Source organism: Lonchura striata, unplaced genomic scaffold (genome assembly GCF_046129695.1).
Source record: "Lonchura striata isolate bLonStr1 unplaced genomic scaffold, bLonStr1.mat Scaffold_82, whole genome shotgun sequence".
In the NCBI taxonomy this organism is placed as follows: Eukaryota; Metazoa; Chordata; class Aves; order Passeriformes; family Estrildidae; genus Lonchura; species Lonchura striata.
The window spans coordinates 3,440,622-3,512,710 of NW_027461187.1; positions in this window are offsets into that span (position 1 = coordinate 3,440,622).

Consider the following 72,089-nt stretch of genomic DNA (forward strand, 5'->3'; position numbering starts at 1 on the left):
GACCCCACTTCCAGTTCCCACGCTTTCGGTTCCGGGGGGGGGGGAGCGTGGGAACCCCGATCCACCCCAGTCCCTACCTGCCTTCTCGGCCGCACCTGTCACCTGTACCCCGCGGCAAGGGGGTAGGCCCCTTGCACAGTGGTCCCCCATCCCCCAGCAGACCATCAAAGAGCTCTGCAAGGCCAAGAAGGGGTTCGGGATGGAAAGCGAATACTTCCAAGGCTTATTAAAAGCAACCCTCTCCTCCAAAGAATATGTCCCAGCAGACATGCGAACTCTCTTCTCCTGTTTAATTACCCACGGAGAATTCCTCATCTGGGAGTCCGAGTGGAAGCAGGAGATCAGAGAGGTGTTACCTGACCTCTGGGCCAATGCAGATAGCTCTAGGGATAAAGATGGGGCTGTAATATCGCTAGACCACTTGTGCGGGGAGGGGGATTGGAAAATGGGGACCAAGCAGGCGGAAAAAATCCCCAGAGAGGCGCTGCAAGTCAGCACTAGGGCAGCAGAAAAGGCGTTTTTTAAGTTAAGACCCAGCGGTACGGTTATTAACTTCTTGTCCCTAAAGCAGGAACCCCTAGAACCTTTTGTCGCGTTCGTGGATCGCTTGCATCACGCGATGGAGGCTCAGGTCCCGGACGAGAGGCTGCGAGAGAGGATGCTTGCCACAGTTGCGAAGCAGAACGCTAACGACGTGTGCCGGCAAGCCATCCTCAGTCTGCCCCTGGACCCTGAGCCTACCCTTCAAAGCATGCTACAAGTCTGTGCGAGGAAGGTGACAGTTCCTGCTAAAGACATTCCAGAGACTCCTAAACCACCAACAAAGAGAGTAGCCTTCGTTAAAGCCGTAACACCGCCAGCCACCCCTTCTCCAGATCGCCGCCCTACAGGAACACCCCCGAGGGGACAACAACACCATCAGGCCTGCAATCTATGTAGGCAGAAGGGACATTGGGCTTCCCAATGCCCGCTGAGGGACGAGTTTTTTAGGTTTAAACAGCAGCGACAAGAAAAGAGTGCCCCCAACTCGGGGGGAAAACAAAAAAACTGAGTCATCAGCGCAGTCCCTCCCTGCGCGAGGACATAAATATTGTGGGTTCTATAACATCAGAGGAGGGGAGAGACGACTACCTGCAATGCCCACCTGAGGACATTTCACTGGACTTGACACACCAGATTATGGCTGACAAACCAGCCTATATGAGAGAAAATGTGGATTTCATTCCCACTGCTTGGCTGGGTCGAGGCCCGAACCAGCCCAAGCCGATACTTAACATCGTATCTGATTTCTCCCCATATAGGTTGGCCCTGACTGAGGCTCTGCACCTAAGGGACAGCGACTGGCACTCCATCGCTGTCGACACAGAGGACCCAGGAACCTGGAGGAACCTCCACAGTAAGTACATCGTTCTTGGGGACACAAAATTCACGCCTCTCGAAGTCACTATTGCACCATCCCTGACATCTAGGAACACCGAGCGATTAGTGGTGTGGCTGCACTGCCCCCATCCTCCAGTCTTCCTTCCCAAGGGCCAAATCATCGCCCAAGCCATTCCAGCATCTGGGCCTCCGGCACACCCTGAGGATCTATGGAAGAAGTCAGCAAAGAAAAGCTACCAGGTGTGCCAGGCCCAGGTCATAGGGAAGGAAAGACCAAAGCTCTCCTGCTATATGCGGAAGGATGGGGAGTACAAACACCTAAGCGGTCTCCTAGATACAGGAGCAGACGTGACAGTCATTCCCGCACGGGATTGGCCGTCACGCTGGGAATTGCAAAACGTGGCAGGGAAAATTCAAGGTGTAGGGGGTTCTCAATTGGCAAAGCAATCAAAAAACATCGTAAAATTTGAGGGGCCGAACGGACAATCGGCCTATTTACGCCCGTTCGTATTAGATTACACAGAACCCTTATGGGGGAGAGACCTGATGGCCCAGTGGGGGGTCACAATTAACATCCCGACCCCCCAGGTTTTTCGGGCAACAGTCACTGAAGAGCGTCCTACCCGGAAACTTAATTGGCTCACAGATACACCAGTGTGGGTAGAGCAGTGGCCGCTCAATAAACAGAAATTAAAAGCGCTTCGGGAGCTCGTGAAGGAGCAACTTGCCAAAGGGAATATCCAGGAAACAACATCCCCCTGGAATTCCCCTGTCTTTGTCCTGAAAAAACCTGGCAAAGACGAGTGGCGCCTCCTTCATGACCTTCGCGCCATCAACAATGTAATAGAAGACATGGGTCCTCTCCAGCCAGGGATGCCGTCCCCCACGATGTTACCAGAAAATTGGGAATTAGCTGTCATTGACATCAAAAATTGTTTTTTCCAAATTCCCCTACACCCTGATGACGCACCACGGTTCGCCTTCTCGGTTCCTTCCATCAACCGAGAAGCCCCAATGGAGAGATACCACTGGAAAGTTCTTCCCCAAGGCATGAAAGTCAGCCCAAGCATTTGCCAGTGGTACGTCTCTTCATTGCTGTCCCCTGTGCGTGCAGCCACCGAGGGCGTGATCATCCAGCACTATATGGATGATATTCTTATTTGTGCCCCCAACAGCGATCTACTTACACACGCGCTTGAACTGACAACCAGTGCGTTGGTTGCTGTAGGGTTCGAGCTGCGAGAAAATAAGATTCAAAAAATGCCACCTTGGAAGTACCTGGGTTTAGAAATAAACAAGCGGACCATTGTTCCGCAGAAATTGGCCATAAAAAATTCAATTCGGACTCTAGCCGACGTACAGCAGCTGTGTGGGTCTTTAAACTGGGTGAGACCCTGGTTAGGTATTAACAACGAAGACCTAGCCCCTCTTTTCAATTTATTGAAAGGGGGGGAAGAGCCTAGTTCTCCCAGGGAACTCACTCCAGAGGCCAAAGCTGCTTTGCAGAAGGTTCAGGAGGCAATGTCTGCCAGGCAGGCCCACAGGTACGATCCGGGCCTGCCCTTCAGATTCATCATATTGGGCAGACTGCCACACCTCCACGGTGTCATCTTCCAATGGGCAGACACCCTAGGAAAGGGCAAGGATCAGGACAAAAGGGACCCACTCTCCATCATAGAGTGGGTATTCCTGAGTCATTCACGATCCAAAAGGTTGACACGGCCACAAGAGCTGGTGGCAGAGCTAATCCGCAAAGCGAGAACGCGGATTCGGGAGCTGGCGGGGTGTGACTTTGATCACATCCACATTCCTTTGAAATTAGAATCGGGCCAATTCACAAAGGCAATGTTAGAACACCTGCTGCAAGAGAATGAATCATTGCAGTTTGCACTGGACAGCTACACCGGAAAAATTTCTGTTTTGAGACCGGCCCACAAAATTTTCAATTCCGAAATCCAATTCACTCTGTCAACAAAACAAATTCAGAGCAAAAAACCCTTAAAGGCTCTAACAGTTTTTACGGACGCGTCCGGAGGGTCCCACAAGTCAGTAGTGACTTGGAAAGATCCTCAAACTCAGCAGTGGGAGGCAGATGTTGTTGAAGTAGAAGGATCCCCTCAAGTAGCTGAGTTGGCCGCAGTCGTTAGAGCTTTTGAGCGGTTCTCTGAACCTTTTAATTTGGTAACTGATTCGGCCTATGTAGCAGGTGTAGTGTCTAGAGCACAGGATGCAATCCTGCAAGGTGTCTCCAACGATGCCCTTAACAGGTTGCTCTCTAAGCTGATAAGGCTAGTCTCCCACCGAGAGCAACCGTTTTATGTGATGCATATCAGGTCACACACCGACCTGCCGGGGTTCTTGGCCGAGGGCAATCGCCGTGCCGATTCCCTCGCTGCCGCCCCCGCACAGCTGGCGCCGCTCCCGGACAAGTTCCAACAGGCCAAAATAAGCCACCAGCTTTACCATCAAAATGCGCCTGGTCTGGTCCGGCAGTTCCATCTAACCCGGGACCAGGCCAAGGCCATTGTGGCCACATGCCCGTCCTGTAAGTCGCTCCCACTACCATCGGTGAGCGCAGGGGCTAACCCTAGGGGTCTGAAGTCCTGTGAGGTGTGGCAGATGGACGTTACTCATATCCCCTCCTTCGGGAGGATGAAGTACGTCCATGTCTCCGTGGACACCTTCTCTGGAGCAGTTTTCGCCTCTGCCCACACAGGGGAGAAGGCCAAGGAAGTAGAAAAACACCTGATACAAGCCTTCTCCATGCTAGGCGTCCCAAAACAGATAAAAACAGACAATGCCCCCGGGTACACATCCAAGGAATTCGCAGGCTTCCTGCAGCAATGGGGAATAGAACATAAAACTGGCATCGCCTATTCCCCGACAGGTCAAGCCGTGGTAGAGAGGACTCATCAAAGCATCAAAAGGATGCTTAAACAACAACAGTCGTCAGCTAAAAATGAGTCCCCCCAGGTTCAGTTAGGGCGGGCCCTTTTTACCATCAATTTCTTAAACTGTTCCTTCGAGTGCCTCAACCCCCCCATCGCGAGGCACTTTAATTCCTACGAGCAGAGCAAGGTCAGAGAAAAGCCGCCAGTTCTCATTAAAAACCCTGAGACCTGGCGGCAAGAAGGACCCTATGACTTGGTCACCTGGGGACGGGGGTACGCTTGCGTATCCACGCCCTCAGGCCTGAGATGGGTCCCTTCCAAATTCGTCAGACCATATGTCCCTAAGACCCAGAAGAGAAAACCGGACAGTCCTCAAGTTGGGTACGCCGCCCTCCGACGGCGGAAAAGGTCCCCCTCACCTGGTCCCCCCTCTTCCCTCCCTGGCTCCTGGGATTCTCTGTTCCCCTTTGAGTTAGACCTCCCCTACCTCAACTATTAATTTCAGTTGCTTTCTAAAGAAACAGGACTTTTGCTGCTGCTGGGACTCATTGTGTTTATTACAAGCTTTAACATAGTGATGAACTGAAACCCTTGAACAAAGAAGGGTTTCAAAAAGAAGAATTTCCAGAAAAAGGAAACATCTAGTTTCAAAATGAACCCAGTGACTGTGAAGCCCCCGTTTAAAGACTTACTTTATCCTCTTCACCTTTCTTTCTTTTTAAACAAAAAAAGGAGGAGATGTGGAGTTGCGTTATGTATATGTTTTATTATCCCTGTATTATGTATTGGTTTATTCCTTTGTACCCCCGTGTGCAACTTGGTTTATCCCCAGTTTTCCCGCCTTGTCCGCCCTTCCCGCCTTCCCAGTATCTATCCATCACCCTGAAAGAGGCATTTTACCCCCCCCGGGTGCCTTGTCTATCACTCGGTGCCCCTTCCCATCCATCCAGAAGCTTCTACTCAGGGCACCGGGTGATTGGGCGAGGACCTGGGGCTCCCCCCATATCCTTCCCCCATTGGACCCCACCATATCCCCCCATCCCGGAGCCACCCCCTATCCCTATCCCCATTGGTCGTTGGATACCCCTCCCTTACAGTTTATAAGCCAGTGCAAGCACCTTGTGCTTGTTCCTGTTGGCTGGCACCGTTCTAGGATATTTGGCCCCGTTGGGCTACAATAAACTCGGACTTAGCCCCCAGCAGGATCCGCTCTTCATTTACCACCGCGAGGCTTGCTAGCGCTGCCCGGAACCCACAAAGGCACCCTCCAAACCCCAGCTGGGAGCGGCGGAGGGTGCCTCCATCGCCCGCCCTCGCCCCAGGATGAGAGCTAGCCGGGGCTGAGACAAAGGGAACCGGGGCGGGAGCGCGGCACTTAACAATATTCAACTTCGCTTAGAACTTCTATTAAGCTTCACAAATTAGCAAAAGAACAACTCTTAGCAGCATTTAACTTTGCTTACAGCTTGTGACTTTGTCGCTATAAGACACGTGAAAGCACGACGCGAGCCACCTGCTATTTGCAAGGTAAAGATAAAAGTTTATTCTCTGACTCCAACTTTTATACTTTCCCAAAGGTGACATTGGATTGGAGAGTGAATGGGCCACCTCTCCAAAGACATTGGACAAACCACTAGTACATCAAGTTTGTCCACCCCCATAAAAGATTGTAAACAATATGTTGTTGACAGAAATTGTGTGGGAAGGTTCTCCAACAGAATGTAAACTCAGAAGGCTTTAGAAAATCTTAAGAATCAGGGTAACATGACTTAACCTTACTTCCAGGCCTGACTGGCTCAGCTATCCAAGGCATCCAAAGTCCTCAGGGAGCAGCATATCTGCCACATTTCCCTGAGCACAGGCACTTCTGTGTGCACACAGACACAAAGAGTCACTACAAGGCACCTGTGCGAAATTCCCCTGAGCAAAGGGAAATGTTCCCTGCGGAGGCTTTGGCATCTCCCCAGGAAATGAAGGGTTGAGCCTGGAGCAGACAGTGTCTGTGATGAGCTCCAGAGGAGCTGAGCCCAGGGGCTGCTGGCCAAGGCCCAGGCCCAGTGAGCATTTCTCAGCTGGCAGGGCGGCCTGAGAAGGGGAGAGGGGAATGCACCAGACCAGAAACCATGGAACCAAGGGACCATTGTTACACTGTGGGGCCATGTGAGAAGAAGTGACCATTGGGACACTGTGGGGCCTTGTGAGACCAAGGGGCCATTGGGACACTGTGGGACCATGTGAGATCAAGAGACCATTGGGACACTGTGAGTCCTCATGGATTCATGGACACCACTGTGACATTGCTGGGCCTCATGGAAGCAAGGGGACCCTAGTGACGCCGTGTGCCTCAGTGGAATGTAGGCATCATTGTGACACTGTGAGGCCCCATCCAGCCAAGGCTCCATTGGGACACTGCGAGACCCCACGGAAAGAAAGCTCCAGGGTAACACAGAGAGGCTGCCTGTAATCAGTGCTCCATTGTGACCCTGTGGAGCCAAAGGAGAGCGTTGTGACACTGCAAAGCCCCATGGTCCATTGGTCCAAAGGTCCATTGTGACATTGCAGGACTCATGGAACAGAGGAGTCACATGACACTGTGGGGCCTGTGGAACCATGGAGAACATTGTGACACTGCAAGGCCTCAAGGAATCATTAGGACTGTTATATGTCTATAGGATAATTCGTGCAAATAAAATTGTCATCTATTTTATGGTTATGTGCTTTTAAATTATACTCTTATAAGAAGTTTTTAAATTGCACAAGCCAGCAACAGTGATTGCAACACCATGTGAAAGCCACCTGGACAAGAGAGGGAGGACTTTATTTACAAGCGAACGAAAGTGGCCAGCCCGGAGAGGGATCATGCATCAAGGTTGTCCGAGAAACACCCGGACCATAAATACACGATAAATATCCGAGACCGAGATAGTCAGAGCCATCAGGGAGGTACATCTCAAATCCGAATTCCGGGTCTGCAAACACAGGTGTTCATCACTCTCCGGACATGTATTGTTCAACTTGCCACAGAGAAAAGAACTCCACATGAATACATGCACTCCAAAAAGGAAGAAAAGGGACTCTGGCTCAGGCATGGAAAATGGTATAAAAATGGGTCGGACAGGACGGTCGGTGTGAAGCATAGAGGACCCTCTGCTGCAGCTGTCAAACCTGTGTCTCACCCGGTGGCAATCCCGGGCTTCACACTGACTTTTTTTTATAGTGGCTTTTTTCCATTTTTCTCAAAACTTATATTTGGTACACTTAATAACTTTTATTAAATTAATAACTAATAACTTGGAGCCTTTCATTTCTAACATGTTTATCACATTCGGTTTCTCATGATAAGCCTATCTACTTCTGCTAAGTCTGAGATGGGGAAAAAAACTGTCATGATTCCCGCTTGCACTAGAGGATTGTGACACGGGCTGACTTTGTGATGCCAGAGTCTTCTGTGCCATCACAGCGTAACTGTATGATATCCCAGAGTGATAGAGCAGCACTGGCTCTGTGACATCACAAGGGGGATTTGTGAGATCTCAGGGTGGGCTGTGACATCCCAGGAGGCAGTGTGACATCTCAGGGGCTCTGTGACCTTACTGGGGAGGTCACTTCAAGCCAGCCCCCACTCACAGTTCCTCCCAGAGAAGTCCAAAGCTGCTGGTGCACAGTGGTATCCCGTGTCCCTCTGGGTCCCCCTGCCCCTGGCGCTGCAGCCTCCTCCTGAGGATGTTCGAGGAGATCAAGCCCAGAGCCTGACACGGGGACAGGGCCTCAGGGCCCTGAAAGTTGTAACAGGGAGACAGGGACCCCCTAGCAGCATCCCTGTGCCCCCAGGGCCAGAGCTTGGCCAGGGCTCCTTCACCCTCTTATGAAGGAGGGCTTGAGAACACTTATAAAAATCCTCAGCAGGGGAGTAGCATAAAACAGCTTTAATATTAAGTGACAGCACCACAGATTTCCTTGGCAAGAGTCACTCTGCTCCTGACTGGACACTTCAGGCACAGCAAGGAAACAAAGCAACAACAAAACCAAACAAAATCCAGGCAATCAAACCAAAAAGGAGTCAAGAACTGTCCAGGTGTCTGTGTGTCTCTGTGTGTTTTTGTGTGAGTGTGTATGTTAATGTGTGTGTGTGTGTGTGTGACGAAAGGACAGTGAGGGCAAGGATAAAAGGAATACAGCCTAAAAGCTAAACAGAGCTGTGGAATAACACTTAACAATATTCAACTTCGCTTAGAACTTCTATTAAGCTTCACAAATTAGCAAAAGAACAACTCTTAGCAGCATTTAACTTTGCTTACAGCTTGTGACTTTGTCGCTATAAGACACGTGAAAGCACGACGCGAGCCACCTGCTATTTGCAAGGTAAAGATAAAAGTTTATTCTCTGACTCCAACTTTTATACTTTCCCAAAGGTGACATTGGATTGGAGAGTGAATGGGCCACCTCTCCAAAGACATTGGACAAACCACTAGTACATCAAGTTTGTCCACCCCCATAAAAGATTGTAAACAATATGTTGTTGACAGAAATTGTGTGGGAAGGTTCTCCAACAGAATGTAAACTCAGAAGGCTTTAGAAAATCTTAAGAATCAGGGTAACATGACTTAACCTTACTTCCAGGCCTGACTGGCTCAGCTATCCAAGGCATCCAAAGTCCTCAGGGAGCAGCATATCTGCCACATTTCCCTGAGCACAGGCACTTCTGTGTGCACACAGACACAAAGAGTCACTACAAGGCACCTGTGCGAAATTCCCCTGAGCAAAGGGAAATGTTCCCTGCGGAGGCTTTGGCATCTCCCCAGGAAATGAAGGGTTGAGCCTGGAGCAGACAGTGTCTGTGATGAGCTCCAGAGGAGCTGAGCCCAGGGGCTGCTGGCCAAGGCCCAGGCCCAGTGAGCATTTCTCAGCTGGCAGGGCGGCCTGAGAAGGGGAGAGGGGAATGCACCAGACCAGAAACCATGGAACCAAGGGACCATTGTTACACTGTGGGGCCATGTGAGAAGAAGTGACCATTGGGACACTGTGGGGCCTTGTGAGACCAAGGGGCCATTGGGACACTGTGGGACCATGTGAGATCAAGAGACCATTGGGACACTGTGAGTCCTCATGGATTCATGGACACCACTGTGACATTGCTGGGCCTCATGGAAGCAAGGGGACCCTAGTGACGCCGTGTGCCTCAGTGGAATGTAGGCATCATTGTGACACTGTGAGGCCCCATCCAACCAAGGCTCCATTGGGACACTGCGAGACCCCACGGAAAGAAAGCTCCAGGGTAACACAGAGAGGCTGCCTGTAATCAGTGCTCCATTGTGACCCTGTGGAGCCAAAGGAGAGCGTTGTGACACTGCAAAGCCCCATGGTCCATTGGTCCAAAGGTCCATTGTGACATTGCAGGACTCATGGAACAGAGGAGTCACATGACACTGTGGGGCCTGTGGAACCATGGAGAACATTGTGACACTGCAAGGCCTCAAGGAATCATTAGGACTGTTATATGTCTATAGGATAATTCGTGCAAATAAAATTGTCATCTATTTTATGGTTATGTGCTGTTAAATTATACTCTTATAAGAAGTTTTTAAATTGCACAAGCCAGCAACAGTGATTGCAACACCATGTGAAAGCCACCTGGACAAGAGAGGGAGGACTTTATTTACAAGCGAACGAAAGTGGCCAGCCCGGAGAGGGATCATGCATCAAGGTTGTCCGAGAAACACCCGGACCATAAATACACGATAAATATCCGAGACCGAGATAGTCAGAGCCATCAGGGAGGTACATCTCAAATCCGAATTCCGGGTCTGCAAACACAGGTGTTCATCACTCTCCGGACATGTATTGTTCAACTTGCCACAGAGAAAAGAACTCCACATGAATACATGCACTCCAAAAAGGAAGAAAAGGGACTCTGGCTCAGGCATGGAAAATGGTATAAAAATGGGTCGGACAGGACGGTCGGTGTGAAGCATAGAGGACCCTCTGCTGCAGCTGTCAAACCTGTGTCTCACCCGGTGGCAATCCCGGGCTTCACACTGACTTTTTTTTATAGTGGCTTTTTTCCATTTTTCTCAAAACTTATATTTGGTACACTTAATAACTTTTATTAAATTAATAACTAATAACTTGGAGCCTTTCATTTCTAACATGTTTATCACATTCGGTTTCTCATGATAAGCCTATCTACTTCTGCTAAGTCTGAGATGGGGAAAAAAACTGTCATGATTCCCGCTTGCACTAGAGGATTGTGACACGGGCTGACTTTGTGATGCCAGAGTCTTCTGTGCCATCACAGCGTAACTGTATGATATCCCAGAGTGATAGAGCAGCACTGGCTCTGTGACATCACAAGGGGGATTTGTGAGATCTCAGGGTGGGCTGTGACATCCCAGGAGGCAGTGTGACATCTCAGGGGCTCTGTGACCTTACTGGGGAGGTCACTTCAAGCCAGCCCCCACTCACAGTTCCTCCCAGAGAAGTCCAAAGCTGCTGGTGCACAGTGGTATCCCGTGTCCCTCTGGGTCCCCCTGCCCCTGGCGCTGCAGCCTCCTCCTGAGGATGTTCGAGGAGATCAAGCCCAGAGCCTGACACGGGGACAGGGCCTCAGGGCCCTGAAAGTTGTAACAGGGAGACAGGGACCCCCTAGCAGCATCCCTGTGCCCCCAGGGCCAGAGCTTGGCCAGGGCTCCTTCACCCTCTTATGAAGGAGGGCTTGAGAACACTTATAAAAATCCTCAGCAGGGGAGTAGCATAAAACAGCTTTAATATTAAGTGACAGCACCACAGATTTCCTTGGCAAGAGTCACTCTGCTCCTGACTGGACACTTCAGGCACAGCAAGGAAACAAAGCAACAACAAAACCAAACAAAATCCAGGCAATCAAACCAAAAAGGAGTCAAGAACTGTCCAGGTGTCTGTGTGTCTCTGTGTGTTTTTGTGTGAGTGTGTATGTTAATGTGTGTGTGTGTGTGTGTGACGAAAGGACAGTGAGGGCAAGGATAAAAGGAATACAGCCTAAAAGCTAAACAGAGCTGTGGAATAACACTTAACAATATTCAACTTCGCTTAGAACTTCTATTAAGCTTCACAAATTAGCAAAAGAACAACTCTTAGCAGCATTTAACTTTGCTTACAGCTTGTGACTTTGTCGCTATAAGACACGTGAAAGCACGACGCGAGCCACCTGCTATTTGCAAGGTAAAGATAAAAGTTTATTCTCTGACTCCAACTTTTATACTTTCCCAAAGGTGACATTGGATTGGAGAGTGAATGGGCCACCTCTCCAAAGACATTGGACAAACCACTAGTACATCAAGTTTGTCCACCCCCATAAAAGATTGTAAACAATATGTTGTTGACAGAAATTGTGTGGGAAGGTTCTCCAACAGAATGTAAACTCAGAAGGCTTTAGAAAATCTTAAGAATCAGGGTAACATGACTTAACCTTACTTCCAGGCCTGACTGGCTCAGCTATCCAAGGCATCCAAAGTCCTCAGGGAGCAGCATATCTGCCACATTTCCCTGAGCACAGGCACTTCTGTGTGCACACAGACACAAAGAGTCACTACAAGGCACCTGTGCGAAATTCCCCTGAGCAAAGGGAAATGTTCCCTGCGGAGGCTTTGGCATCTCCCCAGGAAATGAAGGGTTGAGCCTGGAGCAGACAGTGTCTGTGATGAGCTCCAGAGGAGCTGAGCCCAGGGGCTGCTGGCCAAGGCCCAGGCCCAGTGAGCATTTCTCAGCTGGCAGGGCGGCCTGAGAAGGGGAGAGGGGAATGCACCAGACCAGAAACCATGGAACCAAGGGACCATTGTTACACTGTGGGGCCATGTGAGAAGAAGTGACCATTGGGACACTGTGGGGCCTTGTGAGACCAAGGGGCCATTGGGACACTGTGGGACCATGTGAGATCAAGAGACCATTGGGACACTGTGAGTCCTCATGGATTCATGGACACCACTGTGACATTGCTGGGCCTCATGGAAGCAAGGGGACCCTAGTGACGCCGTGTGCCTCAGTGGAATGTAGGCATCATTGTGACACTGTGAGGCCCCATCCAACCAAGGCTCCATTGGGACACTGCGAGACCCCACGGAAAGAAAGCTCCAGGGTAACACAGAGAGGCTGCCTGTAATCAGTGCTCCATTGTGACCCTGTGGAGCCAAAGGAGAGCGTTGTGACACTGCAAAGCCCCATGGTCCATTGGTCCAAAGGTCCATTGTGACATTGCAGGACTCATGGAACAGAGGAGTCACATGACACTGTGGGGCCTGTGGAACCATGGAGAACATTCTGACACTGCAAGGCCTCAAGGAATCATTAGGACTGTTATATGTCTATAGGATAATTCGTGCAAATAAAATTGTCATCTATTTTATGGTTATGTGCTGTTAAATTATACTCTTATAAGAAGTTTTTAAATTGCACAAGCCAGCAACAGTGATTGCAACACCATGTGAAAGCCACCTGGACAAGAGAGGGAGGACTTTATTTACAAGCGAACGAAAGTGGCCAGCCCGGAGAGGGATCATGCATCAAGGTTGTCCGAGAAACACCCGGACCATAAATACACGATAAATATCCGAGACCGAGATAGTCAGAGCCATCAGGGAGGTACATCTCAAATCCGAATTCCGGGTCTGCAAACACAGGTGTTCATCACTCTCCGGACATGTATTGTTCAACTTGCCACAGAGAAAAGAACTCCACATGAATACATGCACTCCAAAAAGGAAGAAAAGGGACTCTGGCTCAGGCATGGAAAATGGTATAAAAATGGGTCGGACAGGACGGTCGGTGTGAAGCATAGAGGACCCTCTGCTGCAGCTGTCAAACCTGTGTCTCACCCGGTGGCAATCCCGGGCTTCACACTGACTTTTTTTTATAGTGGCTTTTTTCCATTTTTCTCAAAACTTATATTTGGTACACTTAATAACTTTTATTAAATTAATAACTAATAACTTGGAGCCTTTCATTTCTAACATGTTCATCACATTCGGTTTCTCATGATAAGCCTATCTACTTCTGCTAAGTCTGAGATGGGGAAAAAAACTGTCATGATTCCCGCTTGCACTAGAGGATTGTGACACGGGCTGACTTTGTGATGCCAGAGTCTTCTGTGCCATCACAGCGTAACTGTATGATATCCCAGAGTGATAGAGCAGCACTGGCTCTGTGACATCACAAGGGGGATTTGTGAGATCTCAGGGTGGGCTGTGACATCCCAGGAGGCAGTGTGACATCTCAGGGGCTCTGTGACCTTACTGGGGAGGTCACTTCAAGCCAGCCCCCACTCACAGTTCCTCCCAGAGAAGTCCAAAGCTGCTGGTGCACAGTGGTATCCCGTGTCCCTCTGGGTCCCCCTGCCCCTGGCGCTGCAGCCTCCTCCTGAGGATGTTCGAGGAGATCAAGCCCAGAGCCTGACACGGGGACAGGGCCTCAGGGCCCTGAAAGTTGTAACAGGGAGACAGGGACCCCCTAGCAGCATCCCTGTGCCCCCAGGGCCAGAGCTTGGCCAGGGCTCCTTCACCCTCTTATGAAGGAGGGCTTGAGAACACTTATAAAAATCCTCAGCAGGGGAGTAGCATAAAACAGCTTTAATATTAAGTGACAGCACCACAGATTTCCTTGGCAAGAGTCACTCTGCTCCTGACTGGACACTTCAGGCACAGCAAGGAAACAAAGCAACAACAAAACCAAACAAAATCCAGGCAATCAAACCAAAAAGGAGTCAAGAACTGTCCAGGTGTCTGTGTGTCTCTGTGTGTTTTTGTGTGAGTGTGTATGTTAATGTGTGTGTGTGTGTGTGTGACGAAAGGACAGTGAGGGCAAGGATAAAAGGAATACAGCCTAAAAGCTAAACAGAGCTGTGGAATAACACTTAACAATATTCAACTTCGCTTAGAACTTCTATTAAGCTTCACAAATTAGCAAAAGAACAACTCTTAGCAGCATTTAACTTTGCTTACAGCTTGTGACTTTGTCGCTATAAGACACGTGAAAGCACGACGCGAGCCACCTGCTATTTGCAAGGTAAAGCTAAAAGTTTATTCTCTGACTCCAACTTTTATACTTTCCCAAAGGTAACATTGGATTGGAGAGTGAATGGACCACCTCTCCAAAGACATTGGACAAACCACTAGTACATCAAGTTTGTCCACCCCCATAAAAGATTGTAAACAATATGTTGTTGACAGAAATTGTGTGGGAAGGTTCTCCAACAGAATGTAAACTCAGAAGGCTTTAGAAAATCTTAAGAATCAGGGTAACATGACTTAACCTTACTTCCAGGCCTGACTGGCTCAGCTATCCAAGGCATCCAAAGTCCTCAGGGAGCAGCATATCTGCCACATTTCCCTGAGCACAGGCACTCCTGTGTGCACACAGACACAAAGAGTCACTACAAGGCACCTGTGTGAAATTCCCCTGAGCAAAGGGAAATGTTCCCTGTGGAGGCTTTGGCATCTCCCCAGGGGATGAAGGGTTGAGCCTGGGGCAGACAGTGTCTGTGATGAGCTCCAGAAGAGCTGAGCCCAGGGGCTGCTGGCCAAGGCCCAGGCCCAGTGAGCATTTCTCAGCTGGCAGGGCGGCCTGAGAAGGGGAGAGGGGAATGCACCAGACCAGGAACCATGGAACCAAGGGGCCATTGGGACACTGTGGGACCATGTGAGATCAAGAGACCATTGGGACACTGTGAGTCCTCATGGATTCATGGACACCACTGTGACATTGCTGGGCCTCATGGAAGCAAGGGGACCCTAGTGACGCCGTGTGCCTCAGTGGAATGTAGGCATCATTGTGACACTGTGAGGCCCCATCCAACCAAGGCTCCATTGGGACACTGCGAGACCCCACGGAAAGAAAGCTCCAGGGTAACACAGAGAGGCTGCCTGTAATCAGTGCTCCATTGTGACCCTGTGGAGCCAAAGGAGAGCGTTGTGACACTGCAAAGCCCCATGGTCCATTGTTCCAAAGGTCCATTGTGACATTGCAGGACTCATGGAACAGAGGAGTCACATGACACTGTGGGGCCTGTGGAACCATGGAGAACATTGTGACACTGCAAGGCCTCAAGGAATCATTAGGACTGTTATATGTCTATAGGATAATTCGTGCAAATAAAATTGTCGTCTCTTTTATAGTTATGTGCTGTTAAATTATACTCTTATAGGAAGTTTTTAAATCGCACAAGCCAGCAACAGTGATTGCAACACCATGTCAAAGCCACCTGGACGAGAGAGGGAGGACTTTATTTACAAGCGAACGAAAGTGGCCAGCCCAGAGAGGGATCATGCATCAAGGTTGTCCGAGAAACACCCGGACGATAAATACACGATAAATATCCGAGACCGAGATAGTCAGAGCCATCAGGGAGGTACATCTCAAATCCGAATTCCGGGACTGCAAACACAGGTGTTCATCACTCTCCGGACATGTATTGTTCAACTTGCCACAGAGAAAAGAACTCCACATGAATACATGCACTTTGAAAAGGAAGAAAGGGGACTCTGGCTCAGGCAAGGAAAATGGTATAAAAATGGGTCAGACAGGACGGTCGGTGTGAAGCATAGAGGACCCTCTGCTGCAGCTGTCAAACCTGTGTCTCACCCGGTGGCAATCCCGGGCTCCACATTGACTTTTTTTTATAGTGTCTTTTTTTCATTTTTCTCAAAGTTTATATTTGGTACACTTAATAACTTTTATTAAATTAAAAATTAATAACTTGGAGCCTTGCATTTCTAACATGTTCATCACATTCAGTTTCTCATGATAAGCCTATCTACTTCTGCTAATTCTGAGATGGGGAAAATGAACTGTCATGATTCCCGCTTGCACTAGAGGATTGTGACACGGGCTGACTTTGTGATGCCAGAGTCTTCTGTGCCATCACAGCGCAACTGTATGACATCCCAGAGTGCTAGAGCAGCACTGGCTCTGTGACATCACAAGGGGGATTTGTGAGATCTCAGGGTGGGCTGTGACATCCCAGGAGGCAGTGTGACATCTCAGGGGCTCTGTGACCTTACTGGGGAGGTCACTTCAAGCCAGCTTCCACTCACAGTTCCTCCCAGAGAAGTCCAAAGCTGCTCGTGCCCGGTGGCATCCCGTGTCCCTCTGGGTCCCCCTGCCCCTGGCGCTGCAGCCTCCCCCTGAGGATGTTCGAGGAGATCAAGCCCAGAGCCTGACACGGGGACAGGGGCTCAGGGCCCTGAAAGTTGTAACAGGGAGACAGGGACCCCCTAGCAGCATCCCTGTGCCCCCAGGGCCAGAGCTTGGCCAGGGCTCCTTCACCCTCTTATGAAGGAGGGCTTGAGAGCACTTTAAAAATCCCCAGCAGGGGAGTAGCATAAAACAGCTTTAATATTAAGTGACAGCACCACAGAGTTCCTTGGCAAGAGTCACTCTGCTCCTGACTGGACACTTCAGGCACAGCAAGGAAACAAAGCAACAACAAAACCAAACAAAATCCAGGCAATCAAACCAAAAAGGAGTCAAGAACTGTCCCGGTGTCTGTGTGTCTCTGTGTGTTTGTGTGTGTGTGTGTGTGGGTGTGTGTGTGTGTGTGTGCGTGTGTGACGAAAGGACAGTGAGGGCAAGGATAAAAGGAATACAGCCTAAAAGCTAAACAGAGCTGTGGAATAACACTTAACAATATTCAACTTCGCTTAGAACTTCTATTAAGCTTCACAAATTAGCAAAAGAACAACTCTTAGCAGCATTTAACTTTGCTTACAGCTTGTGACTTTGTCGCTATAAGACACGTGAAAGCACGACGCGAGCCACCTGCTATTTTCAAGGTAAAGAGAAAAGTTTATTCTCTGACTCCAACTTTTATACTTTCCCAAAGGTGACATTGGATTGGAGAGTGAATGGACCACCTGTCCAAAGACATTGGACAAAGCACTAGTACATCAAGTTTGTCCAGCCCCATAAAAGATTGTAAACAATATGTTGTTGACAGAAATTGTGTGGGAAGGTTCTCCAACAGAATGGAAACTCAGAAGGCTTTAGAAAATCTTAAGAATCGGGGTGACATGACTTAACCTTACTTCCAGGCCTGACTGGCTCAGCTATCCAAGGCAATCAAAGCCCTCAGAGAGCAGCATTTCTGCCACATTTCCCTGAGCACAGGCACTCATGTGTGCACACAGACACAAAGAGTCACTACAAGGCACCTGTGAGAAATTCCCCTGAGCAAAGGGAAATGTTCCCTGCGGAGGCTTTGGCATCTCCCCAGGAAATGAAGGGTTGAGCCTGGAGCAGACAGTGTCTGTGATGAGCTCCAGAGGAGCTGAGCCCAGGGGCTGCTGGCCAAGGCCCAGGCCCAGTGAGCATTTCTCAGCTGGCAGGGTGGCCTGAGAAGGGGAAAGGGGAATGCACCAGACCAGGAACCATGGAACCAAGGGACCATTGTTACACTGTGGGGCCATGTGAGAAGAAGTGACCATTGGGACACTGTGGGGCCTTGTGAGACCAAGGGACCATTGGGACACTGTGGGACCATGTGAGATCAAGAGACCATTGGGATACTGTGAGTCCTCATGGATTCATGGACACCACTGTGACATTGCTGGGCCTCATGGAAGCAAGGGGACCCTAGTGACGCCGTGTGCCTCAGTGGAATGTAGGCATCATTGTGACACTGTGAGGCCCCATCCAGCCAAGGCTCCATTGGGACACTGCGAGACCCCACGGAAACAAAGCTCCAGGGTAACACAGAGAGGCTGCCTGTAATCAGTGCTCCATTGTGACCCTGTGGAGCCAAAGGAGAGCGTTGTGACACTGCAAAGCCCCATGGTCCATTGGTCCAAAGGTCCATTGTGACATTGCAGGACTCATGGAACAGAGGAGTCACATGACACTGTGGGGCCTGTGGAACCATGGAGAACATTGTGACACTGCAAGGCCTCAAGGAATCATTAGGACTGTTATATGTCTATAGGATAATTCGTGCAAATAAAATTGTCGTCTCTTTTATAGTTATGTGCTGTTAAATTATACTCTTATAGGAAGTTTTTAAATCGCACAAGCCAGCAACAGCGATTGCAACACCATGTCAAAGCCACCTGGACGAGAGAGGGAGGACTTTATTTACAAGCGAACGAAAGTGGCCAGCCCAGAGAGGGATCATGCATCAAGGTTGTCCGAGAAACACCCGGACGATAAATACACGATAAATATCCGAGACCGAGATAGTCAGAGCCATCAGGGAGGTACATCTCAAATCCGAATTCCGGGACTGCAAACACAGGTGTTCATCACTCTCCGGACACGTATTGTTCAACTTGCCACAGAGAAAAGAACTCCACATGAATACATGCACTTTGAAAAGGAAGAAAGGGGACTCTGGCTCAGGCAAGGAAAATCGTATAAAAATGGGTCAGACAGGACGGTCGGTGTGAAGCATAGAGGACCCTCTGCTGCAGCTGTCCAACCTGTGTCTCACCCGGTGGCAATCCCGGGCTCCACATTGACTTTTTTTTATAGTGTCTTTTTTTCATTTTTCTCAAAGTTTATATTTGGTACACTTAATAACTTTTATTAAATTAAAAATTAATAACTTGGAGCCTTGCATTTCTAACATGTTCATCACATTCGGTTTCTCATGATAAGCCTATCTACTTCTGCTAATTCTGAGATGGGGAAAATGAACTGTCATGATTCCCGCTTGCACTAGAGGATTGTGACACGGGCTGACTTTGTGATGCCAGAGTCTTCTGTGCCATCACAGCGCAACTGTATGACATCCCAGAGTGCTAGAGCAGCACTGGCTCTGTGACATCACAAGGGGGATTTGTGAGATCTCAGGGTGGGCTGTGACATCCCAGGAGGCAGTGTGACATCTCAGGAGCTCTGTGACCTTACTGGGGAGGTCACTTCAAGCCAGCTCCCACTCACAGTTCCTCCCAGAGAAGTCCAAAGCTGCTCGTGCCCGGTGGCATCCCGTGTCCCTCTGGGTCCCCCTGCCCCTGGCACTGCAGCCCCCTGCTGAGGATGTTCGAGGAGATCAAGCCCAGAGCCTGACACGGGGACAGGGACTCAGGGCCGTCACAGTTGGAACAGGGAGACAGGGACCCCCTAGCAGCATCCCTGTGCCCCCAGGGCCAGAGCTTGGCCAGGGCTCCTTCACCCTCTTATGAAGGAGGGCTTGAGAGCACTTTAAAAATCCCCAGCAGGGGAGTAGCATAAAACAGCTTTAATATTAAGTGACAGCACCACAGAGTTCCTTGGCAAGAGTCACTCTGCTCCTGACTGGAAACTTCAGGCACAGCAAGGAAACAAAGCAACAACAAAACCAAACAAAATCCAGGCAATCAAACCAAAAAGGAGTCAAGAACTGTCCCGGTGTCTGTGTGTCTCTGTGTGTTTGTGTGTGTGTGTGTGTGTGGGTGTGTGTGTGTGTGTGTGTGTGTGTGTGACGAAAGGACAGTGAGGGCAAGGATAAAAGGAATACAGCCTAAAAGCTAAACAGAGCTGTGGAATAACACTTAACAATATTCAACTTCGCTTAGAACTTCTATTAAGCTTCACAAATTAGCAAAAGAACAACTCTTAGCAGCATTTAACTTTGCTTACAGCTTGTGACTTTGTCGCTATAAGACACGTGAAAGCACGACGCGAGCCACCTGCTATTTTCAAGGTAAAGAGAAAAGTTTATTCTCTGACTCCAACTTTTATACTTTCCCAAAGGTGACATTGGATTGGAGAGTGAATGGACCACCTGTCCAAAGACATTGGACAAAGCACTAGTACATCAAGTTTGTCCAGCCCCATAAAAGATTGTAAACAATATGTTGTTGACAGAAATTGTGTGGGAAGGTTCTCCAACAGAATGGAAACTCAGAAGGCTTTAGAAAATCTTAAGAATCAGGGTGACATGACTTAACCTTACTTCCAGGCCTGACTGGCTCAGCTATCCAAGGCAATCAAAGCCCTCAGAGAGCAGCATTTCTGCCACATTTCCCTGAGCACAGGCACTCCTGTGTGCACACAGACACAAAGAGTCACTACAAGGCACCTGTGAGAAATTCCCCTGAGCAAAGGGAAATGTTCCCTGTGGAGGCTTTGGCATCTCCCCAGGAAATGAAGGGTTGAGCCTGGAGCAGACAGTGTCTGTGATGAGCTCCAGAGGAGCTGAGCCCAGGGGCTGCTGGCCAAGGCCCTGGCCCAGTGAGCATTTCTCAGCTGGCAGGGTGGCCTGAGAAGGGGAAAGGGGAATGCACCAGACCAGGAACCATGGAACCAAGGGACCATTGTTACACTGTGGGGCCATGTGAGAAGAAGTGACCATTGGGACACTGTGGGGCCTTGTGAGACCAAGGGACCATTGGGACACTGTGGGACCATGTGAGATCAAGAGACCATTGGGATACTGTGAGTCCTCATGGATTCATGGACACCACTGTGACATTGCTGGGCCTCATGGAAGCAAGGGGACCCTAGTGACGCCGTGTGCCTCAGTGGAATGTAGGCATCATTGTGACACTGTGAGGCCCCATCCAGCCAAGGCTCCATTGGGACACTGCGAGACCCCACGGAAACAAAGCTCCAGGGTAACACAGAGAGGCTGCCTGTAATCAGTGCTCCATTGTGACCCTGTGGAGCCAAAGGAGAGCGTTGTGACACTGCAAAGCCCCATGGTCCATTGGTCCAAAGGTCCATTGTGACATTGCAGGACTCATGGAACAGAGGAGTCACATGACACTGTGGGGCCTGTGGAACCATGGAGAACATTGTGACACTGCAAGGCCTCAAGGAATCATTAGGACTGTTATATGTCTATAGGATAATTCGTGCAAATAAAATTGTCGTCTCTTTTATAGTTATGTGCTGTTAAATTATACTCTTATAGGAAGTTTTTAAATCGCACAAGCCAGCAACAGCGATTGCAACACCATGTCAAAGCCACCTGGACGAGAGAGGGAGGACTTTATTTACAAGCGAACGAAAGTGGCCAGCCCAGAGAGGGATCATGCATCAAGGTTGTCCGAGAAACACCCGGACGATAAATACACGATAAATATCCGAGACCGAGATAGTCAGAGCCATCAGGGAGGTACATCTCAAATCCGAATTCCGGGACTGCAAACACAGGTGTTCATCACTCTCCGGACACGTATTGTTCAACTTGCCACAGAGAAAAGAACTCCACATGAATACATGCACTTTGAAAAGGAAGAAAGGGGACTCTGGCTCAGGCAAGGAAAATCGTATAAAAATGGGTCAGACAGGACGGTCGGTGTGAAGCATAGAGGACCCTCTGCTGCAGCTGTCCAACCTGTGTCTCACCCGGTGGCAATCCCGGGCTCCACATTGACTTTTTTTTATAGTGTCTTTTTTTCATTTTTCTCAAAGTTTATATTTGGTACACTTAATAACTTTTATTAAATTAAAAATTAATAACTTGGAGCCTTGCATTTCTAACATGTTCATCACATTCGGTTTCTCATGATAAGCCTATCTACTTCTGCTAATTCTGAGATGGGGAAAATGAACTGTCATGATTCCCGCTTGCACTAGAGGATTGTGACACGGGCTGACTTTGTGATGCCAGAGTCTTCTGTGCCATCACAGCGCAACTGTATGACATCCCAGAGTGCTAGAGCAGCACTGGCTCTGTGACATCACAAGGGGGATTTGTGAGATCTCAGGGTGGGCTGTGACATCCCAGGAGGCAGTGTGACATCTCAGGGGCTCTGTGACCTTACTGGGGAGGTCACTTCAAGCCAGCTCCCACTCACAGTTCCTCCCAGAGAAGTCCAAAGCTGCTCGTGCCCGGTGGCATCCCGTGTCCCTCTGGGTCCCCCTGCTCCTGGCGCTGCAGCCCCCTGCTGAGGATGTTCGAGGAGATCAAGCCCAGAGCCTGACACGGGGACAGGGGCTCAGGGCCGTCACAGTTGGAACAGGGAGACAGGGACCCCCTAGCAGCATCCCTGTGCCCCCAGGGCCAGAGCTTGGCCAGGGCTCCTTCACCCTCTTATGAAGGAGGGCTTGAGAGCACTTTAAAAATCCCCAGCAGGGGAGTAGCATAAAACAGCTTTAATATTAAGTGACAGCACCACAGAGTTCCTTGGCAAGAGTCACTCTGCTCCTGACTGGACACTTCAGGCACACCAAGGAAACAAAGCAACAACAAAACCAAACAAAATCCAGGCAATCAAACCAAAAAGGAGTCAAGAACTGTCCCGGTGTCTGTGTGTCTCTGTGTGTTTGTGTGTGTGTGTGTGTGTGGGTGTGTGTGTGTGTGTGTGTGTGTGTGTGTGTGTGACGAAAGGACAGTGAGGGCAAGGAGAAAAGGAATACAGCCTAAAAGCTAAACAGAGCTGTGGAATAACACTTAACAATATTCAACTTCGCTTAGAACTTCTATTAAGCTTCACAAATTAGCAAAAGAACAACTCTTAGCAGCATTTAACTTTGCTTACAGCTTGTGACTTTGTCGCTATAAGACACGTGAAAGCACGACGCGAGCCACCTGCTATTTTCAAGGTAAAGAGAAAAGTTTATTCTCTGACTCCAACTTTTATACTTTCCCAAAGGTGACATTGGATTGGAGAGTGAATGGACCACCTGTCCAAAGACATTGGACAAAGCACTAGTACATCAAGTTTGTCCAGCCCCATAAAAGATTGTAAACAATATGTTGTTGACAGAAATTGTGTGGGAAGGTTCTCCAACAGAATGGAAACTCAGAAGGCTTTAGAAAATCTTAAGAATCAGGGTGACATGACTTAACCTTACTTCCAGGCCTGACTGGCTCAGCTATCCAAGGCAATCAAAGCCCTCAGAGAGCAGCATTTCTGCCACATTTCCCTGAGCACAGGCACTCCTGTGTGCACACAGACACAAAGAGTCACTACAAGGCACCTGTGAGAAATTCCCCTGAGCAAAGGGAAATGTTCCCTGTGGAGGCTTTGGCATCTCCCCCGGAAATGAAGGGTTGAGCCTGGAGCAGACAGTGTCTGTGATGAGCTCCAGAGGAGCTGAGCCCAGGGGCTGCTGGCCAAGGCCCAGGCCCAGTGAGCATTTCTCAGCTGGCAGGGTGGCCTGAGAAGGGGAAAGGGGAATGCACCAGACCAGGAACCATGGAACCAAGGGACCATTGTTACACTGTGGGGCCATGTGAGAAGAAGTGACCATTGGGACACTGTGGGGCCTTGTGACACCAAGGGACCATTGGGACACTGTGGGACCATGTGAGATCAAGAGACCATTGGGATACTGTGAGTCCTCATGGATTCATGGACACCACTGTGACATTGCTGGGCCTCATGGAAGCAAGGGGACCCTAGTGACGCCGTGTGCCTCAGTGGAATGTAGGCATCATTGTGACACTGTGAGGCCCCATCCAACCAAGGCTCCATTGGGACACTGCGAGACCCCACGGAAACAAAGCTCCAGGGTAACACAGAGAGGCTGCCTGTAATCAGTGCTCCATTGTGACCCTGTGGAGCCAAAGGAGAGCGTTGTGACACTGCAAAGCCCCATGGTCCATTGGTCCAAAGGTCCATTGTGACATTGCAGGACTCATGGAACAGAGGAGTCACATGACACTGTGGGGCCTGTGGAACCATGGAGAACATTGTGACACTGCAAGGCCTCAAGGAATCATTAGGACTGTTATATGTCTATAGGATAATTCGTGCAAATAAAATTGTCGTCTCTTTTATAGTTATGTGCTGTTAAATTATACTCTTATAGGAAGTTTTTAAATCGCACAAGCCAGCAACAGCGACTGCAACACCATGTCAAAGCCACCTGGACGAGAGAGGGAGGACTTTATTTACAAGCGAACGAAAGTGGCCAGCCCAGAGAGGGATCATGCATCAAGGTTGTCCGAGAAACACCCGGACGATAAATACACGATAAATATCCGAGACCGAGATAGTCAGAGCCATCAGGGAGGTACATCTCAAATCCGAATTCCGGGACTGCAAACACAGGTGTTCATCACTCTCCGGACACGTATTGTTCAACTTGCCACAGAGAAAAGAACTCCACATTAATACATGCACTTTGAAAAGGAAGAAAGGGGACTCTGGCTCAGGCAAGGAAAATTGTATAAAAATGGGTCAGACAGGACGGTCGGTGTGAAGCATAGAGGACCCTCTGCTGCAGCTGTCAAACCTGTGTCTCACCCGGTGGCAATCCCGGGCTCCACATTGACTTTTTTTTATAGTGGCTTTTTTTCATTTTTCTCAAAGTTTATATTTGGTACACTTAATAACTTTTATTAAATTAAAAATTAATAACTTGGAGCCTTGCATTTCTAACATGTTCATCACATTCGGTTTCTCATGATAAGCCTATCTACTTCTGCTAATTCTGAGATGGGGAAAATGAACTGTCATGATTCCCGCTTGCACTAGAGGATTGTGACACGGGCTGACTTTGTGATGCCAGAGTCTTCTGTGCCATCACAACGCAACTGTATGACATCCCAGAGTGCTAGAGCAGCACTGGCTCTGTGACATCACAAGGGGGATTTGTGAGATCTCAGGGTGGGCTGTGACATCCCAGGAGGCAGTGTGACATCTCAGGGGCTCTGTGACCTTACTGGGGAGGTCACTTCAAGCCAGCTCCCACTCACAGTTCCTCCCAGAGAAGTCCAAAGCTGCTCGTGCCCGGTGGCATCCCGTGTCCCTCTGGGTCCCCCTGCCCCTGGCGCTGCAGCCCCCTGCTGAGGATGTTCGAGGAGATCAAGCCCAGAGCCTGACACGGGGACAGGGACTCAGGGCCGTCACAGTTGGAACAGGGAGACAGGGACCCCCTAGCAGCATCCCTGTGCCCCCAGGGCCAGAGCTTGGCCAGGGCTCCTTCACCCTCTTATGAAGGAGGGCTTGAGAGCACTTTAAAAATCCCCAGCAGGGGAGTAGCATAAAATAGCTTTAATATTAAGTGACAGCACCACAGAGTTCCTTGGCAAGAGTCACTCTGCTCCTGACTGGACACTTCAGGCACACCAAGGAAACAAAGCAACAACAAAACCAAACAAAATCCAGGCAATCAAACCAAAAAGGAGTCAAGAACTGTCCCGGTGTCTGTGTGTCTCTGTGTGTTTGTGTGTGTGTGTGTGTGTGGGTGTGTGTGTGTGTGTGACGAAAGGACAGTGAGGGCAAGGAGAAAAGGAATACAGCCTAAAAGCTAAACAGAGCTGTGGAATAACACTTAACAATATTCAACTTCGCTTAGAACTTCTATTAAGCTTCACAAATTAGCAAAAGAACAACTCTTAGCAGCATTTAACTTTGCTTACAGCTTGTGACTTTGTCGCTATAAGACATGTGAAAGCACGACGCGAGCCACCTGCTATTTTCAAGGTAAAGAGAAAAGTTTATTCTCTGACTCCAACTTTTATACTTTCCCAAAGGTGACATTGGATTGGAGAGTGAATGGACCACCTGTCCAAAGACATTGGACAAAGCACTAGTACATCAAGTTTGTCCAGCCCCATAAAAGATTGTAAACAATATGTTGTTGACAGAAATTGTGTGGGAAGGTTCTCCAACAGAATGGAAACTCAGAAGGCTTTAGAAAATCTTAAGAATCAGGGTGACATGACTTAACCTTACTTCCAGGCCTGACTGGCTCAGCTATCCAAGGCAATCAAAGCCCTCAGAGAGCAGCATTTCTGCCACATTTCCCTGAGCACAGGCACTCCTGTGTGCACACAGACACAAAGAGTCACTACAAGGCACCTGTGAGAAATTCCCCTGAGCAAAGGGAAATGTTCCCTGTGGAGGCTTTGGCATCTCCCCAGGAAATGAAGGGTTGAGCCTGGAGCAGACAGTGTCTGTGATGAGCTCCAGAGGAGCTGAGCCCAGGGGCTGCTGGCCAACGCCCTGGCCCAGTGAGCATTTCTCAGCTGGCAGGGTGGCCTGAGAAGGGGAAAGGGGAATGCACCAGAACAGGAACCATGGAACCAAGGGACCATTGTTACACTGTGGGGCCATGTGAGAAGAAGTGACCATTGGGACACTGTGGGGCCTTGTGACACCAAGGGACCATTGGGACACTGTGGGACCATGTGAGATCAAGAGACCATTGGGATACTGTGAGTCCTCATGGATTCATGGACACCACTGTGACATTGCTGGGCCTCATGGAAGCAAGGGGACCCTAGTGACGCCGTGTGCCTCAGTGGAATGTAGGCATCATTGTGACACTGTGAGGCCCCATCCAACCAAGGCTCCATTGGGACACTGCGAGACCCCACGGAAACAAAGCTCCAGGGTAACACAGAGAGGCTGCCTGTAATCAGTGCTCCATTGTGACCCTGTGGAGCCAAAGGAGAGCGTTGTGACACTGCAAAGCCCCATGGTCCATTGGTCCAAAGGTCCATTGTGACATTGCAGGACTCATGGAACAGAGGAGTCAGATGACACTGTGGGGCCTGTGGAACCATGGAGAACATTGTGACACTGCAAGGCCTCAAGGAATCATTAGGACTGTTATATGTCTATAGGATAATTCGTGCAAATAAAATTGTCGTCTCTTTTATAGTTATGTGCTGTTAAATTATACTCTTATAGGAAGTTTTTAAATCGCACAAGCCAGCAACAGCGATTGCAACACCATGTCAAAGCCACCTGGACGAGAGAGGGAGGACTTTATTTACAAGCGAACGAAAGTGGCCAGCCCAGAGAGGGATCATGCATCAAGGTTGTCCGAGAAACACCCGGACGATAAATACACGATAAATATCCGAGACCGAGATAGTCAGAGCCATCAGGGAGGTACATCTCAAATCCAAATTCCAGGACTGCAAACACAGGTGTTCATCACTCTCCGGACACGTATTGTTCAACTTGCCACAGAGAAAAGAACTCCACATGAATACATGCACTTTGAAAAGGAAGAAAGGGGACTCTGGCTCAGGCAAGGAAAATCGTATAAAAATGGGTCAGACAGGACGGTCGGTGTGAAGCATAGAGGACCCTCTGCTGCAGCTGTCCAACCTGTGTCTCACCCGGTGGCAATCCCGGGCTCCACATTGACTTTTTTTTATAGTGGCTTTTTTTCATTTTTCTCAAAGTTTATATTTGGTACACTTAATAACTTTTATTAAATTAAAAATTAATAACTTGGAGCCTTTCATTTCTAACATGTTTATCACATTTGGTTTCTCATGATAAGCCTATCTACTTCTGCTAATTCTGAGGTGGGGAAAATGAAGTGTCATGATTCCCGCTTGCACTAGAGGATTGTGACACGGGCTGACTTTGTGATGCCAGAGTCTTCTGTGCCATCACAGCGCAACTGTATGACATCCCAGAGTGCTAGAGCAGCACTGGCTCTGTGACATCACAAGGGGGATTTGTGAGATCTCAGGGTGGGCTGTGACATCCCAGGAGGCAGTGTGACATCTCAGGGGCTCTGTGACCTTACTGGGGAGGTCACTTCAAGCCAGCTCCCACTCACAGTTCCTCCCAGAGAAGTCCAAAGCTGCTCGTGCCCGGTGGCATCCCGTGTCCCTCTGGGTCCCCCTGCCCCTGGCGCTGCAGCCCCCTGCTGAGGATGTTCGAGGAGATCAAGCCCAGAGCCTGACAGGGGGACAGGGACTCAGGGCCGTCACAGTTGGAACAGGGAGACAGGGACCCCCTAGCAGCATCCCTGTGCCCCCAGGGCCAGAGCTTGGCCAGGGCTCCTTCACCCTCTTATGAAGGAGGGCTTGAGAGCACTTTAAAAATCCCCAGCAGGGGAGTAGCATAAAACAGCTTTAATATTAAGTGACAGCACCACAGAGTTCCTTGGCAAGAGTCACTCTGCTCCTGACTGGACACTTCAGGCACACCAAGGAAACAAAGCAACAACAAAACCAAACAAAATCCAGGCAATCAAACCAAAAAGGAGTCAAGAACTGTCCCGGTGTCTGTGTGTCTCTGTGTGTTTGTGTGTGTGTGTGTGTGTGGGTGTGTGTGTGTGTGTGTGTGTGTGTGTGACGAAAGGACAGTGAGGGCAAGGATAAAAGGAATACAGCCTAAAAGCTAAACAGAGCTGTGGAATAACACTTAACAATATTCAACTTCGCTTAGAACTTCTATTAAGCTTCACAAATTAGCAAAAGAACAACTCTTAGCAGCATTTAACTTTGCTTACAGCTTGTGACTTTGTCGCTATAAGACACGTGAAAGCACGACGCGAGCCACCTGCTATTTTCAAGGTAAAGAGAAAAGGTTATTCTCTGACTCCAACTTTTATACTTTCCCAAAGGTGACATTGGATTGGAGAGTGAATGGACCACCTGTCCAAAGACATTGGACAAAGCACTAGTACATCAAGTTTGTCCAGCCCCATAAAAGATTGTAAACAATATGTTGTTGACAGAAATTGTGTGGGAAGGTTCTCCAACAGAATGGAAACTCAGAAGGCTTTAGAAAATCTTAAGAATCAGGGTGACATGACTTAACCTTACTTCCAGGCCTGACTGGCTCAGCTATCCAAGGCAATCAAAGCCCTCAGAGAGCAGCATTTCTGCCACATTTCCCTGAGCACAGGCACTCCTGTGTGCACACAGACACAAAGAGTCACTACAAGGCACCTGTGAGAAATTCCCCTGAGCAAAGGGAAATGTTCCCTGTGGAGGCTTTGGCATCTCCCCAGGAAATGAAGGGTTGAGCCTGGAGCAGACAGTGTCTGTGATGAGCTCCAGAGGAGCTGAGCCCAGGGGCTGCTGGCCAAGGCCCTGGCCCAGTGAGCATTTCTCAGCTGGCAGGGTGGCCTGAGAAGGGGAAAGGGGAATGCACCAGACCAGGAACCATGGAACCAAGGGACCATTGTTACACTGTGGGGCCATGTGAGAAGAAGTGACCATTGGGACACTGTGGGGCCTTGTGAGACCAAGGGACCATTGGGACACTGTGGGACCATGTGAGATCAAGAGACCATTGGGATACTGTGAGTCCTCATGGATTCATGGACACCACTGTGACATTGCTGGGCCTCATGGAAGCAAGGGGACCCTAGTGACGCCGTGTGCCTCAGTGGAATGTAGGCATCATTGTGACACTGTGAGGCCCCATCCAGCCAAGGCTCCATTGGGACACTGTGAGACCCCACGGAAACAAAGCTCCAGGGTAACACAGAGAGGCTGCCTGTAATCAGCGCTCCATTGTGACCCTGTGGAGCCAAAGGAGAGCGTTGTGACACTGCAAAGCCCCATGGTCCATTGGTCCAAAGGTCCATTGTGACATTGCAGGACTCATGGAACAGAGGAGTCACATGACACTGTGGGGCCTGTGGAACCATGGAGAACATTGTGACACTGCAAGGCCTCAAGGAATCATTAGGACTGTTATATGTCTATAGGATAATTCGTGCAAATAAAATTGTCGTCTCTTTTATAGTTATGTGCTGTTAAATTATACTCTTATAGGAAGTTTTTAAATCGCACAAGCCAGCAACAGCGATTGCAACACCATGTCAAAGCCACCTGGACGAGAGAGGGAGGACTTTATTTACAAGCGAACGAAAGTGGCCAGCCCAGAGAGGGATCATGCATCAAGGTTGTCCGAGAAACACCCGGACGATAAATACACGATAAATATCCGAGACCGAGATAGTCAGAGCCATCAGGGAGGTACATCTCAAATCCGAATTCCGGGACTGCAAACACAGGTGTTCATCACTCTCCGGACACGTATTGTTCAACTTGCCACAGAGAAAAGAACTCCACATGAATACATGCACTTTGAAAAGGAAGAAAGGGGACTCTGGCTCAGGCAAGGAAAATCGTATAAAAATGGGTCAGACAGGACGGTCGGTGTGAAGCATAGAGGACCCTCTGCTGCAGCTGTCCAACCTGTGTCTCACCCGGTGGCAATCCCGGGCTCCACATTGACTTTTTTTTCTAGTGGCTTTTTTTCATTTTTCTCAAAGTTTATATTTGGTACACTTAATAACTTTTATTAAATTAAAAATTAATAACTTGGAGCCTTTCATTTCTAACATGTTTATCACATTTGGTTTCTCATGATAAGCCTATCTACTTCTGCTAATTCTGAGGTGGGGAAAATGAAGTGTCATGATTCCCGCTTGCACTAGAGGATTGTGACACGGGCTGACTTTGTGATGCCAGAGTCTTCTGTGCCATCACAGCGCAACTGTATGACATCCCAGAGTGCTAGAGCAGCACTGGCTCTGTGACATCACAAGGGGGATTTGTGAGATCTCAGGGTGGGCTGTGACATCCCAGGAGGCAGTGTGACATCTCAGGGGCTCTGTGACCTTACTGGGGAGGTCACTTCAAGCCAGCTCCCACTCACAGTTCCTCCCAGAGAAGTCCAAAGCTGCTCGTGCCCGGTGGCATCCCGTGTCCCTCTGGGTCCCCCTGCCCCTGGCGCTGCAGCCCCCTGCTGAGGATGTTCGAGGAGATCAAGCCCAGAGCCTGACACGGGGACAGGGACTCAGGGCCGTCACAGTTGGAACAGGGAGACAGGGACCCCCTAGCAGCATCCCTGTGCCCCCAGGGCCAGAGCTTGGCCAGGGCTCCTTCACCCTCTTATGAAGGAGGGCTTGAGAGCACTTTAAAAATCCCCAGCAGGGGAGTAGCATAAAACAGCTTTAATATTAAGTGACAGCACCACAGAGTTCCTTGGCAAGAGTCACTCTGCTCCTGACTGGACACTTCAGGCACACCAAGGAAACAAAGCAACAACAAAACCAAACAAAATCCAGGCAATCAAACCAAAAAGGAGTCAAGAACTGTCCCGGTGTCTGTGTGTCTCTGTGTGTTTGTGTGTGTGTGTGTGTGTGTGTGTGTGTGTGTGTGTGTGTGTGTGTGTGTGTGACGAAAGGACAGTGAGGGCAAGGAGAAAAGGAATACAGCCTAAAAGCTAAACAGAGCTGTGGAATAACACTTAACAATATTCAACTTCGCTTAGAACTTCTATTAAGCTTCACAAATTAGCAAAAGAACAACTCTTAGCAGCATTTAACTTTGCTTACAGCTTGTGACTTTGTCGCTATAAGACACGTGAAAGCACGACGCGAGCCACCTGCTATTTGCAAGGTAAAGATAAAAGTTTATTCTCTGACTCCAACTTTTATACTTTCCCAAAGGTGACATTGGATTGGAGAGTGAATGGGCCACCTCTCCAAAGACATTGGACAAACCACTAGTACATCAAGTTTGTCCAGCCCCATAAAAGATTGTAAACAATATGTTGTTGACAGAAATTGTGTGGGAAGGTTCTCCAACAGAATGTAAACTCAGAAGGCTTTAGAAAATCTTAAGAATCAGGGTAACATGACTTAACCTTACTTCCAGGCCTGACTGGCTCAGCTATCCAAGGCATCCAAAGCCCTCAGGGAGCAGCATTTCTGCCACATTTCCCTGAGCACAGGCACTCCTGTGTGCACACAGACACAAAGAGTCACTACAAGGCACCTGTGTGAAATTCCCCTGAGCAAAGGGAAATGTTCCCTGCGGAGGCTTTGGCATCTCCCCAGGAAATGAAGGGTTGAGCCTGGAGCAGACAGTGTCTGTGATGAGCTCCAGAGGAGCTGAGCCCAGGGGCTGCTGGCCAAGGCCCAGGCCCAGTGAGCATTTCTCAGCTGGCAGGGCGGCCTGAGAAGGGGAGAGGGGAATGCACCAGACCAGGAACCATGGAACCAAGGGACCATTGTTACACTGTGGGGCCATGTGAGAAGAAGTGACCATTGGGACACTGTGGGGCCTTGTGAGACCAAGGGACCATTGGGACACTGTGGGACCATGTGAGATCAAGAGACCATTGGGACACTGTGAGTCCTCATGGATTCATGGACACCACTGTGACATTGCTGGGCCTCATGGAAGCAAGGGGACCCTAGTGACGCCATGTGCCTCAGTGGAATGTAGGCATCATTGTGACACTGTGAGGCCCCATCCAGCCAAGGCTCCATTGGGACACTCCGAGACCCCATGGAAACAAAGCTCCAGGGTAACACAGAGAGGCTGCCTGTAATCAGTGCTCCATTGTGACCCTGTGGAGCCAAAGGAGAGCGTTGTGACACTGCAAAGCCCCATGGTCCATTGGTCCAAAGGTCCATTGTGACATTGCAGGACTCATGGAACAGAGGAGTCACATGACACTGTGGGGCCTGTGGAACCATGGAGAACATTGTGACACTGCAAGGCCTCAAGGAATCATTAGGACTGTTATATGTCTATAGGATAATTCGTGCAAATAAAATTGTCGTCTATTTTATAGTTATGTGCTGTTAAATTATACTCTTATAAGAAGATTTTAAATTGCACAAGCCAGCAACAGTGATTGCAACACCATGTCGAAGCCACCTGGACAAGAGAGGGAGGACTTTATTTCCAAGCGAACGAAAGTGGCCAGCCCAGAGAGGGATCGTGCATCAAGGTTTTCTGAGAAACACCCGGACCATAAATACACGATAAATATCCGAGACCGAGATAGTCAGAGCCATCAGGGAGGTACATCTCAAATCCGAATTCCGGGACTGCAAACACAGGTGTTCATCACTCTCCGGACTCGTATTGTTCAACTTGCCACAGAGAAAAGAACTCCACATGAATACATGCACTCCAAAAAGGAAGAAAAGGGAGTCTGGCTCAGGCATGGAAAATGGTATAAAAATGGGTCAGACAGGATGGTCGGTGTGAAGCATAGAGGACCCTCTGCTGCAGCTGTCAAACCTGTGTCTCACCCGGTGGCAATCCCGGGCTCCACATTGACTTTTTTTTATAGTGGCTTTTTTCCATTTTTCTCAAAATTTATATTTGGTACACTTAATAACTTTTATTAAATTAATAACTAATAACTTGGAGCCTTTCATTTCTAACATGTTTATCACATTTGGTTTCTCATGATAAGCCTATCTACTTCTGCTAATTCTGAGATGGGGAAAATGAACTGTCATGATTCCCGCTTGCACTAGAGGATTGTGACACGGGCTGACTTTGTGATGCCAGAGTCTTCTGTGCCATCACAGCGCAACTGTATGACATCCCAGAGTGATAGAGCAGCACTGGCTCTGTGGCATCACAAGGGGGATTTGTGAGATCCCAGGGTGGGCTGTGACATCCCAGGAGGCAGAGTGACATCTCAGGGGCTCTGTGACCTTACTGGGGAGGTCACTTCAAGCCAGCTCCCACTCACAGTTCCTCCCAGAGAAGTCCAAAGCTGCTGGTGCACAGTGGCATTGCGTGTCCCTCTGGGTCCCCCTGCCCCTGGCGCTGCAGCCTCCCGCTGAGGATGTTCGAGGAGATCAAGCCCAGAGCCTGACACGGGGACAGGGGCTCAGGGCCCTGAAAGTTGTAACAGGGAGACAGGGACCCCCTAGCAGCATCCCTGTGCCCCCAGGGCCAGAGCTTGGCCAGGGCTCCTTCACCCTCTTATGAAGGAGGGCTTGAGAGCACTTATAAAAATCCCCAGCAGGGGAGTAGCATAAAACAGCTTTAATATTAAGTGACAGCACCACAGAGTTCCTTGGCAAGAGTCACTCTGCTCCTGACTGGACACTTCAGGCACAGCAAGGAAACAAAGCAACAACAAAACCAAACAAAATCCAGGCAATCAAACCAAAAAGGAGTCAAGAACTGTCCCGGTGTCTGTGTGTCTCTGTGTGTTTTTGTGTGAGTGTGTGACGAAAGGACACTGAGGGCAAGGATAAAAGGAATACAGCCTAAAAGCTAAACAGAGCTGTGGAATAACACTTAACAATATTCAACTTCGCTTAGAACTTCTATTAAGCTTCACAAATTAGCAAAAGAACAACTCTTAGCAGCATTTAACTTTGCTTACAGCTTGTGACTTTGTCGCTATAAGACACGTGAAAGCACGACGCGAGCCACCTGCTATTTGCAAGGTAAAGATAAAAGTTTATTCTCTGACTCCAACTTTTATACTTTCCCAAAGGTGGCATTGGATTGGAGAGTGAATGAGCCACCTGTCCAAAGACATTGGACAAACCACTAGTACATCAAGTTTGTCCAGCCCCATAAAAGATTGTAAACAATATGTTGTTGACAGAAATTGTGTGGGAAGGTTCTCCAACAGAATGGAAACTCAGAAGGCTTTAGAAAATCTTAAGAATCAGGGTGACATGACTTAACCTTACTTCCAGGCCTGACTGGCTCAGCTATCCAAGGCAATCAAAGCCCTCAGAGAGCAGCATTTCTGCCACATTTCCCTGAGCACAGGCACTCCTGTGTGCACACAGACACAAAGAGTCACTACAAGGCACCTGTGAGAAATTCCCCTGAGCAAAGGGAAATGTTCCCTGTGGAGGCTTTGGCATCTCCCCAGGAAATGAAGGGTTGAGCCTGGAGCAGACAGTGTCTGTGATGAGCTCCAGAGGAGCTGAGCCCAGGGGCTGCTGGCCAAGGCCCTGGCCCAGTGAGCATTTCTCAGCTGGCAGGGTGGCCTGAGAAGGGGAAAGGGGAATGCACCAGACCAGGAACCATGGAACCAAGGGACCATTGTTACACTGTGGGGCCATGTGAGAAGAAGTGACCATTGGGACACTGTGGGGCCTTGTGAGACCAAGGGACCATTGGGACACTGTGGGACCATGTGAGATCAAGAGACCATTGGGATACTGTGAGTCCTCATGGATTCATGGACACCACTGTGACATTGCTGGGCCTCATGGAAGCAAGGGGACCCTAGTGACGCCGTGTGCCTCAGTGGAATGTAGGCATCATTGTGACACTGTGAGGCCCCATCCAACCAAGGCTCCATTGGGACACTGCGAGACCCCACGGAAACAAAGCTCCAGGGTAACACAGAGAGGCTGCCTGTAATCAGTGCTCCATTGTGACCCTGTGGAGCCAAAGGTGAGCGTTGTGACACTGCAAAGCCCCATGGTCCATTGGTCCAAAGGTCCATTGTGACATTGCAGGACTCATGGAACAGAGGAGTCACATGACACTGTGGGGCCTGTGGAACCATGGAGAACATTGTGACACTGCAAGGCCTCAAGGAATCATTAGGACTGTTATATGTCTATAGGATAATTCGTGCAAATAAAATTGTCATCTATTTTATGGTTATGTGCTGTTAAATTATACTCTTATAAGAAGTTTTTAAATTGCACAAGCCAGCAACAGTGATTGCAACACCATGTGAAAGCCACCTGGACAAGAGAGGGAGGACTTTATTTACAAGCGAACGAAAGTGGCCAGCCCGGAGAGGGATCATGCATCAAGGTTGTCCGAGAAACACCCGGACCATAAATACACGATAAATATCCGAGACCGAGATAGTCAGAGCCATCAGGGAGGTACATCTCAAATCCGAATTCCGGGACTGCAAACACAGGTGTTCATCACTCTCCGGACATGTATTGTTCAACTTGCCACAGAGAAAAGAACTCCACATGAATACATGCACTCCAAAAAGGAAGAAAAGGGACTCTGGCTCAGGCATGGAAAATGGTATAAAAATGGGTCGGACAGGACGGTCGGTGTGAAGCATAGAGGACCCTCTGCTGCAGCTGTCAAACCTGTGTCTCACCCGGTGGCAATCCCGGGCTCCACACTGACTTTTTTTTACAGTGGCTTTTTTCCATTTTTTTCAAAACTTATATTTGGTACACTTAATAACTTTTATTAAATTAATAACTAATAACTTGGAGCCTTTCATTTCTAACATGTTTATCACATTCGGTTTCTCATGATAAGCCTATCTACTTCTGCTAATTCTGAGATGGGGAAAAAAAACTGTCATGATTCCCGCTTGCACTAGAGGATTGTGACACGGGCTGACTTTGTGATGCCAGAGTCTTCTGTGCCATCACAGCGTAACTGTATGATATCCCAGAGTGATAGAGCAGCACTGGCTCTGTGACATCACAAGGGGGATTTGTGAGATCTCAGGGTGGGCTGTGACATCCCAGGAGGCAGTGTGACATCTCAGGGGCTCTGTGACCTTACTGGGGAGGTCACTTCAAGCCAGCCCCCACTCACAGTTCCTCCCAGAGAAGTCCAAAGCTGCTGGTGCACAGTGGCATTGCGTGTCCCTCTGGGTCCCCCTGCCCCTGGCGCTGCAGCCTCCTCCTGAGGATGTTCGAGGAGATCAAGCCCAGAGCCTGACACGGGGACAGGGGCTCAGGGCCCTGAAAGTTGGAACAGGGAGACAGGGACTTCCTAGCAGCATCCCTGTGCCCCCAGGGCCAGAGCTTGGCCAGGGCTCCTTCACCCTCTTATGAAGGAGGGCTTGAGAACACTTATAAAAATCCCCAGCAGGGGAGTAGCATAAAACAGCTTTAATATTAAGTGACAGCACCACAGATTTCCTTGGCAAGAGTCACTCTGCTCCTGACTGGACACTTCAGGCACAGCAAGGAAACAAAGCAACAACAAAACCAAACAAAATCCAGGCAATCAAACCAAAAAGGAGTCAAGAACTGTCCCGGTGTCTGTGTGTCTCTGTGTGTTTTTGTGTGAGTGTGTATGTTAATGTGTGTGTGTGTGTGTGTGACGAAAGGACAGTGAGGGCAAGGATAAAAGGAATGCAGCCTAAAAGCTAAACAGAGCTGTGGAATAACACTTAACAATATTCAACTTCGCTTAGAACTTCTATTAAGCTTCACAAATTAGCAAAAGAACAACTCTTAGCAGCATTTAACTTTGCTTACAGCTTGTGATTTTGTCGCTATAAGACACGTGAAAGCACGATGCGAGCCACCTGCTATTTTCAAGGTAAAGAGAAAAGTTTATTCTCTGACTCCAACTTTTATACTTTCCCAAAGGTGACATTGGATTGGAGAGTGAATGAGCCACCTGTCCAAAGACATTGGACAAACCACTAGTACATCAAGTTTGTCCAGCCCCATAAAAGATTGTAAACAATATGTTGTTGACAGAAATTGTGTGGGAAGGTTCTCCAACAGAATGGAAACTCAGAAGGCTTTAGAAAATCTTAAGAATCAGGGTGACATGACTTAACCTTACTTCCAGGCCTGACTGGCTCAGCTATCCAAGGCAATCAAAGCCCTCAGAGAGCAGCATATCTGCCACATTTCCCTGAGCACAGGCACTCCTGTGTGCACACAGACACAAAGAGTCACTACAAGGCACCTGTGCGAAATTCCCCTGAGCAAAGGGAAATGTTCCCTGTGGAGGCTTTGGCATCTCCCCAGGAAATGAAGGGTTGAGCCTGGAGCAGACAGTGTCTGTGATGAGCTCCAGAGGAGCTGAGCCCAGGGGCTGCTGGCCAAGGCCCTGGCCCAGTGAGCATTTCTCAGCTGGCAGGGCGGCCTGAGAAGGGGAGAGGGGAATGCACCAGACCAGGAACCATGGAACCAAGGGACCATTGTTACACTGTGGGGCCATGTGAGAAGAAGTGACCATTGGGACACTGTGGGGCCTTGTGAGACCAAGGGACCATTGGGACACTGTGGGACCATGTGAGATCAAGAGACCATTGGGACACTGTGAGTCCTCATGGATTCATGGACACCACTGTGACATTGCTGGGCCTCATGGAAGCAAGGGGACCCTAGTGACGCCGTGTGCCTCAGTGGAATGTAGGCATCATTGTGACACTGTGAGGCCCCATCCAACCAAGGCTCCATTGGGACACTGCGAGACCCCACGGAAACAAAGCTCCAGGGTAACACAGAGAGGCTGCCTGTAATCAGTGCTCCATTGTGACCCTGTGGAGCCAAAGGAGAGCGTTGTGACACTGCAAAGCCCCATGGTCCATTGTTCCAAATGTCCATTGTGACATTGCAGGACTCATGGAACAGAGGAGTCACATGACACTGTGGGGCCTGTGGAACCATGGAGAACATTGTGACACTGCAAGGCCTCAAGGAATCATTAGGACTGTTATATGTCTATAGGATAATTCGTGCAAATAAAATTGTCATCTATTTTATAGTTATGTGCTGTTAAATTATACTCTTATAAGAAGTGTTTAAATTGCACAAGCCAGCAACAGTGATTGCAACACCATGTCAAAGCCACCTGGACAAGAGAGGGAGGACTTTATTTCCAAGCGAACGAAAGTGGCCAGCCCAGAGAGGGATCGTGCATCAAGGTTGTCCGAGAAACACCCGGACGATAAATACACGATAAATATCCGAGACCGAGATAGTCAGAGCCATCAGGGAGGTACATCTCAAATCCGAATTCCGGGACTGCAAACACAGGTGTTCATCACTCTCCGGACATGTATTGTTCAACTTGCCACAGAGAAAAGAACTCCACATGAATACATGCACTCCAAAAAGGTAGAAAATGGAGTCTGGCTCAGGCATGGAAAATGGTATAAAAATGGGTCAGACAGGATGGTTGGTTTGAAGCATAGAGGACCCTCTGCTGCAGCTGTCAAACCTGTGTCTCACCTGGTGGCAATCCCGGGCTCCACACTGACTTTTTTTTATAGTGGCTTTTTTCCATTTTTTTCAAAACTTACATTTGGTACACTTAATAACTTTTATTAAATTAATAACTAATAACTTGGAGCCTTTCATTTCTAACATGTTTATCAGATTCGGTTTCTCATGATAAGCCTATCTACTTCTGCTAAGTCTGAGATGGGGAAAATGAACTGTCATGATTCCCGCTTGCACTAGAGGATTGTGACACGGGCTGACTTTGTGATGCCAGAGTCTTCTGTGCCATCACAGCGCAACTGTATGACATCCCAGAGTGATAGAGCAGCACTGGCTCTGTGACATCACAAGGGGGATTTGTGAGATCCCAGGGTGGGCTGTGACATCCCAGGAGGCAGTGTGACATCTCAGGGGCTCTGTGACCTTACTGGGGAGGTCACTTCAAGCCAGCCCCCACTCACAGTTCCTCCCAGAGAAGTCCAAAGCTGCTGGTGCACAGTGGCATCCCGTGTCCATCTGGGTCCCCCTGCCCCTGGCGCTGCAGCCTCCCGCTGAGGATGTTCGAGGAGATCAAGCCCAGAGCCTGACACGGGGACAGGGGCTCAGGGCCGTCACAGTTGGAACAGGGAGACAGGGACCCCCTAGCAGCATCCCTGTGCCCCCAGGGCCAGAGCTTGGCCAGGGCTCCTTCACCCTCTTATGAAGGAGGGCTTGAGAGCACTTTAAAAATCCCCAGCAGGGGAGTAGCATAAAACAGCTTTAATATTAAGTGACAGCACCACAGAGTTCCTTGGCAAGAGTCACTCTGCTCCTGACTGGACACTTCAGGCACACCAAGGAAACAAAGCAACAACAAAACCAAACAAAATCCAGGCAATCAAACCAAAAAGGAGTCAAGAACTGTCCCAGTGTCTCTGTGTCTCTGTGTGTTTTTTTGTGAGTGTGTATGTTAATGTGTGTGTGTGTGTGTGACGAAAGGACAGTGAGGGCAAGGAGAAAAGGAATACAGCCTAAAAGCTAAACAGAGCTGTGGAATAACACTTAACAATATTCAACTTCGCTTATAACTTCTATTAAGCTTCACAAATTAGCAAAAGAACAACTCTTAGCAGCATTTAACTTTGCTTACAGCTTGTGACTTTGTCGCTATAAGACACGTGAAAGCACGACGCGAGCCACCTGCTATTTGCAAGGTAAAGATAAAAGTTTATTCTCTGACTCCAACTTTTATACTTTCCCAAAGGTGACATTGGATTGGAGAGTGAATGGGCCACCTCTCCAAAGACATTGGACAAACCACTAGTACATCAAGTTTGTCCAGCCCCATAAAAGATTGTAAACAATATGTTGTTGACAGAAATTGTGTGGGAAGGTTCTCCAACAGAATGTAAACTCAGAAGGCTTTAGAAAATCTTAAGAATCAGGGTAACATGACTTAACCTTACTTCCAGGCCTGACTGGCTCAGCTATCCAAGGCATCCAAAGCCCTCAGGGAGCAGCATATCTGCCACATTTCCCTGAGCACAGGCACTCCTGTGTGCACACAGACACAAAGAGTCACTACAAGGCACCTGTGTGAAATTCCCCTGAGCAAAGGGAAATGTTCCCTGCGGAGGCTTTGGCATCTCCCCAGGAAATGAAGGGTTGAGCCTGGAGCAGACAGTGTCTGTGATGAGCTCCAGAGGAGCTGAGCCCAGGGGCTGCTGGCCAAGGCCCAGGCCCAGTGAGCATTTCTCAGCTGGCAGGGCGGGCTGAGAAGGGGAGAGGGGAATGCACCAGACCAGGAACCATGGAACCAAGGGACCATTGTTACACTGTGGGGCCATGTGAGAAGAAGTGACCATTGGGACACTGTGGGGCCTTGTGAGACCAAGGGACCATTGGGACACTGTGGGACCATGTGAGATCAAGAGACCATTGGGACACTGTGAGTCCTCATGGATTCATGGACACCACTGTGACATTGCTGGGCCTCATGGAAGCAAGGGGACCCTAGTGACGCCATGTGCCTCAGTGGAATGTAGGCATCATTGTGACACTGTGAGGCCCCATCCAGCCAAGGCTCCATTGGGACACTCCGAGACCCCATGGAAACAAAGCTCCAGGGTAACACAGAGAGGCTGCCTGTAATCAGTGCTCCATTGTGACCCTGTGGAGCCAAAGGAGAGCGTTGTGACACTGCAAAGCCCCATGGTCCATTGGTCCAAAGGTCCATTGTGACATTGCAGGACTCATGGAACAGAGGAGTCACATGACACTGTGGGGCCTGTGGAACCATGGAGAACATTGTGACACTGCAAGGCCTCAAGGAATCATTAGGACTGTTATATGTCTATAGGATAATTCGTGCAAATAAAATTGTCGTCTATTTTATAGTTATGTGCTGTTAAATTATACTCTTATAAGAAGATTTTAAATTGCACAAGCCAGCAACAGTGATTGCAACACCATGTCGAAGCCACCTGGACAAGAGAGGGAGGACTTTATTTCCAAGCGAACGAAAGTGGCCAGCCCAGAGAGGGATCGTGCATCAAGGTTTTCTGAGAAACACCCGGACCATAAATACACGATAAATATCCGAGACCGAGATAGTCAGAGCCATCAGGGAGGTACATCTCAAATCCGAATTCCGGGACTGCAAACACAGGTGTTCATCACTCTCCGGACATGTATTGTTCAACTTGCCACAGAGAAAAGAACTCCACATGAATACATGCACTCCAAAAAGGAAGAAAAGGGAGTCTGGCTCAGGCATGGAAAATGGTATAAAAATGGGTCAGACAGGATGGTCGGTGTGAAGCATAGAGGACCCTCTGCTGCAGCTGTCAAACCTGTGTCTCACCCGGTGGCAATCCCGGGCTCCACATTGACTTTTTTTTATAGTGGCTTTTTTCCATTTTTCTCAAAATTTATATTTGGTACACTTAATAACTTTTATTAAATTAATAACTAATAACTTGGAGCCTTTCATTTCTAACATGTTTATCACATTTGGTTTCTCATGATAAGCCTATCTACTTCTGCTAATTCTGAGATGGGGAAAATGAACTGTCATGATTCCCGCTTGCACTAGAGGATTGTGACACGGGCTGACTTTGTGATGCCAGAGTCTTCTGTGCCATCACAGCGCAACTGTATGACATCCCAGAGTGATAGAGCAGCACTGGCTCTGTGGCATCACAAGGGGGATTTGTGAGATCCCAGGGTGGGCTGTGACATCCCAGGAGGCAGAGTGACATCTCAGGGGCTCTGTGACCTTACTGGGGAGGTCACTTCAAGCCAGCTCCCACTCACAGTTCCTCCCAGAGAAGTCCAAAGCTGCTGGTGCACAGTGGCATTGCGTGTCCCTCTGGGTCCCCCTGCCCCTGGCGCTGCAGCCTCCCGCTGAGGATGTTCGAGGAGATCAAGCCCAGAGCCTGACACGGGGACAGGGGCTCAGGGCCCTGAAAGTTGTAACAGGGAGACAGGGACCCCCTAGCAGCATCCCTGTGCCCCCAGGGCCAGAGCTTGGCCAGGGCTCCTTCACCCTCTTATGAAGGAGGGCTTGAGAGCACTTATAAAAATCCCCAGCAGGGGAGTAGCATAAAACAGCTTTAATATTAAGTGACAGCACCACAGAGTTCCTTGGCAAGAGTCACTCTGCTCCTGACTGGACACTTCAGGCACAGCAAGGAAACAAAGCAACAACAAAACCAAACAAAATCCAGGCAATCAAACCAAAAAGGAGTCAAGAACTGTCCCGGTGTCTGTGTGTCTCTGTGTGTTTTTGTGTGAGTGTGTGACGAAAGGACAGTGAGGGCAAGGATAAAAGGAATACAGCCTAAAAGCTAAACAGAGCTGTGGAATAACACTTAACAATATTCAACTTCGCTTAGAACTTCTATTAAGCTTCACAAATTAGCAAAAGAACAACTCTTAGCAGCATTTAACTTTGCTTACAGCTTGTGACTTTGTCGCTATAAGACACGTGAAAGCACGACGCGAGCCACCTGCTATTTGCAAGGTAAAGATAAAAGTTTATTCTCTGACTCCAAGTTTTATACTTTCCCAAAGGTGGCATTGGATTGGAGAGTGAATGAGCCACCTGTCCAAAGACATTGGACAAACCACTAGTACATCAAGTTTGTCCAGCCCCATAAAAGATTGTAAACAATATGTTGTTGACAGAAATTGTGTGGGAAGGTTCTCCAACAGAATGTAAACTCAGAAGGCTTTAGAAAATCTTAAGAATCAGGGTGACATGCCTTAACCTTACTTCCAGGCCTGACTGGCTCAGCTATCCAAGGCATCCAAAGCCCTCAGGGAGCAGCATATCTGCCACATTTCCCTGAGCACAGGCACTCCTGTGTGCACACAGAAACAAAGAGTCACTACAAGGCACCTGTGCGAAATTCCCCTGAGCAAAGGGAAATGTTCCCTGTGGAGGCTTTGGCATCTCCCCAGGAAATGAAGGGTTGAGCCTGGAGCAGACAGTGTCTGTGATGAGCTCCAGAGGAGCTGAGCCCAGGGGCTGCTGGCCAAGGCCAAGGCCTAGTGAGCATTTCTCAGCTGGCAGGGCGGCCTGAGAAGGGGAGAGGGGAATGCACCAGACCAGGAACCATGGAACCAAGGGACAATAGTTACACTGTGGGGCCATGTGAGATCAAGAGACCATTGGGACACTGTGAGTCCTCATGGATTCATGGACACCACTGTGACATTGCTGGGCCTCATGGAAGCAAGGGGACCCTAGTGACGCCATGTGCCTCAGTGGAATGTAGGCATCATTGTGACACTGTGAGGCCCCATCCAGCCAAGGCTCCATTGGGACACTGCGAGACCCCACGGAAACAAAGCTCCAGGGTAACACAGAGAGGCTGCCTGTAATCAGTGCTCCATTGTGACCCTGTGGAGCCAAAGGAGAGCGTTGTGACACTGCAAAGCCCCATGGTCCATTGGTCCAAAGGTCCATTGTGACATTGCAGGACTCATGGAACAGAGGAGTCACATGACACTGTGGGGCCTGTGGAACCATGGAGAACATTGTGACACTGCAAGGCCTCAAGGAATCATTAGGACTGTTATATGTCTATAGGATAATTCGTGCAAATAAAATTGTCGTCTATTTTATAGTTATGTGCTGTTAAATTATACTCTTATAAGAAGATTTTAAATTGCACAAGCCAGCAACAGTGATTGCAACACCATGTCGAAGCCACCTGGACAAGAGAGGGAGGACTTTATTTCCAAGCGAACGAAAGTGGCCAGCCCAGAGAGGGATCGTGCATCAAGGCTTTCTGAGAAACACCCGGACCATAAATACACGATAAATATCCGAGACCGAGATAGTCAGAGCCATCAGGGAGGTACATCTCAAATCCGAATTCCGGGACTGCAAACACAGGTGTTCATCACTCTCCGGACTCGTATTGTTCAACTTGCCACAGAGAAAAGAACTCCACATGAATACATGCACTCCAAAAAGGAAGAAAAGGGAGTCTGGCTCAGGCATGGAAAATGGTATAAAAATGGGTCAGACAGGATGGTCGGTGTGAAGCATAGAGGACCCTCTGCTGCAGCTGTCAAACCTGTGTCTCACCCGGTGGCAATCCCGGGCTCCACATTGACTTTTTTTTATAGTGGCTTTTTTCCATTTTTCTCAAAATTTATATTTGGTACACTTAATAACTTTTATTAAATTAATAACTAATAACTTGGAGCCTTTCATTTCTAACATGTTTATCACATTTGGTTTCTCATGATAAGCCTATCTACTTCTGCTAATTCTGAGATGGGGAAAATGAACTGTCATGATTCCCGCTTGCACTAGAGGATTGTGACACGGGCTGACTTTGTGATGCCAGAGTCTTCTGTGCCATCACAGCGCAACTGTATGACATCCCAGAGTGATAGAGCAGCACTGGCTCTGTGGCATCACAAGGGGGATTTGTGAGATCCCAGGGTGGGCTGTGACATCCCAGGAGGCAGAGTGACATCTCAGGGGCTCTGTGACCTTACTGGGGAGGTCACTTCAAGCCAGCTCCCACTCACAGTTCCTCCCAGAGAAGTCCAAAGCTGCTGGTGCACAGTGGCATTGCGTGTCCCTCTGGGTCCCCCTGCCCCTGGCGCTGCAGCCTCCCGCTGAGGATGTTCGAGGAGATCAAGCCCAGAGCCTGACACGGGGACAGGGGCTCAGGGCCCTGAAAGTTGTAACAGGGAGACAGGGACCCCCTAGCAGCATCCCTGTGCCCCCAGGGCCAGAGCTTGGCCAGGGCTCCTTCACCCTCTTATGAAGGAGGGCTTGAGAGCACTTATAAAAATCCCCAGCAGGGGAGTAGCATAAAACAGCTTTAATATTAAGTGACAGCACCACAGAGTTCCTTGGCAAGAGTCACTCTGCTCCTGACTGGACACTTCAGGCACAGCAAGGAAACAAAGCAACAACAAAACCAAACAAAATCCAGGCAATCAAACCAAAAAGGAGTCAAGAACTGTCCCAGTGTCTGTGTGTCTCTGTGTGTTTTTGTGTGAGTGTGTGACGAAAGGACAGTGAGGGCAAGGATAAAAGGAATACAGCCTAAAAGCTAAACAGAGCTGTGGAATAACACTTAACAATATTCAACTTCGCTTAGAACTTCTATTAAGCTTCACAAATTAGCAAAAGAACAACTCTTAGCAGCATTTAACTTTGCTTACAGCTTGTGACTTTGTCGCTATAAGACACGTGAAAGCACGACGCGAGCCACCTGCTATTTGCAAGGTAAAGATAAAAGTTTATTCTCTGACTCCAAGTTTTATACTTTCCCAAAGGTGGCATTGGATTGGAGAGTGAATGAGCCACCTGTCCAAAGACATTGGACAAACCACTAGTACATCAAGTTTGTCCAGCCCCATAAAAGATTGTAAACAATATGTTGTTGACAGAAATTGTGTGGGAAGGTTCTCCAACAGAATGTAAACTCAGAAGGCTTTAGAAAATCTTAAGAATCAGGGTGACATGCCTTAACCTTACTTCCAGGCCTGACTGGCTCAGCTATCCAAGGCATCCAAAGCCCTCAGGGAGCAGCATATCTGCCACATTTCCCTGAGCACAGGCACTCCTGTGTGCACACAGAAACAAAGAGTCACTACAAGGCACCTGTGTGAAATTCCCCTGAGCAAAGGGAAATGTTCCCTGTGGAGGCTTTGGCATCTCCCCAGGAAATGAAGGGTTGAGCCTGGAGCAGACAGTGTCTGTGATGAGCTCCAGAGGAGCTGAGCCCAGGGGCTGCTGGCCAAGGCCAAGGCCTAGTGAGCATTTCTCAGCTGGCAGGGCGGCCTGAGAAGGGGAGAGGGGAATGCACCAGACCAGGAACCATGGAACCAAGGGACAATAGTTACACTGTGGGGCCATGTGAGATCAAGAGACCATTGGGACACTGTGAGTCCTCATGGATTCATGGACACCACTGTGACATTGCTGGGCCTCATGGAAGCAAGGGGACCCTAGTGATGCCATGTGCCTCAGTGGAATGTAGGCATCATTGTGACACTGTGAGGCCCCATCCAACCAAGGCTCCATTGGGACACTGCGAGACCCCACGGAAACAAAGCTCCAGGGTAACACAGAGAGGCTGCCTGTAATCAGTACTCCATTGTGACCCTGTGGAGCCAAAGGAGAGCGTTGTGACACTGCAAAGCCCCATGGTCCATTGGTCCAAAGGTCCACTGTGACATTGCAGGACTCATGGAACAGAGGAGTCACATGACACTGTGGGGCCTGTGGAACCATGGAGAACATTGTGACACTGCAAGGCCTCAAGGAATCATTAGGACTGTTATATGTCTATAGGATAATTTGTGCAAATAAAATTGTCGTCTCTTTTATAGTTATGTGCTGTTAAATTATACACTTATAAGAAGTTTTTAAATTGCACAAGCCAGCAACAGCGATTGCAACACCATGTCAAAGCCACCTGGACAAGAGAGGGAGGACTTTATTTACAAGCGAACGAAAGTGGCCAGCCCAGAGAGGGATCGTGCATCAAGGTTGTCCGAGAAACACCCGGACGATAAATACACGATAAATATCCGAGACCGAGATAGTCAGAGCCATCAGGGAGGTACATCTCAAATCCGAATTCCGGGACTGCAAACACAGGTGTTCATCACTCTCCGGACTCGTATTGTTCAACTTGCCACAGAGAAAAGAACTCCACATGAATACATGCACTCCAAAAAGGTAGAAAAGGGAGTCTGGCTCAGGCATGGAAAATGGTATAAAAATGGGTCAGACAGGACGGTCGGTGTGAAGCATAGAGGACCCTCTGCTGCAGCTGTCCAACCTGTGTCTCACCTGGTGGCAATCCCGGGCTCCACACTGACTTTTTTTTATAGTGGCTTTTTTCCATTTTTTTCAAAACTTATGTTTGGTACACTTAATAACTTTTATTAAATTAATAACTAATAACTTGGAGCCTTTCATTTCTAACATGTTTATCAGATTCGGTTTCTCATGATAAGCCTATCTACTTCTGCTAATTCTGAGATGGGGAAAATGAACTGTCATGATTCCCGCTTGCACTAGAGGATTGTGACACGGGCTGACTTTGTGATGCCAGAGTCTTCTGTGCCATCACAGCGCAACTGTATGACATCCCAGAGTGATAGAGCAGCACTGGCTCTGTGGCATCACAAGGGGGATTTGTGAAATCCCAGGGTGGGCTGTGACATCCCAGGAGGCAGAGTGACATCTCAGGGGCTCTGTGACCTTACTGGGGAGGTCACTTCAAGCCAGCTCCCACTCACAGTTCCTCCCAGAGAAGTCCAAAGCTGCTGGTGCACAGTGGCATCGCGTGTCCCTCTGGGTCCCCCTGCCCCTGGCGCTGCAGCCTCCTCCTGCGGATGTTCGAGGAGATCAAGCCCAGAGCCTGACACGGGGACAGGGGCTCAGGGCCCTGAAAGTTGTAACAGGGAGACAGGGATCCCCTAGCAGCATCCCTGTGCCCCCAGGGCCAGAGCTTGGCCAGGGCTCCTTCACCCTCTTATGAAGGAGGGCTTGAGAGCACTTATAAAAATCCCCAGCAGGGGAGTAGCATAAAACAGCTTTAATATTAAGTGACAGCACCACAGAGTTCCTTGGCAAGAGTCACTCTGCTCCTGACTGGAAACTTCAGGCACAGCAAGGAAACAAAGCAACAACAAAACCAAACAAAATCCAGGCAATCAAACCAAAAAGGAGTCAAGAACTGTCCCGGTGTCTGTGTGTCTCTGTGTGTTTTTGTGTGAGTGTGTATGTTAATGTGTGTGTGTGTGTGTGACGAAAGGACAGTGAGGGCAAGGAGAAAAGGAATACAGCCTAAAAGCTAAACAGAGCTGTGGAATAACACTTAACAATATTCAACTTCGCTTAGAACTTCTATTAAGCTTCACAAATTAGCAAAAGAACAACTCTTAGCAGCATTTAACTTTGCTTACAGCTTGTGACTTTGTCGCTATAAGACACGTGAAAGCACGACGCGAGCCACCTGCTATTTGCAAGGTAAAGATAAAAGTTTATTCTCTGACTCCAACTTTTATACTTTCCCAAAGGTGACATTGGATTGGAGAGTGAATGGGCCACCTCTCCAAAGACATTGGACAAACCACTAGTACATCAAGTTTGTCCACCCCCATAAAAGATTGTAAACAATATGTTGTTGACAGAAATTGTGTGGGAAGGTTCTCCAACAGAATGGAAACTCAGAAGGCTTTAGAAAATCTTAAGAATCAGGGTAACATGACTTAACCTTACTTCCAGGCCTGACTGGCTCAGCTATCCAAGGCATCCAAAGCCCTCAGGGAGCAGCATATCTGCCACATTTCCCTGAGCACAGGCACTCCTGTGTGCACACAGACACAAAGAGTCACTACAAGGCACCTGTGTGAAATTCCCCTGAGCAAAGGGAAATGTTCCCTGCAGAGGCTTTGGCATCTCCCCAGGGGATGAAGGGTTGAGCCTGGAGCAGACAGTGTCTGTGATGAGCTCCAGAGGAGCTGAGCCCAGGGGCTGCTGGCCAAGGCCCAGGCCCAGTGAGCATTTCTCAGCTGGCAGGGCGGCCTGAGAAGGGGAGAGGGGAATGCACCAGACCAGGAACCATGGAACCAAGGGACCATTGTTACACTGTGGGGCCATGTGAGAAGAAGTGACCATTGGGACACTGTGGGGCCTTGTGAGACCAAGGGACCATTGGGACACTGTGGGACCATGTGAGATCAAGGGACCATTGGGACACTGTGAGTCCTCATGGATTCATGGACACCACTGTGACATTGCTGGGCCTCATGGAAGCAAGGGGACCCTAGTGACGCCGTGTGCCTCAGTGGAATGTAGGCATCATTGTGACACTGTGAGGCCCCATCCAACCAAGGCTCCATTGGGACACTGTGAGACCCCACGGAAACAAAGCTCCAGGGTAACACAGAGAGGCTGCCTGTAATCAGTGCTCCATTGTGACCCTGTGGAGCCAAAGGAGAGCGTTGTGACACTGCAAAGCCCCATGGTCCATTGGTCCAAAGGTCCATTGTGACATTGCAGGACTCATGGAACAGAGGAGTCACATGACACTGTGGGGCCTGTGGAACCATGGAGAACATTGTGACACTGCAAGGCCTCAAGGAATCATTAGGACTGTTATATGTCTATAGGATAATTCGTGCAAATAAAATTGTCATCTATTTTATGGTTATGTGCTGTTAAATTATACTCTTATAAGAAGTTTTTAAATTGCACAAGCCAGCAACAGTGATTGCAACACCATGTGAAAGCCACCTGGACAAGAGAGGGAGGACTTTATTTCCAAGCGAATGAAAGTGGCCAGCCCGGAGAGGGATCATGCATCAAGGTTGTCCGAGAAACACCCGGACCATAAATACACGATAAATATCCGAGACCGAGATAGTCAGAGCCATCAGGGAGGTACATCTCAAATCCGAATTCCGGGACTGCAAACACAGGTGTTCATCACTCTCCGGACATGTATTGTTCAACTTGCCACAGAGAAAAGAACTCCACATGAATACATGCACTCCAAAAAGGAAGAAAGGGGACTCTGGCTCAGGTATGGAAAATGGTATAAAAATGGGTCAGACAGGACGGTCGGTGTGAAGCATAGAGGACCCTCTGCTGCAGCTGTCAAACCTGTGTCTCACCCGGTGGCAATCCCGGGCTCCACACTGACTTTTTATTATAGTGGCTTTTTTCCATTTTTCTCAAAACTTATATTTGGTACACTTAATAACTTTTATTAAATTAATAACTAATAACTTGGAGCCTTTCATTTCTAACATGTTTATCAGATTCGGTTTCTCATGATAAGCCTATCTACTTCTGCTAATTCTGAGATGGGGAAAAAAAACTGTCATGATTCCCGCTTGCACTAGAGGATTGTGACACGGGCTGACTTTGTGATGCCAGAGTCTTCTGTGCCATCACAGCGTAACTGTATGATATCCCAGAGTGCTAGAGCAGCACTGGCTCTGTGACATCACAAGGGGGATTTGTGAGATCTCAGGGTGGGCTGTGACATCCCAGGAGGCAGTGTGACATCTCAGGGGCTCTGTGACCTTACTGGGGAGGTCACTTCAAGCCAGCCCCCACTCACAGTTCCTCCCAGAGAAGTCCAAAGCTGCTGGTGCACAGTGGTATCCCGTGTCCCTCTGGGTCCCCCTGCCCCTGGCGCTGCAGCCTCCTCCTGAGGATGTTCGAGGAGATCAAGCCCAGAGCCTGACACGGGGACAGGGACTCAGGGCCGTCACAGTTGGAACAGGGAGACAGGGACCCCCTAGCAGCATCCCTGTGCCCCCAGGGCCAGAGCTTGGCCAGGGCTCCTTCACCCTCTTATGAAGGAGGGCTTGAGAGCACTTATAAAAATCCCCAGCAGGGGAGTAGCATAAAACAGCTTTAATATTAAGTGACAGCACCACAGAGTTCCTTGGCAAGAGTCACTCTGCTCCTGACTGGACACTTCAGGCACACCAAGGAAACAAAGCAACAACAAAACCAAACAAAATCCAGGCAATCAAACCAAAAAGGAGTCAAGAACTGTCCCAGTGTCTCTGTGTCTCTGTGTGTTTTTTTGTGAGTGTGTATGTTAATGTGTGTGTGTGTGTGTGACGAAAGGACAGTGAGGGCAAGGAGAAAAGGAATACAGCCTAAAAGCTAAACAGAGCTGTGGAATAACACTTAACAATATTCAACTTCGCTTAGAACTTCTATTAAGCTTCACAAATTAGCAAAAGAACAACTCTTAGCAGCATTTAACTTTGCTTACAGCTTGTGACTTTGTCGCTATAAGACACGTGAAAGCACGACGCGAGCCACCTGCTATTTGCAAGGTAAAGATAAAAGTTTATTCTCTGACTCCAACTTTTATACTTTCCCAAAGGTGACATTGGATTGGAGAGTGAATGGGCCACCTCTCCAAAGACATTGGACAAACCACTAGTACATCAAGTTTGTCCAGCCCCATAAAAGATTGTAAACAATATGTTGTTGACAGAAATTGTGTGGGAAGGTTCTCCAACAGAATGTAAACTCAGAAGGCTTTAGAAAATCTTAAGAATCAGGGTAACATGACTTAACCTTACTTCCAGGCCTGACTGGCTCAGCTATCCAAGGCATCCAAAGCCCTCAGGGAGCAGCATATCTGCCACATTTCCCTGAGCACAGGCACTCCTGTGTGCACACAGACACAAAGAGTCACTACAAGGCACCTGTGTGAAATTCCCCTGAGCAAAGGGAAATGTTCCCTGCGGAGGCTTTGGCATCTCCCCAGGAAATGAAGGGTTGAGCCTGGAGCAGACAGTGTCTGTGATGAGCTCCAGAGGAGCTGAGCCCAGGGGCTGCTGGCCAAGGCCCAGGCCCAGTGAGCATTTCTCAGCTGGCAGGGTGGCCTGAGAAGGGGAGAGGGGAATGCACCAGACCAGGAACCATGGAACCAAGGGACCATTGTTACACTGTGGGGCCATGTGAGAAGAAGTGACCATTGGGACACTGTGGGGCCTTGTGAGACCAAGGGACCATTGGGACACTGTGGGACCATGTGAGATCAAGAGACCATTGGGACACTGTGAGTCCTCATGGATTCATGGACACCACTGTGACATTGCTGGGCCTCATGGAAGCAAGGGGACCCTAGTGACGCCATGTGCCTCAGTGGAATGTAGGCATCATTGTGACACTGTGAGGCCCCATCCAGCCAAGGCTCCATTGGGACACTCCGAGACCCCATGGAAACAAAGCTCCAGGGTAACACAGAGAGGCTGCCTGTAATCAGTGCTCCATTGTGACCCTGTGGAGCCAAAGGAGAGCGTTGTGACACTGCAAAGCCCCATGGTCCATTGGTCCAAAGGTCCATTGTGACATTGCAGGACTCATGGAACAGAGGAGTCACATGACACTGTGGGGCCTGTGGAACCATGGAGAACATTGTGACACTGCAAGGCCTCAAGGAATCATTAGGACTGTTATATGTCTATAGGATAATTCGTGCAAATAAAATTGTCGTCTCTTTTATAGTTATGTGCTGTTAAATTATACTCTTATAAGAAGATTTTAAATTGCACAAGCCAGCAACAGTGATTGCAACACCATGTCGAAGCCACCTGGACAAGAGAGGGAGGACTTTATTTCCAAGCGAACGAAAGTGGCCAGCCCAGAGAGGGATCGTGCATCAAGGTTTTCTGAGAAACACCCGGACCATAAATACACGATAAATATCCGAGACCGAGATAGTCAGAGCCATCAGGGAGGTACATCTCAAATCCGAATTCCGGGACTGCAAACACAGGTGTTCATCACTCTCCGGACATGTATTGTTCAACTTGCCACAGAGAAAAGAACTCCACATGAATACATGCACTCCAAAAAGGAAGAAAAGGGAGTCTGGCTCAGGCATGGAAAATGGTATAAAAATGGGTCAGACAGGATGGTCGGTGTGAAGCATAGAGGACCCTCTGCTGCAGCTGTCAAACCTGTGTCTCACCCGGTGGCAATCCCGGGCTCCACATTGACTTTTTTTTATAGTGGCTTTTTTCCATTTTTCTCAAAATTTATATTTGGTACACTTAATAACTTTTATTAAATTAATAACTAATAACTTGGAGCCTTTCATTTCTAACATGTTTATCACATTTGGTTTCTCATGATAAGCCTATCTACTTCTGCTAATTCTGAGATGGGGAAAATGAACTGTCATGATTCCCGCTTGCACTAGAGGATTGTGACACGGGCTGACTTTGTGATGCCAGAGTCTTCTGTGCCATCACAGCGCAACTGTATGACATCCCAGAGTGATAGAGCAGCACTGGCTCTGTGGCATCACAAGGGGGATTTGTGAGATCCCAGGGTGGGCTGTGACATCCCAGGAGGCAGAGTGACATCTCAGGGGCTCTGTGACCTTACTGGGGAGGTCACTTCAAGCCAGCTCCCACTCACAGTTCCTCCCAGAGAAGTCCAAAGCTGCTGGTGCACAGTGGCATTGCGTGTCCCTCTGGGTCCCCCTGCCCCTGGCGCTGCAGCCTCCCGCTGAGGATGTTCGAGGAGATCAAGCCCAGAGCCTGACACGGGGACAGGGGCTCAGGGCCCTGAAAGTTGTAACAGGGAGACAGGGACCCCCTAGCAGCATCCCTGTGCCCCCAGGGCCAGAGCTTGGCCAGGGCTCCTTCACCCTCTTATGAAGGAGGGCTTGAGAGCACTTATAAAAATCCCCAGCAGGGGAGTAGCATAAAACAGCTTTAATATTAAGTGACAGCACCACAGAGTTCCTTGGCAAGAGTCACTCTGCTCCTGACTGGAAACTTCAGGCACAGCAAGGAAACAAAGCAACAACAAAACCAAACAAAATCCAGGCAATCAAACCAAAAAGGAGTCAAGAACTGTCCCGGTGTCTGTGTGTCTCTGTGTGTTTTTGTGTGAGTGTGTGACGAAAGGACAGTGAGGGCAAGGATAAAAGGAATACAGCCTAAAAGCTAAACAGAGCTGTGGAATAACACTTAACAATATTCAACTTCGCTTAGAACTTCTATTAAGCTTCACAAATTAGCAAAAGAACAACTCTTAGCAGCATTTAACTTTGCTTACAGCTTGTGATTTTGTCGCTATAAGACACGTGAAAGCACGACGCGAGCCACCTGCTATTTGCAAGGTAAAGATAAAAGTTTATTCTCTGACTCCAAGTTTTATACTTTCCCAAAGGTGGCATTGGATTGGAGAGTGAATGAGCCACCTGTCCAAAGACATTGGACAAAGCACTAGTACATCAAGTTTGTCCAGCCCCATAAAAGATTGTAAACAATATGTTGTTGACAGAAATTGTGTGGGAAGGTTCTCCAACAGAATGTAAACTCAGAAGGCTTTAGAAAATCTTAAGAATCAGGGTGACATGCCTTAACCTTACTTCCAGGCCTGACTGGCTCAGCTATCCAAGGCATCCAAAGCCCTCAGGGAGCAGCATATCTGCCACATTTCCCTGAGCACAGGCACTCCTGTGTGCACACAGAAACAAAGAGTCACTACAAGGCACCTGTGCGAAATTCCCCTGAGCAAAGGGAAATGTTCCCTGTGGAGGCTTTGGCATCTCCCCAGGAAATGAAGGGTTGAGCCTGGAGCAGACAGTGTCTGTGATGAGCTCCAGAGGAGCTGAGCCCAGGGGCTGCTGGCCAAGGCCAAGGCCTAGTGAGCATTTCTCAGCTGGCAGGGCGGCCTGAGAAGGGGAGAGGGGAATGCACCAGACCAGGAACCATGGAACCAAGGGACAATAGTTACACTGTGGGGCCATGTGAGATCAAGAGACCATTGGGACACTGTGAGTCCTCATGGATTCATGGACACCACTGTGACATTGCTGGGCCTCATGGAAGCAAGGGGACCCTAGTGATGCCATGTGCCTCAGTGGAATGTAGGCATCATTGTGACACTGTGAGGCCCCATCCAACCAAGGCTCCATTGGGACACTGCGAGACCCCACGGAAACAAAGCTCCAGGGTAACACAGAGAGGCTGCCTGTAATCAGTACTCCATTGTGACCCTGTGGAGCCAAAGGAGAGCGTTGTGACACTGCAAAGCCCCATGGTCCATGGGTCCAAAGGTCCACTGTGACATTGCAGGACTCATGGAACAGAGGAGTCACATGACACTGTGGGGCCTGTGGAACCATGGAGAACATTGTGACACTGCAAGGCCTCAAGGAATCATTAGGACTGTTATATGTCTATAGGATAATTTGTGCAAATAAAATTGTCGTCTCTTTTATAGTTATGTGCTGTTAAATTATACACTTATAAGAAGTTTTTAAATTGCACAAGCCAGCAACAGCGATTGCAACACCATGTCAAAGCCACCTGGACAAGAGAGGGAGGACTTTATTTACAAGCGAACGAAAGTGGCCAGCCCAGAGAGGGATCGTGCATCAAGGTTGTCCGAGAAACACCCGGACGATAAATACACGATAAATATCCGAGACCGAGATAGTCAGAGCCATCAGGGAGGTACATCTCAAATCCGAATTCCGGGACTGCAAACACAGGTGTTCATCACTCTCCGGACTCGTATTGTTCAACTTGCCACAGAGAAAAGAACTCCACATGAATACATGCACTCCAAAAAGGTAGAAAAGGGAGTCTGGCTCAGGCATGGAAAATGGTATAAAAATGGGTCAGACAGGACGGTCGGTGTGAAGCATAGAGGACCCTCTGCTGCAGCTGTCCAACCTGTGTCTCACCTGGTGGCAATCCCGGGCTCCACACTGACTTTTTTTTATAGTGGCTTTTTTCCATTTTTTTCAAAACTTATGTTTGGTACACTTAATAACTTTTATTAAATTAATAACTAATAACTTGGAGCCTTTCATTTCTAACATGTTTATCAGATTCGGTTTCTCATGATAAGCCTATCTACTTCTGCTAATTCTGAGATGGGGAAAATGAACTGTCATGATTCCCGCTTGCACTAGAGGATTGTGACACGGGCTGACTTTGTGATGCCAGAGTCTTCTGTGCCATCACAGCGCAACTGTATGACATCCCAGAGTGATAGAGCAGCACTGGCTCTGTGGCATCACAAGGGGGATTTGTGAAATCCCAGGGTGGGCTGTGACATCCCAGGAGGCAGAGTGACATCTCAGGGGCTCTGTGACCTTACTGGGGAGGTCACTTCAAGCCAGCTCCCACTCACAGTTCCTCCCAGAGAAGTCCAAAGCTGCTGGTGCACAGTGGCATCGCGTGTCCCTCTGGGTCCCCCTGCCCCTGGCGCTGCAGCCTCCTCCTGCGGATGTTCGAGGAGATCAAGCCCAGAGCCTGACACGGGGACAGGGGCTCAGGGCCCTGAAAGTTGTAACAGGGAGACAGGGATCCCCTAGCAGCATCCCTGTGCCCCCAGGGCCAGAGCTTGGCCAGGGCTCCTTCACCCTCTTATGAAGGAGGGCTTGAGAGCACTTATAAAAATCCCCAGCAGGGGAGTAGCATAAAACAGCTTTAATATTAAGTGACAGCACCACAGAGTTCCTTGGCAAGAGTCACTCTGCTCCTGACTGGAAACTTCAGGCACAGCAAGGAAACAAAGCAACAACAAAACCAAACAAAATCCAGGCAATCAAACCAAAAAGGAGTCAAGAACTGTCCCGGTGTCTGTGTGTCTCTGTGTGTTTTTGTGTGAGTGTGTATGTTAATGTGTGTGTGTGTGTGTGACGAAAGGACAGTGAGGGCAAGGAGAAAAGGAATACAGCCTAAAAGCTAAACAGAGCTGTGGAATAACACTTAACAATATTCAACTTCGCTTAGAACTTCTATTAAGCTTCACAAATTAGCAAAAGAACAACTCTTAGCAGCATTTAACTTTGCTTACAGCTTGTGACTTTGTCGCTATAAGACACGTGAAAGCACGACGCGAGCCACCTGCTATTTGCAAGGTAAAGATAAAAGTTTATTCTCTGACTCCAACTTTTATACTTTCCCAAAGGTGACATTGGATTGGAGAGTGAATGGGCCACCTCTCCAAAGACATTGGACAAACCACTAGTACATCAAGTTTGTCCACCCCCATAAAAGATTGTAAACAATATGTTGTTGACAGAAATTGTGTGGGAAGGTTCTCCAACAGAATGGAAACTCAGAAGGCTTTAGAAAATCTTAAGAATCAGGGTAACATGACTTAACCTTACTTCCAGGCCTGACTGGCTCAGCTATCCAAGGCATCCAAAGCCCTCAGGGAGCAGCATATCTGCCACATTTCCCTGAGCACAGGCACTCCTGCGTGCACACAGACACAAAGAGTCACTACAAGGCACCTGTGTGAAATTCCCCTGAGCAAAGGGAAATGTTCCCTGCAGAGGCTTTGGCATCTCCCCAGGGGATGAAGGGTTGAGCCTGGAGCAGACAGTGTCTGTGATGAGCTCCAGAGGAGCTGAGCCCAGGGGCTGCTGGCCAAGGCCCAGGCCCAGTGAGCATTTCTCAGCTGGCAGGGCGGCCTGAGAAGGGGAGAGGGGAATGCACCAGACCAGGAACCATGGAACCAAGGGACCATTGTTACACTGTGGGGCCATGTGAGATCAAGAGACCATTGGGACACTGTGAGTCCTCATGGATTCATGGACACCACTGTGACATTGCTGGGCCTCATGGAAGCAAGGGGACCCTAGTGATGCCATGTGCCTCAGTGGAATGTAGGCATCATTGTGACACTGTGAGGCCCCATCCAACCAAGGCTCCATTGGGACACTGCGAGACCCCACGGAAACAAAGCTCCAGGGTAACACAGAGAGGCTGCCTGTAATCAGTACTCCATTGTGACCCTGTGGAGCCAAAGGAGAGCGTTGTGACACTGCAAAGCCCCATGGTCCATGGGTCCAAAGGTCCACTGTGACATTGCAGGACTCATGGAACAGAGGAGTCACATGACACTGTGGGGCCTGTGGAACCATGGAGAACATTGTGACACTGCAAGGCCTCAAGGAATCATTAGGACTGTTATATGTCTATAGGATAATTTGTGCAAATAAAATTGTCGTCTCTTTTATAGTTATGTGCTGTTAAATTATACACTTATAAGAAGTTTTTAAATTGCACAAGCCAGCAACAGCGATTGCAACACCATGTCAAAGCCACCTGGACAAGAGAGGGAGGACTTTATTTACAAGCGAACGAAAGTGGCCAGCCCAGAGAGGGATCGTGCATCAAGGTTGTCCGAGAAACACCCGGACGATAAATACACGATAAATATCCGAGACCGAGATAGTCAGAGCCATCAGGGAGGTACATCTCAAATCCGAATTCCGGGACTGCAAACACAGGTGTTCATCACTCTCCGGACTCGTATTGTTCAACTTGCCACAGAGAAAAGAACTCCACATGAATACATGCACTCCAAAAAGGTAGAAAAGGGAGTCTGGCTCAGGCATGGAAAATGGTATAAAAATGGGTCAGACAGGACGGTCGGTGTGAAGCATAGAGGACCCTCTGCTGCAGCTGTCCAACCTGTGTCTCACCTGGTGGCAATCCCGGGCTCCACACTGACTTTTTTTTATAGTGGCTTTTTTCCATTTTTTTCAAAACTTATGTTTGGTACACTTAATAACTTTTATTAAATTAATAACTAATAACTTGGAGCCTTTCATTTCTAACATGTTTATCAGATTCGGTTTCTCATGATAAGCCTATCTACTTCTGCTAATTCTGAGATGGGGAAAATGAACTGTCATGATTCCCGCTTGCACTAGAGGATTGTGACACGGGCTGACTTTGTGATGCCAGAGTCTTCTGTGCCATCACAGCGCAACTGTATGACATCCCAGAGTGATAGAGCAGCACTGGCTCTGTGGCATCACAAGGGGGATTTGTGAAATCCCAGGGTGGGCTGTGACATCCCAGGAGGCAGAGTGACATCTCAGGGGCTCTGTGACCTTACTGGGGAGGTCACTTCAAGCCAGCTCCCACTCACAGTTCCTCCCAGAGAAGTCCAAAGCTGCTGGTGCACAGTGGCATCGCGTGTCCCTCTGGGTCCCCCTGCCCCTGGCGCTGCAGCCTCCTCCTGCGGATGTTCGAGGAGATCAAGCCCAGAGCCTGACACGGGGACAGGGGCTCAGGGCCCTGAAAGTTGTAACAGGGAGACAGGGATCCCCTAGCAGCATCCCTGTGCCCCCAGGGCCAGAGCTTGGCCAGGGCTCCTTCACCCTCTTATGAAGGAGGGCTTGAGAGCACTTATAAAAATCCCCAGCAGGGGAGTAGCATAAAACAGCTTTAATATTAAGTGACAGCACCACAGAGTTCCTTGGCAAGAGTCACTCTGCTCCTGACTGGAAACTTCAGGCACAGCAAGGAAACAAAGCAACAACAAAACCAAACAAAATCCAGGCAATCAAACCAAAAAGGAGTCAAGAACTGTCCCGGTGTCTGTGTGTCTCTGTGTGTTTTTGTGTGAGTGTGTATGTTAATGTGTGTGTGTGTGTGTGACGAAAGGACAGTGAGGGCAAGGAGAAAAGGAATACAGCCTAAAAGCTAAACAGAGCTGTGGAATAACACTTAACAATATTCAACTTCGCTTAGAACTTCTATTAAGCTTCACAAATTAGCAAAAGAACAACTCTTAGCAGCATTTAACTTTGCTTACAGCTTGTGACTTTGTCGCTATAAGACACGTGAAAGCACGACGCGAGCCACCTGCTATTTGCAAGGTAAAGATAAAAGTTTATTCTCTGACTCCAACTTTTATACTTTCCCAAAGGTGACATTGGATTGGAGAGTGAATGGGCCACCTCTCCAAAGACATTGGACAAACCACTAGTACATCAAGTTTGTCCACCCCCATAAAAGATTGTAAACAATATGTTGTTGACAGAAATTGTGTGGGAAGGTTCTCCAACAGAATGGAAACTCAGAAGGCTTTAGAAAATCTTAAGAATCAGGGTAACATGACTTAACCTTACTTCCAGGCCTGACTGGCTCAGCTATCCAAGGCATCCAAAGCCCTCAGGGAGCAGCATATCTGCCACATTTCCCTGAGCACAGGCACTCCTGTGTGCACACAGACACAAAGAGTCACTACAAGGCACCTGTGTGAAATTCCCCTGAGCAAAGGGAAATGTTCCCTGCAGAGGCTTTGGCATCTCCCCAGGGGATGAAGGGTTGAGCCTGGAGCAGACAGTGTCTGTGATGAGCTCCAGAGGAGCTGAGCCCAGGGGCTGCTGGCCAAGGCCCAGGCCCAGTGAGCATTTCTCAGCTGGCAGGGCGGCCTGAGAAGGGGAGAGGGGAATGCACCAGACCAGGAACCATGGAACCAAGGGACCATTGTTACACTGTGGGGCCATGTGAGAAGAAGTGACCATTGGGACACTGTGGGGCCTTGTGAGACCAAGGGACCATTGGGACACTGTGGGACCATGTGAGATCAAGGGACCATTGGGACACTGTGAGTCCTCATGGATTCATGGACACCACTGTGACATTGCTGGGCCTCATGGAAGCAAGGGGACCCTAGTGACGCCGTGTGCCTCAGTGGAATGTAGGCATCATTGTGACACTGTGAGGCCCCATCCAACCAAGGCTCCATTGGGACACTGTGAGACCCCACGGAAACAAAGCTCCAGGGTAACACAGAGAGGCTGCCTGTAATCAGTGCTCCATTGTGACCCTGTGGAGCCAAAGGAGAGCGTTGTGACACTGCAAAGCCCCATGGTCCATTGGTCCAAAGGTCCATTGTGACATTGCAGGACTCATGGAACAGAGGAGTCACATGACACTGTGGGGCCTGTGGAACCATGGAGAACATTGTGACACTGCAAGGCCTCAAGGAATCATTAGGACTGTTATATGTCTATAGGATAATTCGTGCAAATAAAATTGTCATCTATTTTATGGTTATGTGCTGTTAAATTATACTCTTATAAGAAGTTTTTAAATTGCACAAGCCAGCAACAGTGATTGCAACACCATGTGAAAGCCACCTGGACAAGAGAGGGAGGACTTTATTTCCAAGCGAATGAAAGTGGCCAGCCCGGAGAGGGATCATGCATCAAGGTTGTCCGAGAAACACCCGGACCATAAATACACGATAAATATCCGAGACCGAGATAGTCAGAGCCATCAGGGAGGTACATCTCAAATCCGAATTCCGGGACTGCAAACACAGGTGTTCATCACTCTCCGGACATGTATTGTTCAACTTGCCACAGAGAAAAGAACTCCACATGAATACATGCACTCCAAAAAGGAAGAAAGGGGACTCTGGCTCAGGTATGGAAAATGGTATAAAAATGGGTCAGACAGGACGGTCGGTGTGAAGCATAGAGGACCCTCTGCTGCAGCTGTCAAACCTGTGTCTCACCCGGTGGCAATCCCGGGCTCCACACTGACTTTTTATTATAGTGGCTTTTTTCCATTTTTCTCAAAACTTATATTTGGTACACTTAATAACTTTTATTAAATTAATAACTAATAACTTGGAGCCTTTCATTTCTAACATGTTTATCAGATTCGGTTTCTCATGATAAGCCTATCTACTTCTGCTAATTCTGAGATGGGGAAAATGAACTGTCATGATTCCCGCTTGCACTAGAGGATTGTGACACGGGCTGACTTTGTGATGCCAGAGTCTTCTGTGCCATCACAGCGTAACTGTATGATATCCCAGAGTGCTAGAGCAGCACTGGCTCTGTGACATCACAAGGGGGATTTGTGAGATCTCAGGGTGGGCTGTGACATCCCAGGAGGCAGTGTGACATCTCAGGGGCTCTGTGACCTTACTGGGGAGGTCACTTCAAGCCAGCCCCCACTCACAGTTCCTCCCAGAGAAGTCCAAAGCTGCTGGTGCACAGTGGTATCCCGTGTCCCTCTGGGTCCCCCTGCCCCTGGCGCTGCAGCCTCCTCCTGAGGATGTTCGAGGAGATCAAGCCCAGAGCCTGACACGGGGACAGGGACTCAGGGCCGTCACAGTTGGAACAGGGAGACAGGGACCCCCTAGCAGCATCCCTGTGCCCCCAGGGCCAGAGCTTGGCCAGGGCTCCTTCACCCTCTTATGAAGGAGGGCTTGAGAGCACTTATAAAAATCCCCAGCAGGGGAGTAGCATAAAACAGCTTTAATATTAAGTGACAGCACCACAGAGTTCCTTGGCAAGAGTCACTCTGCTCCTGACTGGAAACTTCAGGCACAGCAAGGAAACAAAGCAACAACAAAACCAAACAAAATCCAGGCAATCAAACCAAAAAGGAGTCAAGAACTGTCCCGGTGTCTGTGTGTCTCTGTGTGTTTTTGTGTGAGTGTGTATATTAATGTGTGTGTGTGTGTGTGTGACGAAAGGACAGTGAGGGCAAGGATAAAAGGAATACAGCCTAAAAGCTAAACAGAGCTGTGGAATAACACTTAACAATATTCAACTTCGCTTATAACTTCTATTAAGCTTCACAAATTAGCAAAAGAACAACTCTTAGCAGCATTTAACTTTGCTTACAGCTTGTGACTTTGTCGCTATAAGACACGTGAAAGCACGACGCGAGCCACCTGCTATTTGCAAGGTAAAGATAAAAGTTTATTCTCTGACTCCAACTTTTATACTTTCCCAAAGGTGACATTGGATTGGAGAGTGAATGGGCCACCTCTCCAAAGACATTGGACAAACCACTAGTACATCAAGTTTGTCCACCCCCATAAAAGATTGTAAACAATATGTTGTTGACAGAAATTGTGTGGGAAGGTTCTCCAACAGAATGGAAACTCAGAAGGCTTTAGAAAATCTTAAGAATCAGGGTAACATGACTTAACCTTACTTCCAGGCCTGACTGGCTCAGCTATCCAAGGCAATCAAAGCCCTCAGAGAGCAGCATTTCTGCCACATTTCCCTGAGCACAGGCACTCCTGTGTGCACACAGACACAAAGAGTCACTACAAGGCACCTGTGAGAAATTCCCCTGAGCAAAGGGAAATGTTCCCTGTGGAGGCTTTGGCATCTCCCCAGGAAATGAAGGGTTGAGCCTGGAGCAGACAGTGTCTGTGATGAGCTCCAGAGGAGCTGAGCCCAGGGGCTGCTGGCCAAGGCCCTGGCCCAGTGAGCATTTCTCAGCTGGCAGGGCGGCCTGAGAAGGGGAGAGGGGAATGCACCAGACCAGGAACCATGGAACCAAGGGACCATTGTTACACTGTGGGGCCATGTGAGAAGAAGTGACCATTGGGACACTGTGGGGCCTTGTGAGACCAAGGGACCATTGGGACACTGTGGGACCATGTGAGATCAAGAGACCATTGGGACACTGTGAGTCCTCATGGATTCATGGACACCACTGTGACATTGCTGGGCCTCATGGAAGCAAGGGGACCCTAGTGACGCCGTGTGCCTCAGTGGAATGTAGGCATCATTGTGACACTGTGAGGCCCCATCCAACCAAGGCTCCATTGGGACACTGTGAGACCCCACGGAAACAAAGCTCCAGGGTAACACAGAGAGGCTGCCTGTAATCAGTGCTCCATTGTGACCCTGTGGAGCCAAAGGAGAGCGTTGTGACACTGCAAAGCCCCATGGTCCATTGGTCCAAAGGTCCACTGTGACATTGCAGGACTCATGGAACAGAGGAGTCACATGACACTGTGGGGCCTGTGGAACCATGGAGAACATTGTGACACTGCAAGGCCTCAAGGAATCATTAGGACTGTTATATGTCTATAGGATAATTCGTGCAAATAAAATTGTCATCTATTTTATGGTTATGTGCTGTTAAATTATACTCTTATAAGAAGTGTTTAAATTGCACAAGCCAGCAACAGTGATTGCAACACCATGTGAAAGCCACCTGGACAAGAGAGGGAGGACTTTATTTACAAGCGAACGAAAGTGGCCAGCCCGGAGAGGGATCATGCATCAAGGTTGTCCGAGAAACACCCGGACCATAAATACACGATAAATATCCGAGACCGAGATAGTCAGAGCCATCAGGGAGGTACATCTCAAATCCGAATTCCGGGACTGCAAACACAGGTGTTCATCACTCTCCGGACATGTATTGTTCAACTTGCCACAGAGAAAAGAACTCCACATGAATACATGCACTCCAAAAAGGAAGAAAAGGGACTCTGGCTCAGGCATGGAAAATGGTATAAAAATGGGTCGGACAGGACGGTCGGTGTGAAGCATAGAGGACCCTCTGCTGCAGCTGTCAAACCTGTGTCTCACCCGGTGGCAATCCCGGGCTCCACACTGACTTTTTTTTATAGTGGCTTTTTTCCATTTTTCTCAAAACTTATATTTGGTACACTTAATAACTTTTATTAAATTAATAACTAATAACTTGGAGCCTTTCATTTCTAACATGTTTATCACTTTCGGTTTCTCATGATAAGCCTATCTACTTCTGCTAATTCTGAGATGGGGAAAAAAAACTGTCATGATTCCCGCTTGCACTAGAGGATTGTGACACGGGCTGACTTTGTGATGCCAGAGTCTTCTGTGCCATCACAGCGTAACTGTATGACATCCCAGAGTGATAGAGCAGCACTGGCTCTGTGACATCACAAGGGGGATTTGTGAGATCTCAGGGTGGGCTGTGACATCCCAGGAGGCAGTATGACATCTCAGGGGCTCTGTGACCTTACTGGGGAGGTCACTTCAAGCCAGCCCCCACTCACAGTTCCTCCCAGAGAAGTCCAAAGCTGCTGGTGCACAGTGGTATCCCGTGTCCCTCTGGGTCCCCCTGCCCCTGGCGCTGCAGCCTCCTCCTGAGGATGTTCAAGGAGATCAAGCCCAGAGCCTGACACGGGGACAGGGGCTCAGGGCCCTGAAAGTTGTAACAGGGAGACAGGGACCCCCTAGCAGCATCCCTGTGCCCCCAGGGCCAGAGCTTGGCCAGGGCTCCTTCACCCTCTTATGAAGGAGGGCTTGAGAACACTTATAAAAATCCTCAGCAGGGGAGTAGCATAAAACAGCTTTAATATTAAGTGACAGCACCACAGATTTCCTTGGCAAGAGTCACTCTGCTCCTGACTGGACACTTCAGGCACAGCAAGGAAACAAAGCAACAACAAAACCAAACAAAATCCAGGCAATCAAACCAAAAAGGAGTCAAGAACTGTCCAGGTGTCTGTGTGTCTCTGTGTGTTTTTGTGTGAGTGTGTATGTTAATGTGTGTGTGTGTGTGTGTGACGAAAGGACAGTGAGGGCAAGGATAAAAGGAATACAGCCTAAAAGCTAAACAGAGCTGTGGAATAACACTTAACAATATTCAACTTCGCTTAGAACTTCTATTAAGCTTCACAAATTAGCAAAAGAACAACTCTTAGCAGCATTTAACTTTGCTTACAGCTTGTGACTTTGTCGCTATAAGACACGTGAAAGCACGACGCGAGAAACCTGCTATTTGCAAGGTAAAGCTAAAAGTTTATTCTCTGACTCCAACTTTTATACTTTCCCAAAGGTGACATTGGATTGGAGAGTGAATGGGCCACCTCTCCAAAGACATTGGACAAAGCACTAGTACATCAAGTTTGTCCAGCCCCATAAAAGATTGTAAACAATATGTTGTTGACAGAAATTGTGTGGGAAGGTTCTCCAACAGAATGTAAACTCAGAAGGCTTTAGAAAATCTTAAGAATCAGGGTAACATGACTTAACCTTACTTCCAGGCCTGACTGGCTCAGCTATCCAAGGCATCCAAAGTCCTCAGGGAGCAGCATATCTGCCACATTTCCCTGAGCACAGGCACTCCTGTGTGCACACAGACACAAAGAGTCACTACAAGGCACCTGTGTGAAATTCCCCTGAGCAAAGGGAAATGTTCCCTGCGGAGGCTTTGGCATCTCCCCAGGAAATGAAGGGTTGAGCCTGGAGCAGACAGTGTCTGTGATGAGCTCCAGAGGAGCTGAGCCCAGGGGCTGCTGGCCAAGGCCCAGGCCCAGTGAGCATTTCTCAGCTGGCAGGGCGGCCTGAGAAGGGGAGAGGGGAATGCACCAGACCAGGAACCATGGAACCAAGGGACCATTGTTACACTGTGGGGCCATGTGAGAAGAAGTGACCATTGGGACACTGTGGGGCCTTGTGAGACCAAGGGACCATTGGGACACTGTGGGACCATGTGAGATCAAGAGACCATTGGGACACTGTGAGTCCTCATGGATTCATGGACACCACTGTGACATTGCTGGGCCTCATGGAAGCAAGGGGACCCTAGTGACGCCGTGTGCCTCAGTGGAATGTAGGCATCATTGTGACACTGTGAGGCCCCATCCAACCAAGGCTCCATTGGGACACTGCGAGACCCCACGGAAACAAAGCTCCAGGGTAACACAGAGAGGCTGCCTGTAATCAGTGCTCCATTGTGACCCTGTGGAGCCAAAGGAGAGCGTTGTGACACTGCAAAGCCCCATGGTCCATTGTTCCAAAGGTCCATTGTGACATTGCAGGACTCATGGAACAGAGGAGTCACATGACACTGTGGGGCCTGTGGAACCATGGAGAACATTGTGACACTGCAAGGCCTCAAGGAATCATTAGGACTGTTATATGTCTATAGGATAATTCGTGCAAATAAAATTGTCGTCTCTTTTATAGTTATGTGCTGTTAAATTATACTCTTATAGGAAGTTTTTAAATCGCACAAGCCAGCAACAGTGATTGCAACACCATGTCAAAGCCACCTGGACGAGAGAGGGAGGACTTTATTTACAAGCGAACGAAAGTGGCCAGCCCAGAGAGGGATCATGCATCAAGGTTGTCCGAGAAACACCCGGACGATAAATACACGATAAATATCCGAGACCGAGATAGTCAGAGCCATCAGGGAGGTACATCTCAAATCCGAATTCCGGGACTGCAAACACAGGTGTTCATCACTCTCCGGACATGTATTGTTCAACTTGCCACAGAGAAAAGAACTCCACATGAATACATGCACTTTGAAAAGGAAGAAAGGGGACTCTGGCTCAGGCAAGGAAAATCGTATAAAAATGGGTCAGACAGGACGGTCGGTGTGAAGCATAGAGGACCCTCTGCTGCAGCTGTCAAACCTGTGTCTCACCCGGTGGCAATCCCGGGCTCCACATTGACTTTTTTTTATAGTGTCTTTTTTTCATTTTTCTCAAAGTTTATATTTGGTACACTTAATAACTTTTATTAAATTAAAAATTAATAACTTGGAGCCCTGCATTTCTAACATGTTCATCACATTCAGTTTCTCATGATAAGCCTATCTACTTCTGCTAATTCTGAGATGGGGAAAATGAACTGTCATGATTCCCGCTTGCACTAGAGGATTGTGACACGGGCTGACTTTGTGATGCCAGAGTCTTCTGTGCCATCACAGCGCAACTGTATGACATCCCAGAGTGCTAGAGCAGCACTGGCTCTGTGACATCACAAGGGGGATTTGTGAGATCTCAGGGTGGGCTGTGACATCCCAGGAGGCAGTGTGACATCTCAGGGGCTCTGTGACCTTACTGGGGAGGTCACTTCAAGCCAGCTTCCACTCACAGTTCCTCCCAGAGAAGTCCAAAGCTGCTCGTGCCCGGTGGCATCCCGTGTCCCTCTGGGTCCCCCTGCCCCTGGCGCTGCAGCCTCCCCCTGAGGATGTTCGAGGAGATCAAGCCCAGAGCCTGACACGGGGACAGGGGCTCAGGGCCCTGAAAGTTGTAACAGGGAGACAGGGACCCCCTAGCAGCATCCCTGTGCCCCCAGGGCCAGAGCTTGGCCAGGGCTCCTTCACCCTCTTATGAAGGAGGGCTTGAGAGCACTTTAAAAATCCCCAGCAGGGGAGTAGCATAAAACAGCTTTAATATTAAGTGACAGCACCACAGAGTTCCTTGGCAAGAGTCACTCTGCTCCTGACTGGACACTTCAGGCACACCAAGGAAACAAAGCAACAAGAAAACCAAACAAAATCCAGGCAATCAAACCAAAAAGGAGTCAAGAACTGTCCCGGTGTCTGTGTGTCTCTGTGTGTTTGTGTGTGTGTGTGTGGGTGTGGGTGTGTGTGTGTGTGTGTGTGTGTGTGTGTGACGAAAGGACAGTGAGGGCAAGGATAAAAGGAATACAGCCTAAAAGCTAAACAGAGCTGTGGAATAACACTTAACAATATTCAACTTCGCTTATAACTTCTATTAAGCTTCACAAATTAGCAAAAGAACAACTCTTAGCAGCATTTAACTTTGCTTACAGCTTGTGACTTTGTCGCTATATGACACGTGAAAGCACGATGCGAGCCACCTGCTATTTTCAAGGTAAAGATAAAAGTTTATTCTCTGACTCCAACTTTTATACTTTCCCAAAGGTGACATTGGATTGGAGAGTGAATGGACCACCTGTCCAAAGACATTGGACAAAGCACTAGTACATCAAGTTTGTCCAGCCCCATAAAAGATTGTAAACAATATGTTGTTGACAGAAATTGTGTGGGAAGGTTCTCCAACAGAATGGAAACTCAGAAGGCTTTAGAAAATCTTAAGAATCGGGGTGACATGACTTAACCTTACTTCCAGGCCTGACTGGCTCAGCTATCCAAGGCAATCAAAGCCCTCAGAGAGCAGCATTTCTGCCACATTTCCCTGAGCACAGGCACTCCTGTGTGCACACAGACACAAAGAGTCTCTACAAGGCACCTGTGTGAAATTCCCCTGAGCAAAGGGAAATGTTCCCTGTGGAGGCTTTGGCATCTCCCCAGGGGATGAAGGGTTGAGCCTGGAGCAGACAGTGTCTGTGATGAGCTCCAGAGGAGCTGAGCCCAGGGGCTGCTGGCCAAGGCCCTGGCCCAGTGAGCATTTCTCAGCTGGCAGGGTGGCCTGAGAAGGGGAGAGGGGAATGCACCAGACCAGGAACCATGGAACCAAGGGACCATTGTTACACTGTGGGGCCATGTGAGAAGAAGTGACCATTGGGACACTGTGGGGCCTTGTGAGACCAAGGGACCATTGGGACACTGTGGGACCATGTGAGATCAAGAGACCATTGGGATACTGTGAGTCCTCATGGATTCATGGACACCACTGTGACATTGCTGGGCCTCATGGAAGCAAGGGGACCCTAGTGACGCCGTGTGCCTCAGTGGAATGTAGGCATCATTGTGACACTGTGAGGCCCCATCCAGCCAAGGCTCCATTGGGACACTGCAAGACCCCACGGAAACAAAGCTCCAGGGTAACACAGAGAGGCTGCCTGTAATCAGTGCTCCATTGTGACCCTGTGGAGCCAAAGGAGAGCGTTGTGACACTGCAAAGCCCCATGGTCCATTGGTCCAAAGGTCCATTGTGACATTGCAGGACTCATGGAACAGAGGAGTCACATGACACTGTGGGGCCTGTGGAACCATGGAGAACATTGTGACACTGCAAGGCCTCAAGGAATCATTAGGACTGTTATATGTCTATAGGATAATTTGTGCAAATAAAATTGTCGTCTCTTTTATAGTTATGTGCTGTTAAATTATACTCTTATAGGAAGTTTTTAAATCGCACAAGCCAGCAACAGCGATTGCAACACCATGTCAAAGCCACCTGGACGAGAGAGGGAGGACTTTATTTACAAGCGAACGAAAGTGGCCAGCCCAGAGAGGGATCATGCATCAAGGTTGTCCGAGAAACACCCGGACGATAAATACACGATAAATATCCGAGACCGAGATAGTCAGAGCCATCAGGGAGGTACATCTCAAATCCGAATTCCGGGACTGCAAACACAGGTGTTCATCACTCTCCGGACACGTATTGTTCAACTTGCCACAGAGAAAAGAACTCCACATGAATACATGCACTTTGAAAAGGAAGAAAGGGGACTCTGGCTCAGGCAAGGAAAATCGTATAAAAATGGGTCAGACAGGACGGTCTGTGTGAAGCATAGAGGACCCTCTGCTGCAGCTGTCCAACCTGTGTCTCACCCGGTGGCAATCCCGGGCTCCACATTGACTTTTTTTTATAGTGTCTTTTTTTCATTTTTCTCAAAGTTTATATTTGGTACACTTAATAACTTTTATTAAATTAAAAATTAATAACTTGGAGCCTTGCATTTCTAACATGTTCATCACATTCAGTTTCTCATGATAAGCCTATCTACTTCTGCTAATTCTGAGATGGGGAAAATGAACTGTCATGATTCCCGCTTGCACTAGAGGATTGTGACACGGGCTGACTTTGTGATGCCAGAGTCTTCTGTGCCATCACAGCGCAACTGTATGACATCCCAGAGTGCTAGAGCAGCACTGGCTCTGTGACATCACAAGGGGGATTTGTGAGATCTCAGGGTGGGCTGTGACATCCCAGGAGGCAGTGTGACATCTCAGGGGCTCTGTGACCTTACTGGGGAGGTCACTTCAAGCCAGCTCCCACTCACAGTTCCTCCCAGAGAAGTCCAAAGCTGCTCGTGCCCGGTGGCATCCCGTGTCCCTCTGGGTCCCCCTGCCCCTGGCGCTGCAGCCTCCCCCTGAGGATGTTCGAGGAGATCAAGCCCAGAGCCTGACACGGGGACAGGGGCTCAGGGCCCTGAAAGTTGTAACAGGGAGACAGGGACCCCTAGCAGCATCCCTGTGCCCCCAGGGCCAGAGCTTGGCCAGGGCTCCTTCACCCTCTTATGAAGGAGGGCTTGAGAGCACTTTAAAAATCCCCAGCAGGGGAGTAGCATAAAACAGCTTTAATATTAAGTGACAGCACCACAGAGTTCCTTGGCAAGAGTCACTCTGCTCCTGACTGGACACTTCAGGCACACCAAGGAAACAAAGCAACAACAAAACCAAACAAAATCCAGGCAATCAAACCAAAAAGGAGTCAAGAACTGTCCCGGTGTCTGTGTGTCTCTGTGTGTTTGTGTGTGTGTGTGCGTGTGTGGGTGTGTGTGTGTGTGTGTGTGTGTGTGTGTGACGAAAGGACAGTGAGGGCAAGGATAAAAGGAATACAGCCTAAAAGCTAAACAGAGCTGTGGAATAACACTTAACAATATTCAACTTCGCTTAGAACTTCTATTAAGCTTCACAAATTAGCAAAAGAACAACTCTTAGCAGCATTTAACTTTGCTTACAGCTTGTGACTTTGTCGCTATAAGACACGTGAAAGCACGACGCGAGCCACCTGCTATTTTCAAGGTAAAGAGAAAAGTTTATTCTCTGACTCCAACTTTTATACTTTCCCAAAGGTGACATTGGATTGGAGAGTGAATGGACCACCTGTCCAAAGACATTGGACAAAGCACTAGTACATCAAGTTTGTCCAGCCCCATAAAAGATTGTAAACAATATGTTGTTGACAGAAATTGTGTGGGAAGGTTCTCCAACAGAATGGAAACTCAGAAGGCTTTAGAAAATCTTAAGAATCGGGGTGACATGACTTAACCTTACTTCCAGGCCTGACTGGCTCAGCTATCCAAGGCAATCAAAGCCCTCAGAGAGCAGCATTTCTGCCACATTTCCCTGAGCACAGGCACTCCTGTGTGCACACAGACACAAAGAGTCACTACAAGGCACCTGTGTGAAATTCCCCTGAGCAAAGGGAAATGTTCCCTGCGGAGGCTTTGGCATCTCCCCAGGAAATGAAGGGTTGAGCCTGGAGCAGACAGTGTCTGTGATGAGCTCCAGAGGAGCTGAGCCCAGGGGCTGCTGGCCAAGGCCCAGGCCCAGTGAGCATTTCTCAGCTGGCAGGGCGGCCTGAGAAGGGGAGAGGGGAATGCACCAGACCAGGAACCATGGAACCAAGGGACCATTGTTACACTGTGGGGCCATGTGAGAAGAAGTGACCATTGGGACACTGTGGGGCCTTGTGAGACCAAGGGACCATTGGGACACTGTGGGACCATGTGAGATCAAGGGACCATTGGGACACTGTGAGTCCTCATGGATTCATGGACACCACTGTGACATTGCTGGGCCTCATGGAAGCAAGGGGACCCTAGTGACGCCATGTGCCTCAGTGGAATGTAGGCATCATTGTGACACTGTGAGGCCCCATCCAGCCAAGGCTCCATTGGGACACTCCGAGACCCCATGGAAACAAAGCTCCAGGGTAACACAGAGAGGCTGCCTGTAATCAGTGCTCCATTGTGACCCTGTGGAGCCAAAGGAGAGCGTTGTGACACTGCAAAGCCCCATGGTCCATTGGTCCAAAGGTCCATTGTGACATTGCAGGACTCATGGAACAGAGGAGTCACATGACACTGTGGGGCCTGTGGAACCATGGAGAACATTGTGACACTGCAAGGCCTCAAGGAATCATTAGGACTGTTATATGTCTATAGGATAATTCGTGCAAATAAAATTGTCATCTATTTTATGGTTATGTGCTGTTAAATTATACTCTTATAAGAAGTGTTTAAATTGCACAAGCCAGCAACAGTGATTGCAACACCATGTGAAAGCCACCTGGACAAGAGAGGGAGGACTTTATTTACAAGCGAACGAAAGTGGCCAGCCCAGAGAGGGATCGTGCATCAAGGTTTTCTGAGAAACACCCGGACCATAAATACACGATAAATATCCGAGACCGAGATAGTCAGAGCCATCAGGGAGGTACATCTCAAATCCGAATTCCGGGACTGCAAACACAGGTGTTCATCACTCTCCGGACATGTATTGTTCAACTTGCCA